At 38.8% G+C, this 52,282-nt stretch overlaps 1 protein-coding gene across 5 annotated transcripts; it reads left to right on the top strand.

The window, feature by feature from the left end:
* The first annotated feature begins 14,212 nt into the window (after positions 1–14,212).
* Positions 14,213–47,057, top strand: ZNF624 (zinc finger protein 624). Of its 5 annotated transcripts, none has more exons than XM_049636905.1 (6): positions 14,213–14,299; positions 24,710–24,798; positions 26,803–26,868; positions 34,538–34,664; positions 35,416–35,511; positions 44,567–47,057. In XM_049636905.1, the coding sequence occupies exons 2-6, from the start codon at positions 24,712–24,714 to the stop codon at positions 46,780–46,782; spliced, it is 2,592 nt and encodes an 863-aa protein (XP_049492862.1). In that variant the 5' UTR covers positions 14,213–14,299; positions 24,710–24,711; the 3' UTR covers positions 46,783–47,057. The 5 variants fall into 5 exon arrangements, with proteins under 5 accessions (XP_049492862.1, XP_049492863.1, XP_049492861.1 ...); XM_049636906.1 differs by lacking the exon at positions 14,213–14,299 and adding an exon at positions 25,261–25,348 and having other exon boundaries at positions 22,896–24,798; XM_049636904.1 differs by lacking the exon at positions 14,213–14,299 and having other exon boundaries at positions 22,896–24,798.
* The last annotated feature ends 5,225 nt before the right edge of the window (positions 47,058–52,282 follow it).

Raw genomic sequence — 52,282 nt, 5'->3', positions numbered from 1 at the left:
CATGGGCTTAACTTACTAAGTACAGGATGAGGGCATTATGCCTGCTATAGACCTGGAAGGAGGTAGAGCGAGAAAACAAGTAGTGTGAACATGGATTTGTCCTCTTCGGGATCTGTAGTTTCCCTCAAATTTATGGCATCTCAGAAGGGTGGAAGAACTTGGCTTTTTACCTCCAGGGAGCTTATTTCAAAGGACCTCATGTACACGTGGACATAAATATTGAAACAAAAATTTTTCATGCCCCCACAGAAAAGGACAGATTTAAGTGGATTTTAGCCTCTTAGTTTGTAAGTCATTAATTACATCTCCTTTTATGTTTAGAGCCACGTATATGTAACAACTCAGCTTAAGTCCCATTCTATCGTATGTGACAGGCACGACTGAGGGAGAGGGAAACCTAAGGTTTACCTGGTGGGGGTGGAGACCGACTACATCTACTTCCAGATACTCTCAAGCAGTAGGAATGCTAAGAAGAGAGAGGATGTGGTATGTGATATTGTCCCCCTGCACTGAGATCAGAGAAAGCTCTCCCCGATTCCCCCCTCCCCATCGTATAACTGGATTGTGAGGTTAGCAAACCACAGCAGTATCATTGTTTTCACCTACTCACTAGAACACCCATTCTCGATGCTTGCTTGTGTGACCTATTCAGTGTGGGCTGGCAGGAAGGTTCTCCTCATTATAATCATTCAGAAAGCCAAGCTGATGAAGCAGCCATCATCTCAAACACTGCTTTTGCCATGCTAGAAGGAGAGGAAGGATCTAAAGGGTCTTGCACTGACACATTTCACTTCCACTCACGTTTTATTTCCCTGAACAGGTCATGTACCCCAATCCAACCTCAAGTGAGGACCAGGAAAAACAGTCTCCTTTGCAACACTTTCCTGGAAAGGAAGCCCACTCTCCTGCTCTCCACTCGTCGTAGGATTAGTAGAAGGTGGCATGGCATCCTTGTGTGTTTTAAGCCTTCCTCATCACCCCTCATATGTAAACACCTTCTCTGAGCCTCTGACTATGTACCATTTCTTACCTTTTGCTGCCATCTCTGACTCCCTGCTCACTTCCCCATGTTCATTGAGCCTTTGGTCTCCTATCTTTTACCATTGCTCCCAATATCTACACCCAGGATTGTTCAGCAAGGACTTTGGAGCAACTGTTCTAGGTGCCAGGCACTATATGCTAGGCCTAGTATGTGCTAGGTGTCAGGGATAAAATGAGGAGTCAGACACAGACTCTGCTTTTAGCTAAGAGACTTGGCCAAGTCAACAAGCGATCACAATGTGGTGTGATAAGAGCTGTCATACAGACGTGTGTAAGAGACCCAGCCTTTCTTGGTCGGAGAAGTTGGCATCCGAAAAGCCAGGAAGATGTCACCGCAGCTGAATCTCAAGGAAAGGGAATCACATGCTGAAGAAGTTAAGTGGGAAGGCATGACATTGCAGGCAGAGGGAGCCATGTGTGAGGTGGAGAATGGCGTATTTCAGGAACTATGTGTGGTTTAGCACGTTGTGCCTAGAGCTTAGAGACGAAGAGTAGCACTGGCGGTAACTGAGGACGTAATGACCATCAACAGGCAGATCTTGAAGGGTCTTGTAATATCATTTGGAGTTGATTCTGGAGTATGGATATGGAAGGGAGGGAAGAGGCTTTCAGTTGCTATGTTTAGCAAGTGAGAGTTCATATGTGAGAGATTCCCATGACTGTGGTGTGGCCAATGCACTGGAGAGGGGTGAAATTGATGGCCAGGAGCAAGTTCAGAGGTTGTGCAGCGGTAATGTGGGAAAGAGACAGTGACTCTAGATTAACCTTTCTCCCTGTCCCACCCTTCTGAGTAGGGTTATTCATGTTCTTCCATTGCTCGTCTAGGTTTCAAAGCTATGATTAAGGGCTCTTAAAGATACAGATACACACACACTCCTTTAGACATTATTTGTATTTTTATTATCCCACTCTTGGAACAAAACCGGTGTACGTTATCCAGTACAGAAATAGAAGCATTACATTTTGCTCTTTTCTTCCTCCTGGGAGACAGGATATGTTAAATTTTTGTTTTTAAGTTAAAAGTATGACTGTTCTATAGTAAGCCTGTGACAAAGATTTATTGGGCTCATTAATGAGGGAACTACCTGGCTAATAATGCTGGTTCAAAGATGGATACCAGAGACTGTGCATAAACGGTCAGTGAAGGAAAGCATGCTGGGATAAGCTTGCTAAATGAGATACAAAACTGGCCAGTGTCGTACAGGGCAATAAAACCACAAACTCTGAGGTCATCTTTTCTACCAAGTAGAAATCCTTTGCAACTTATCAAGGGTTTTGCTTTTGTTTTTAACAGGGCGGCAAATGGCTTCACAGAGTTAGGCCCTAATCAATAGTAAATAGTAAGTCAAACAAAGTTATACTACCCCAAGGAGTCAGATAGTCTTTTCTTTTTTTACCGTTTATTTATTTTTGAGAGAGAGAGAGCATGAGCAGGTGAGGGACAGAGAGAAAGGGGGACAGAGGATCTGAAGCGGGCTCGGCACTGACAGCAGTGAGCCCAATGTGCGGCTTGATCTCACCAACCTCAAGATCATGACCTGAGCCAAAGTCAGACATTCAACCAACTGAGCCATCCAGGCGCCCCCCTGAAGAGCCAAATCACCTTTAAATGGGCTTTTCAGATAAAGTTGCATTTTGATGTTCGCATGTAACCAGACTTTTGCCTTGTTTCCAAGTTTTGGATAAAATTTTCTTAACAGTCTGCCCTGTGTTCATAGATGTTCTCTACAGATTTTTTTTTATTAAAAAAAAAAAACAGATTCATTGTGGTTTTGTTACTTGGCTTCATTTACATGGTACAGCTATAGGGCACTTTGTTATGATGCCAGCAAGTCTTAGGCCGTCTGGTTCTGAGCAACTAAGGCCAGAAAACACATTTCTCACTGGAGACTTTATAAGGAATTTTGGGTTCCATCCTCAATGGTTTCCATCATTCTAGAGATTTTTCTAATGTTCTTAAATGTTTGTTTATTTTTGAGAGAGAAAGAGAGACAGAGTGAGTAAGGGAGAGGCAGAGAGAGAGGGAGACAAAATCGGAAGCAGGGTCCAGGCTCTGAGCTGTCAGCACAGAGCCCAACGCGGGGCTCGAACCCGCAAACCTTGAGATCATGACCTGAGGCGAAGTCAGATGCTTAACCGACTGAGCCACCCAGGTGCCCCTGGAGATTTTTTTAAAGATTGCTTTTATTTGTTCTTCTGTTCCAGGGCTAGAAAACTAAACCCAATGGATTCATCTCCACCAAGTTCCACCTGTAATACCTGTAAATATGGATGAATTTCTCTCCTTTTGCGGTTCCCCAGATCTGTTACAGCTCCTGTTCTACTGGAGAGTGACCTTCTTTTCAACTTGTAGGGCTGGGATCTTGAAAGCCATAGCATAGGTACCATAGACATTTCCTAGACGGCTTCTCTAGGTATTGATTCTATATATGAAATAAAACATTCTTCCTTAATGGTGGACTGCTCATGGCTGAGCAGGATAGATTCTTAAATATAACTCCAAAGCTGTATTTACATAATTGATTTGTTCAGTTTTATCTTGGTAAAAAGGAGGACAAATGCTTTTTGTTGTTACTCTATACAAATAACTGCATTGTTATGAAAAGAAAATAGACTCCATAAAAGTATATGCTCCTTAATTCTGAGTGATAATGAGAACAAAATCCCATTTAAGCTTTAAATTTTCACACTTTAAGGGATATTTTATTTCCATTTGCAAAGGCAGTCTACTAAATTGAGCGTTAGAGACAGATCAAGAAGAGAAAGGGCTTCCTCATATGTCTATCAGATAGAATATTTTTTAAATTACCAAAATGCTCTAAACAGATAATCACAAGTATATTTCATCTAACAGGTCATTCATTCCTCCTCAATTAACTCTTTGTCCTCCACTGAATCGTCGGTTAACAGTCTGATCTCATGAAGTAATCTGCTTCCAGACAAAAAAAAACAAAAACAAAAAAACAGAATCCCGGAAATCTGACAGTTCTCTAAGCAATGTCAGCTTTGGCTTGGAAGTGTGCACCCACCCATGAGTCTGTTCTTTGAAGCAGCGATAGCTGATATCCGGTGAGGTTATTTCCACCGAATGTTTACATCTTCCTTCTTTTTTTAAAGACTCCGTTCCTGGCTTGTAGCTTATAGAAGAACCTTCAGACAAGGAAGAAAGGAAAACATAAACCACTTATTCAGAATCAGACTGGCTAGCCCTGCTTAATTTATTACAGTAACCAACAATATCTCAATAGAGGAGAATAAAATCCTTTCTTGGTGTATAATACATGAGTCTTTCAAGAAGGAGTTGATCAGTGTTTCCCCAGAGGTTAAGAACATATTAAGGGCCATGAGGACCATCTCCAGGGACTTCAACCATAAATAAAGTGTACAACCTCTGAAATATACTTACCTTAATAATATATTTGTATCAAGTTAGTCTCAAGAAGGCTTATATTCTCTTTTATTTGGTATCTCTTCCCATAAGCTGAGCAGCTGTCAACAATAATTCTCAGCTAATTAATAAATATGAAACATACCAAACAAACCTAACTATTTCTCGCATTTCTCCTTTTGTGGGTGCCATATCACAGGCTCCTAGGTAAGGGACTATTTGGGGCCTGTTTATTTTTTTTTAAATCAAGAGTATGACAAAGTTAGCACAAAGCACAAAACATAATTCTGGTGAGAGACTGAATCTGTAGTACGTGGACAGATTATGCAGAAAGTTAAGAATGATTTTTCACCTCCTCTTGTTAAGAGCGGACTATCACTGGCACAAGGATATAGCCAAACTCTGATGTTATATAAATATAATATTTAGAGTTAAAGATTTTGGGGGCACCTGGCTGGTTCGGTCAATGGAGCATGTGACTCTTGATCTCACTTTGAGTCCCACATTGGGGGTAGAGTTTACTTAAAAAAATAGAATCAAAGATTTTGCAAACATATAATGAATAAACCCATCAAAATCAAGCCAGTTTTTGTCAAAATTTTAACACGTTTTATTGCTTCTTTTCAGTATTTGCAGCCATTATAAAGTACAACAAACAAAGTTCACTTTTCCTCAGACCTTCTAAAACTTACTGTATCCACTCTAATTTTGTCTCTTACTATCTTTTCACATCCTAGAACAACGAGACTCTAAGAAAAAAGTATTTGTGGGGCAGCTGGGTGGCTCAGTCATTTAAGCTTCTGACTTCGGCTCAGGTCATGTTCTTGCAGTTCGTGGGTTCGAGTCAGGCTCTGTACTGACACGTCAGAGCCCGGATCCTGCTTTGGATTCTGTCTCCCTCTCTGCCCCTCTCCCACTCACTCTCTCTCCCTCTCTCTCTCTCAAAAACAAATAAGCATTAAACATTTTTTTAAAAGGAAAAATTACTTTTTCTCTTGAAAAACAGAAGCAACATCCCATTCTCTTTTATATATGTCTGGGGGGGGGGGTCCCCAACATGACCCCCAGCCTCAATGATTGGCTAGAAGGATTAACAGGGTTCAGCATATTGCCATACTCGTGGCTGTGATTTATTACAGTAAAAGGATACAAAGCAAAATTGGTAAAGGGAAAAGGTGCGTGGGACAAAGTCTGGAGAAAACAAGGTATAAGCTTCCAAGAGTTCTCTTGGCACTAGAGTCACACAGGACATGCCCAATACCCCCTGCAGTGAGTCGTGATAACATGTGAAATATCGTTTACCAAGGGAGTTCACTAGAATCTCAGTACCCAAGGTGGTTTCTTTTAAATATTTTTTAAGTTTATTTATATTTTGAGAGTGAGAGTGTGCGTAGGGGAGGAACAGAGGGAGAAAGAGAGTCCCAAGCAGGCTCTGTGCTGTCAGCATGGAGCCCAACGGGGGCTTGATCCCACAAACCAAGAGATCATGACCCGAGTCGAAATCAGGAGTCAGACGCTTAACCAACTGAGCGACCCAGGTGCCCCAGTACTCTTCGTTTTTATTGGCACCCTCTGTCTAGCACGTACCAAAACTACAGACTCCTAGAAGGAAAACAGGTGTTCAGCATAAACTACAGTGTTTATACACATAGTTTAGGCACAGCGACCACTCTTATCAGCTCTGGGAACGGTGGGAACCATCCCCAAGTCAGAAGCCCCAGACGCCAGCCAAGGGTCTACCTTGTCAGCAGGACTTTCTAAAAATAGCAGTCTTGCACTTGCCATGTTAACTATTTTTCTGCACAGTTTTGTTGCCATTATTATTCCAATATAGTCTTTTAACCACTTACATTAATCACAACTTTGCTAACCAAATTACCTAGGAAATAGATGATTGAGAACTCTCTGTTATACACAAGCAATTTATCAGATAAGCAAAATTCACAAACATCCATATTTGGCCTCCTTAGCTACACATCCCTTTTATACCTTCTTAACATGGGAAAATATATTGTTATATATAGATGTATACATACATATATATCTTAGCTCTGTCCACTGAAAGGGGCTAGAAACAATGACACCCAAGTTGCAGTGAGCTCAGAGCTTGATTTGATACCATTCTCCACGAGAAAAGGAAAAAAAAAAAAAGAACCAGGGTTCCTCAGAGAAATGGCTGGTTCCAAGTCTGAAGGAAGGTAGTTACAAGAAGAGTCTGGAACATCTTATTCCAGAAAATAAAGTAGGACTCAAAAAATGGTGAGAGTAGGTCAGAAAGGCAAAGGAGCCGGCTTGGCGTGGCCCTCACTAACCAAGTCTGGGGCAAATTGAGTACCAAAACAAGACAGTAATGAATTATTGAACCGTCGGGAAAAAATAGTGCTTGCGTTCACATTGATAAGAAGTAAGTAAATAGGGGCTCCTGGGTGGCCCAATAGATTAAGCATCTGACTCTTGATTTTGGTTCAGGTCATGATCTCACAGTTGGTGAGCCTGCATCAGGCTCTGGGCTGACTGTGTAGAGCCTGCTTGGGATTCTCTCTCTTTCCCTCTGTCTCTGCCCCTCCTCCACTTGCTCTCTCTCTCTCTCTCTCCTCTCTCTCTCTCAGATAGGAAGGAAGGAAGAAAGGAAAGAAGGGAGGGAGGAAGGAAGAAAGGGGTAAATAAACAAGGGAGAACAGAGGCCCTTGCTTGCAGTAGAATGCCCAATGCAAACTGGTAAATGTGAAACTGGAAAATCATCATTTTGCAGCCATGACAGTCAAGATTGGTCAGACAAGAATCATCAATGGATGGTAAATCCAAAAGGGGAAAGTGTGATGAGGAACAGGATATTTGCATAGTATTAAAGTATCTTCTCCATAAATTGCTTGTTACAATTGGCAATTGCAAGGAAAAAAATTATATACTAATAATTTTATACTACTATATGGGAAGCACCCTGATTACATGATCAAAATTAATATATTGAACAAGTGGCAGGTGGCAATTGTGTGCCTCAGATGTGATACCATGGGGACACAACATAATTTATGTAATATTAGAGAATGCATAACTGGAATCCAATCATGAGGAAACATTCAACAAACCTCAAAATGAGGACTATTGGCAACAAAAGATTGGGGCACCTGGGTGGCTTAGCCAGTTAAGTGCCCGACTTCAGCTCAGGTCATGATCTCATGGTTTGTGTGTTCAAGCCCCATGTTGGGCTCTGTGGTGACAGCTCAGAGCCTAGAGCCTGCTTCAGATTCTGTCTCCCTCCCACTCTGCCCCTCTCCCACTCATGCTCTGTCTGTATCTCAAAAATAAATAAAGGTTAAGAAAATTTTTTTAAAGATTGCATTCTTTAAAAATGTTACTGACATAGGGGCAACTGGGTGGCTCAGTCGGTTAAGCATCCGACTTCGGCTCAGGTCATGATCTCACGATCTGTGAGTTCGAGCCCCGCATCGGGCTCTGCGCTGACTGCTCAGAGCCTGGAGCCTGTTTCACATTCTGTGTCTCCCTCTCTCTCTCTCTGACCCTCCCCCGTTCATGCTCTGTTTCTCTCTGTCTCAAAAGTAAATAAATGTTAAAAAAAAAAAAATTAAAATGTTACTGACATAAAAGACAAAGAAAGGTTGAATCCCTGTTCCAGGTTAAGAACTAAAGACGTGATGACTATATACAATATATTATCCTTAACTGGATCCTACGCAGGAGAAAAAATACTACGAAGGACATATTGGTTCCGTTTTTCAAAAGTGCAATACAAGCAGTAGAGTGGATAAAAGTATTACATCCATGTTAAATTTATTGAAGTTGATAACTATACCATGGTTATGTAAAATAATATCCTTATTATTGGGAAATGCACAGTGAAGTGTGTAGAGGTAAAAAAGCATAATGCATGCAATTTGCTCTCAAATGATTCAGAAAAAAAAATATGTATATATAGAGAGGGTACATGATAACACAAAAAGAATAAGATGTTAAGAATAAGTGCATCTTGTGGCACCTGGGTGGCTCAGTTGGTCAGGTATCTGACTTTAGCTCAGGTCATGATCTCGCAGTTTGTGAGTTTGAGCCCCACATCGGGCTCTGTGCAGACAGTTCAGAGCCTGCAGCCTGCTTCGGATTCTGTGTCTCCCTCTCTCTCTGCCACTCCCCCACTCATGCTCTGTTTCTCTCTCTCTCAAAAATAAACATTAAAAAATAAATAAATAAAATCATCTTCAGTATTGCTTTCTCTAAGCTCTTAGGAACCATATTAAGTCAATAACTGAACATCGTGGTAATGCCCAGCACATACAAGAATTTTTTTGTTACATTATGCCTAAAGGCAGCTGTAGTTTGCATTAGGCCAAGAACTAATTTATTTTTTTTAAATTTTTTTTAACGTTTATTTATTTTTGAGACAGAGAGAGACAGAGCATGAACGGGGGAGGGGCAGAGAGAGAGGGAGACACAGAATCGGAAGCAGGCTCCAGGCTCTGAGCCATCAGCCCAGAGCCAGACACGGGGCTCGAACTCACGGACCGCGAGATCATGACCTGAGCTGAAGTCGGACGCTTAACCGACTGAGCCACCCAGGCGCCCTGGCCAAGAACTAATTTAACTTAAAATGATCTCATTCTAACCCTCTACAAAAATGTGGAATGGTTAGACACTATTTTTTATTATGTTCAAGAGTCTTATTCATTAAGTTTGACAACAACAAAGCTGAGTAAGAAAAAAAATCTTCAAATAAAAATATAAAAACATGGTTGGTTGACTGGGTGGCTCAGTCAGTTAAGCGTCTGACTCTTGACTTTGGCTCAGGTCATGGTTTCACAGTTTGTAGGTTCGAGCCCCATATCGGGCAGCACGCTGGCAGCATGGAGTCTTCTTGGGATTCTCTCTCTCCCTCTCTCTCTGCCCCTCCCCTGCTCTGTCTCTCTCTCAAAATAAACTTTAAAAAATATATATAAATATAATTTTTAAACATTTATTTATTTAGAGAGAGTGGGGGAGAGAGGCAGAGGGAGAGAGAGAGAGAATCTCAAGCAGGTTCTGTGTTGAGCCCAATGTGGGGCTTGACGTGGGGCTCAATCTCACAATCCTGAGATCATGACCTGAGCTGGAGTCAAAAGTCTGACACTTAACCATCTGAGCCACCCAGGCACTCCTAAAAACACAATTTTTAGGGGTGCCTGGGTGGCTCAGTTGGTTAAGCATCTGACTTTGGCTCAGGTCATGATCTCACATTCTGTGGATTCAGGCCCCACATCGGGCTCTGTGCTGACAGCTCGGATCCTGGAGCCTGCTTCAGATTCTGTGCCTCCCTCTCTCTGCCCCTCCCCTGCTCATACTCTGTCTCTCTCTGTCTTAAAAATAAATAAATAATAAAAAACATTAAAAACACACACACAATTTTTAATCCCAATTCCAGTCAAAGTACAGAACAATATTTTTAGAATAAATTTCTCCCACTCTATTTTTGAAATCCTGGTGCTATACAAAAGACTTGGAAACAAGACTTTGGATATACATAAAAGAAGGTGAACATGTATACATGTAAATCACTAACAAAAGTAAGGAAATGCCCTAGAAAAGAACAGTGACGATTGCCATGTCACTTTTTCCAATGAGTCATGTTAGAATGCAAAAGCAAAGAACGATTTCTATGATTTTTTTTAATGCTGGTAACAATCACCTGGAAAGAACTTTAAGGTTGTAAAGTCTTATATGTGTAGTACTTTTTAAAATGTACCTTTGAAAAATATTGATATCATAGAACCACCTATTATAAGTGGCCAAAAATTCCATTTTGGTGGAACGTGTAGATGATGACCAGGTTGCTTTTCTATAGCTCTAATTATGTGAAATATTTTTGGTTACGAATACGCTGGGGTTATGATGACACCACCACCCAAAAAATGTGATGAAATATTTATGAAAATGGAATCTGATAATTTACTATCGTTTGAATGCCCAATCTTGAGCTACTGCAGACATTTGTACTTCCTGGAACTGGGATGGAGAAAGCTTTGACTTTCAAGTGGAATGGATTTGTATGGCACAAGAAACGTAAGTATTTTCTACAGAATCCAGGAAAAAAGATGCATCCCCATGCCCTGATGGGTTCCACCATGAAAAACTAATGCCCCTCCTGGGAACCCAGCTCATCGTCTCTGAAACGAGCATCCGAGGTTTTCTCAGCTATGCATATTCTGAACAGCTCTGCCACTGCCAAGGTGCAAGAGCGGACAGTCCTTCTAATCCTTCTGTGCCTGGCAAACCTCTTCATGCACTTAGTGTCTGCACATCTTCAAATAAAGACCGTCTGTTGCCATTGCGACCAGAAGGCACTTGCTTGACTATCTACTACATACTGGGAATTTTTTTTTTTCTAGATCATCTATTTTAACCCATGATGCTTCTCATTCTTTCACTTTTAGCTTCTCTTCCAGTTTCTCTGCTTTAAATTATTGAGTGTCGTCATCAAATAGTTTTTGGTTCATCTTCAGGAAGAATGCTATCACATTTTATATCTAACAATATGTTTTCTTGTTCCAATGTACCTTTAAATTGCAGTACAAGGGGAGAAACATGATGGGAAGAATTTTTGCTGCATGGTCACTGATTAAACTCAGATTCTGGATTTACAGTTATTTTCTTTCAGCACTTGAGAAACGTTGTTTCACCTACTTCTGGCCTCCATGTTTCCTGATAAGAAGTCCACTATCATTTGAATTATTTTTCTGTTGCTGATATGGTATCCTTTTTCTCTTGCTGCTCCCAGGATTTTTCTTCATCTTTTTTAGTTCTCAGAAGTTTGATTATTAGCTGTCTTATTAGACTGCATATCTTTGTGTTTATCCTGCTGGCATTTTCTTAGATTCTTGAATCTGGAGACTTATGTCTTTAGTCAAATTTGGAGACACTTTTGAGTACTATGATACTCTGGACTTTTATGTGAATCTTGTGATTTAGCAGGCTTCTCCTGACATCACTCTGGTGGAAGAAGGAAGTTCACCACTGAGCTGTTAGCATTAGGTGGGAATGGAAGTCCAAGATACTTAGCTTCTTTTGACAGCTCTGGGGAGGGGAATTTGTTACTGCTGGGCAGAGGTAGAATTTCAGGCCCCCTATTAGACCACCAGCATTAACAACACCTCGTTGAGGATGGAAGAGGCATTCTCTCACCTACCACATAGCTGTCACTGACACTGTGTGTGGGGAGGCTCAATACTACCAGCCGGGTGCAGATGAAAGTCCCAGCTCCCCATCCTGTCTTCTCTGACATTATCCTTGCAGGGACAGAAGAGTCCCTCATTGCAATCTTTGCTGTTGGGGATGAGATGGGTCCACAGTTTTTTCTGTGGTGTTTGGCTGGAGTAGAGGTTATTTTCTTAAAGGTTTTCTGTCATTCTAGACTATCCTTTTCTTGGTCCTTTGGCTGGAGAGAGACCAGCTCTTCTTGGAGCCTTTTTTTAATCTGCACCCACTGGCATATTGTGTTGCCAGCTTCTCCAAGCACCCAGGCCAGAGTATATGAGGCAAAACAAAAATGTAGAAAAGTTACCACTGTGTCTTTCTTCACGTTGCACGATCCCTAGCTGGCCTGCCTTTGGTCCAAATTTCAGAGTCTTCTTATATTTGTTTTATCTATACAATATCAAGGGTTTTTAGCTATAATTAATGGGGGATACAGGGAGAAGCATGCCTATTCCATCTCAGCCCATTATCTGTTCACCTTCATATATGACACTATTTTAATGGGTATAAATTTCTGGGCTGACAGGGTTTTTTTTTTTCTTTTTCCTTTTTTTTAATGTTTTTATTTATTTTTGAGAGAGAGAGAGAACGAGTTGGGGAGAGGCAGAGAGAGGGAGAGACACAGAATCTGAAGCAGGCTCCAGGCTCTAGGCTATCAGCACCAAGCCTGACCCAGGGCTCAAACTCATGAACCACGAAGTCAGAAGCTTAACGGACTGAGCCACCCAGGTACCCCTCTTCTTTCTTTCAGTACTTTAAAAGTGCTCCATTGTCCTCTGGCTTGCTTGCTTTTTTTCTTTCTTCCTTTTTTTTTTTTTTTTTTCCTGGTGAAAAGTAATTATCTTAGAACCCAGTAAATACAGACCTTTTCTCCTCTGTTTTTAAGATTTTCCTTTATTAGTGGTTTGTAACAATTTGATTATGATGTGCCTTGGTGTGATTTTTTCACATCTTTGAATTTCACTGAGCTTCTTGGATGTGTGGGGTTATAATTTTCATCAAACTTTGAAAGTATCTAGTCATTATTCTAACTAAAATTTAAATTAAAAAAAGGGGGGAAGGGGCGCCTGGGTGGCGCAGTCGGTTAAGCGTCCGACTTCAGCCAGGTCACGATCTCGCGGTCTGTGAGTTCGAGCCCCGCGTCAGGCTCTGGGCTGATGGCTCGGAGCCTGGAGCCTGTTTCCGATTCTGTGTCTCCCTCTCTCTCTGCCCCTCCCCCGTTCATGCTCTGTCTCTCTCTGTCCCAAAAATAAATAAAAAACGTTGAAAAAAAAATTAAAAAAAAAAAAAAAAAGGGGGGAAACAAACATATTCAGTCATCCCTCACTCTCTCCTTTCCTTCTAGGATTCTAATTACACTATAACTCTCCGGTGCTCCATTCATTCTCTATTTTCTCTCTGTGTTGCATTCTGGGCAGTTTCTATTTTTATGCCTTTGAATGCGTGATTCTTCTCTTTTGCAGTGTCGAATCTGCTCTTCATCCAATTTTTTTTTTTTTTCATTTCAGCTATCATATTTATTATCTCTAGTAGTTTGATCTCCCGCTTATATTTTTTTTTTCCTTTCACAGTTCAAGAGTCCCTGGGTTATGTCATGTTTCCTCCAAAGGTGTCCATTGGCTCTTTGCGATCCCAAGAGCCCCCCTTTACAGGGTTGCTTCACGGAGATTTATATTTCCCTGCAGATCCCCATAGGCAGGGGCCCACCCTGGTGGGCCTCACACATAAACAAAGCAGCAGAGAATCCAAGTCACAGAGCGTAGGGGCGGGTTAGGAAGGAAACGGTGTCATTGAGGGAAACTGCTCTACAGCCCCAATGGAGTCTGTTTCACTATAGAAAATATGGCCTCTGAACATGAACACCACGGAATTGAGGCAAAGGAAAACACGCCTTATACTATATATATTATAATCTGAGATATAATAACCTCAATATAAAAACTCGGAAAAATAAATGTCTATTTAGATTAACATCAATCTCAATATTAGTTAAACTTTTGTTTTTATTATTTTACTATTACGATTTGGATGCGCTGAGGAAGGAAGCTCTAGTTCAAAGAGCCAGAGATTATAAGGAAGGCATCATCGCTTCTTCAGTCAAGAACTTGAAAGACAAGCAAAAGGGTGCACACGCGCTCACCAACTCCACCGGCATCCGAGGTTTTCGCTAATTGACAAAAGGCCCGTATCTTCTATCAATGACTAGGCCTTCAGCCACCCTGAAATGGTCAGTGGCAAGAGCTGGCGTCATTCTTTTTTGCGTCGCTCGTACCTGATGGTAGCGCTTGACAGGTAGTCGCGGCCTCTCAATACAAGTTTGTTCGATTTGATTGGATTTTTTTTAGGTCACCCAAATTGTCGACAAACACAGCCCATTCCCGCTTAAACGCAGACAAGAGAGAAAAGGGGGGAGGGGGAAAATGGAAAAAAAAAAAAAAAAAAAAAAAAAAAAAAAAAAAAAAAAAAAAAAAGCTCTGGCGCTGAGGATTCTGGGCGCTGGAGTTCTGGCGCCCCGGCCGCGCAGGCGCATTGTCTTGCCTGGCGGCCGGCCCCGCCAAGCCGGCGCCATTGCTGGAAGCGTTCCCGCCCTGCTCTGCGAGTGCCCTCAGTTGTCCTCAGTTCGGCAGCCAGGTACTCGTTGCCCCGGGCGCCGGGCCCCGGTTCCCCGCCGCCCCTCCCTCGGCGCTGGGCTCCTGGCGGCGTCCGGGGCGGGGCCGTTCCCTCCAGAGCCCCCGTCCCTGAGCCGACACGCCCACCCGAGAGGCGACTGGGGCTGGGCCTCCTGCCTGGCTGTCGGCGCGGTCTCCCCCACGCTTGGCTCCGGGGCTGGCGGTGCCCTCGGCGGCGGGCGCGGCGCTGGGGTTGGGGAGCACGGGGCGCGGCCGTAGGCTTAGTAGGGTTCGACTAGGGCCTGCTGGCCTCTGACCTGACCTTCCGCCTCTTCCCAGTCCCGCGCCTTTGATGGAGGAAGTGGGGGGACCCCGGATGGGCACTTAGGGAAAAAGGGCGAGGCTGGAGGAAGGACAGTCTCCGTCCTGGCTTCTGAACCCGCAGGGATGGAACGATTTCACACCTGATGGCCTGACAGGTGGATGAACTCCTGTCCTTTCGGTAACCGAGGCAGCTTCCCCGCCCCGTCTCATTTTATGGCATTTCACGTAATCACTTTCAAATCACCTGTCTCTCCCAGACCTGATAATGGCATTATTGCTTTGGCTGGGAAATGCTGGATTGGTCCGTGGCGCTGAAGTTCTCAACAAGACCATGGACCCCTTCGTTATTTTAAAATAACAAAGCTAGCTGAGGACCCACAGCAAGTGACATTTTTCAAGTCTTTGATACTTCCGCGGTGCTTGGGAAGACAGACAGGGACACTATCCAGAAAAAAAAAATATCTAGGCAATTACGACTATGGAGAAGTGTTGGCCTGGATTAGATATCTTCTGCATAATGGCCGAGGTGAAAGGAGAAACAGGGCGGTAAGCCTCATTCGCTAATAACGTGTGCTCAAATGATTTTGCCAATGGACACATTTCTCCAGTAGCTAAACCAAGGTTAGAACGGGGGGGAGGTGGACACTCTGGAACTTTATTACTACACCAAACTCCTATGTATATGCAAATACTTCTTATTGTCTACTTGGAAAGTGTAGAAAAGTAGGAGTGTAAACATCACAGGCCCGGGTCTCCGAGGTCACAGTGGGCTTCCGTTTGTTGACTTGCTGTCTTTTTCTCTATGCGTTCTTTTGTACACAATAGAGATCAAGCTGATCTCGATTAAATAGCGTTGGCTGTTCTGATTATAAAATTTAAACAGATGCTTATTGCCCAGTTTGGTATTAAACGTATTTGACTAGCATTATCTATATGGCATATTGCCAAGGAGGAGTTCATTAATCTTTAAAAATTGATGGGATGCCTGGGTGGCTCAGTCGGTTTTGCATCCTACTTCAGGCTCGGGTCATGATCTCACTATTCGTGAATTTGAGCCCCGCAGAGGCCTGCATCGGGCTCTGTGCTGACAACTCCAAGCCTGGAGCCTGCTTGGAATTCTGTGTCTCCCTCTCTCTCGCTCTGCCCCTCCCCACTCATGCTCTGTCTCTCTAAATAAATAAACAAACAAACGTTGAAAAAAATTTTTAAAAGAAGAAAATTTAATTTGGGGTTGAGGAATTAGTTTGCTTTAGAACAATATTTATCAAGGTAAATGTTTGAGGTGCTTGTTGACAATGTAGATTTCTGTGTCTCCTACCTAGAGATGGTGATCAGATCTTGGATGGAGCTGAGGAATTTCCTTTTTTTTTTTTTTTTTTTTAAGATTTTTTTTTCAGTGATCTCTACACCCAAGGTGGGGCTTGAACTCTGGACCCTGTGATCAAGAGTCACACACTCTACCGACTGAGCCAGCCAGGCGTCCCAGAATTTCCTTGTTTTTCTTCTCTTACTTGGAGAGAGAGCATGAGCAGGGGAGGGGCAGAGAGGGAGAGGAAGACTCCCAGGCACTGGGAGCACAGAGCCTTATTCGGGGCTCAGTCCTGCGAATCTTGAGATCATGACCTGAACTGAAATCAAGAGTCAGATGCTCAACCAACTGAGCCACCCAGGTGCCCCCAGAATTTCCTTTTTAATGAGCTTTTTGCATCCTCAGATTTAAGATGTGGGAGTTTTCTAATTATATGTAGGAGTTTTCTGGGGAAAAACTCATTTTCATTAGATTTGCAAAGGAACCCATGACCTAAAATAAGGTAGAGAAACACTGAAGTATGGGAAAATCACTTTTATTAACTCTGAGACTTAACTATAAAAATCAAGAGTCAGGGGCGCCTGGGTGGCTCAGTTGGTCAGGTGATCGACGTCGGCTCAGGTCATGATCTCACAGTTTGTGAGTTCGAACCCCACGTCGGGCTCCGTGCTGACAGCTCATAGCCTAGAGCCTGCTTCGGATTCTATGTCTCCTCCTCTCTCTACCCCTCCCCTGCTCACGCTCTGTGTCTCTCTGTCTCTTAATAATAAATGTTAAAAAAAAATTTTTTTTGTTACATCAAGAGTAAGATGTTCAACTGACTGAGCCACCCAGGCACCCCAAGAAAGACTATTTCTTTCTCATAAAAGTCTGAGTTTTCAGGTGACTGGCAGTGATAAGGGTGGGTAGGGGTAGGCAGCTCTATGGCATTAGGTCATCTAGAAACCCAGGTTCCATTCCTCATTTTGCTTCAGCACCTCCTAGGGGCTGTTGTCTTTCCTATGGTAGAAGCTGGCTCACTTTCATACTGTTGCATTGCAAGCCTTTTGCAGGGGGTGGGGGGGGACAAAGAACTGGAGGACAGACAGCTCCCTGGGAAAGATGTGATGTCACCTGGGGGCACTTGGGTGGCTCATTTGGTTAAGCGCCAGACTCTTGATTTCGGCTCAAGTCATGATCTCACAGTTCGGGTGTTCGAGCCCTTCATTGTGTTCCTCATTGGGGTCCATGTTGGGCTCCTTGCTGGGCTCCGTGCTGGTAATGCAGAGCCTGCTTGGGATTCTCGCTCTCCTTCTCCCTCTGCCCCTCCCCTGCTGACACACGTATGCTCTCTCTCTCTCAAGATAAATAAGTAAACTTTAAAAAAATAAACTAAAACTCTTTTAAAAAAAAAAAAAAAGATGTGATATCAACCCTTTTATTCAAATCCCGTTTGTTATAATTCAGTGACCTGGGCACACCTGCCTGCAAGGTGGCTGGGAAATGTCTGTAGTTGGGTGGCCTTGTGGCCAGCTGAGATTTCAAACCTTTGTCAAGGAGAAGGGGAGACTGGATGTTGAAAGGCAATTAGCAGTCGCTACTGCATTGGCCTACCTAAGTTTTCTGCTGCTTGAGTCAGTCTTAGAATATTTTTTAACAAAAATTGTTCTTTGGAAAATTTTATTTTTATTGACCTACAATTTTAAGATGATTTATATGTTATAGCCCCTTTCTTGTTTCTATTTTTGGTTTATTGGTATTTTTTCTTCTTTAGCCAGTGGCTTATATGTTCATTATTTAGAGAATCACCTCCTTCCGTTCTCAGCTGTTTTGTTTTCTAATTTATTAGTTTCCTTATTATTTCTTCCTTATGGTTTGCTTGTAAATTATTTTTCTTATTTAGTTAGATGTTTAATATTTTTATTCTTTAAAAACATGTTAGTTGTGGGGCACCTGGGTCACTCAGCTAAGCATCCAACTTCAGCTCAGGTCATGATCTCAAGATTCGTGAGTTCGAGCCCCACGTTGGGTTCTGTGCTGACAATGTGGAGCCTGGAGCCTCCTTCAGATTCTGTCTCCATCTCTCTGCCCCTCCCCCGCTCATGCTGTCTCTGTCTCTGTCTCTGTCTGTCTCTCTCCCTGTCAAAATATAAATAAACATTAAAAGCATTTTTTAATGTTAGTTGAATGTCTTTAGGGATATAAATTTTATCTTTTTAAAGTTTTGGCAGGAATCAGTGAGTTTTTAATCTATTATTCTCTCACTTTCTAATTCACTGGCAATTAAAGTTCTCTCTTAGACTTAATAGGTATTCAGGAGGGTTTATTTGATTTTCATTCCCCGGTGATTGAGTTTTTTCCTTCCTCCCTTCAGACTTATGTTTGTAATTCTACTACATCATGGTTAGAGAATGTCATGTATTCAGTTTCTTGTTTTTGATTGAGATTTTCTTTATTGTCAGTAGTCTAGTATAGGATTAATATTAGCAAATGCTCCTTGAATACTTGAAAATAACTTTTGAATATGTTCCAGTATACTCCATATTTATTTTAATTTCACCTCTAGAATTTATAACAGCCATGCTTTATACAGTTCTTGTTTTTCAGAAGATATTGGTTATTATTGCAAGTATCATTTCGGATGAGCTGATTGGCACAAACTTTAAGATTAGGTTAATAACGTTCTGCTGTTTATTAAGCCAAAGCTCCTCAATCTTATGTGAAGTAAGGTGTTCGTTCAGGACAGGAGGACACTGAGCATGCTTATTAATCATAACAGAGTCCCTAACTGAGGGTCCATGCAACTGCTGGTAACACATTTTGCACAAAGTAGGGTTTCAGAACTTGGTATGTCACTGCCCTTTTTTATACATGAAACTGCTATTACCATGTTGGATGAATTTATATTAACAATCTGTACCGTTGGGTGTAAGGAAATCTCATTTATCAGGCACACCTGGTTCTTGAACCAGACTCAGCATCAGCAAGGTCACATCCTCATTTAAGAAGGGGGCCGGGGGGCGCCTGGGTGGCTCAGTTGGTTGGGCGTCCGACTTCGGCTCAGGTCATGATCTCGCGGTCCGTGGGTTCGAGCCCCGCATCGGGCTCTGTGCTGACAGCACGGAGCCTGGAGCCTGTTTCAGATTCTGTGTCTCCCTCTTTCTGACCCTCCCCTGTTCATGCTCTGTCTCTCCCTGTCTCAAAAATAAATAAAACGTTAAAAAAAAAAAAAAATTTAAGAAGGGGGCCAGGAAGGGAAACGGTGCCTAGGTGTCTCTGCTGGCTTAGTGGATGGTCATATATCTAGCCATCAGGTTGCATGTATTTGTTTTTTTGATTGGCTACAGGTCAGCTAAGTCATATTTGTAGATAAGTATTCTCTTACTTTTTATTATTCGTACCTTTCTGTCTCATCATAAACCTGTGGCCTTTCTCTGTTAACCATATTCATTGTTTCTTTTTCTTTTTATTATATTCTAATATGTGTGCTATTTTTCTTCTTTCCACCAGCTTTGATGAATGCTATTATATGTTGTCATACCAAACAGTGTGTTTAAATTGCACTGTCAGTCCCAAATTTAGGTGTCTTCATTTTCTTTTTGTTGTTGTTGTGAATTGTGGCTTGAATATTTTGGAATGTATCCTGGCATAATGGTCTGTTTTAGTGTGTGTGTGTTTGTAGTGAGAGGTTTCTTTCATTCTTTTTTTAATCCACAAATATACTTATTACTTCATTTTTTAATTGAGATGTAATTGACATATAACATTATATTAGTTTCAGGCATACAACATGCCATACAGCATGGTTCAATATGTGTATATATTGCAAAGTGATCACCACAAATCTAGTTAACGTCCATCACCACACATCTTTTAAGATTTACTCTCTTATCAACTTAAAATATACAATACAGTATTATTATGAACTTTAGTCACCATTATATATATTACATTTCCAGGACTTGCTTATTTTATAAGTGGAAGTTTATAGCTTTTGACCATCTTCTTGCCACTGTTGATCCCTGCCTCTGGCAACCACCAATCTGTTTTCTGAACCTATGAGTTCAAGTTTAGATTTTGTTTTGTTTTGTTATATTCCACATAAGAGTGAGGTCATACTTGTTTACATCTGTCTGACTTGTTTCACCTAGCATAATGCTCTCTTGGTGCATCCATGTTTTCACAAATGGATGAATAATAGTCATGTATCTGTGTCTCACATTATCCATTCATCTGTCAACAAACACTTCCATTCCTTGGCTTTTGTAATTAATGCTACAGTGAACCCATGGGTGTGGATATCTTTTTGAATTAGTGTTTTTGCTTCCTGTATGTAAATGCCCAGAAGTGAAATTGCTGGGAAATGTAGTACTATTGTGAGTGTGTGTGTGTGTGTGTGTGTGTGTGTGTGTGTGTGTGTTGGGAAAATGCAGTACTATTTTTGAGAAACATTTAAGGAAATTTTAGGTATTATTTCTAGTTTTGTGAAAAATGTTGGTATTTTTATAGGGATTGCATTAAATCTGTAAATTTCTTTGGACAATATTGGTTCTTCCAATGCACGAGCACAGAGTATTTTTCCATTTAGTGTCTTATGGTTAAATCTTATGTATAGATCTTCCAGTATCATGCTGAATATAAATGATGACAATGGACATCCTTGTCTTGCTCTGTTCCTGATCTTAGAAAAAGTTTTATCATTTCACCATTAAGTGTGTTAGCTGTGGGCTTGTCATATATTGCCTTTATTATGTTGCATTATGTCCTCTCTATACCCCCTTTGTTGACAGTTTTTATCATAATGGATGTTGAATTTTGCCAAATGCTTTTTCTGCGTCTGTTGAGATGATCATACGATTTTTATTCTTCATTTTGCTAATGTGGTGTATCACATTGATTGCCTTGCAGATATTGAACCATCCTTGCATCACTGGAATAAATCCCAGTTGGTCATTGTGTATTATCCTTTTGCTATATTGTTGAATTGAGTTTGCTACTATTTTGTTGAGGAATTTTGCATCTGTGTTCAACAGGGTTATTGACCTCTAATTTTCTTTTCTTGTGTCCTTGCCTGGATTTGGAATCCAGGTAATGCTAGCCTTGTAAAATCAGTTTGGAAGTATTCTTTCCTCTCTGTTTTTTCAAAGAGTTTGAGAACAGTTGGTATTAATTCTTCTTAAATGTTTGATAGAATTCAGCAATGAACCTACCTAGTACTGGACTTTGTTTTTTGGGGGAGATTTTTTATTATTGATTTATTGATTCCATCTCCTTACTAGTAATCGGCCTGTCAGATTTTCTCACTCTTCACGATTCTGTCTTAGTAGATCACATGTTTTAGGAAATTACTTGTTTCTTCTAGCTTGTCTAATTTGTTGGCATGATCTTTTTTAGATCCATATTGCCTTCAGCTTTCATGTGTGGCATATGAATCAACTAGGGATCTTATGAAAAAGCTCATTCTGATTCAGTAGGTTCTGTAGTTGAACCTCAGATTTTGTATCTTTCACAACCTCCCCAGTAATGTTCATGCTGCTGTTCTTCAGACTACGCTTGTGAATACAAGCTCTTGGATGCGTATTCTTTTTAAAAAAATTTTTAAGTGTATTTATTCATTTCAAGAGAGACAAAGAGAGCAAACGGCTGAGGGGCAAAGAGAGAGTCCCAAGCAGGCTCTGTGCCATCAGTGCAGAGCTTGATACAGGGCTCAAGCTCATGAGCCACAAGATTATGACCTGAGCTGAAATCAAGTGTTGGACACTTAGGCCGATTGAGCCACCCAGGTGCCCCAAAGTGGTTCATTTTTAGATGAGTCAATGATTGTGGCAAAGGAAGATTGAATTATTTTTTTTCACATCACACAGCAAATTGATTTAGTGGAAAAGGTGTGAGCATTGGAATTAGACTGATTTGAGGTCATATATGACCTCAGGTAAGTAGTGTAGTTTTTCTAAGCCTCATTTTCTTCACAGTGGAATGGGAATATAATTACCATTGGGTTGATGTGAAGTTCGAATAAAAAGGTATTTTTAGGGGAACCTGGCTGGCTCAGTACAGCATGCAACTCTTGATCTCGGGGTCATGAGTTCAAGCCCAATGTTGGGGGTAGAGTTTACTCAATAAAAAGTAAATAAATATTTTTTTAAAAGAAAAGATATTTTATTACTATTTTTTTTTTTTATTGTCAAGTTAGCTAACATACAGTGTGTACAGCATGCTCTTGGCTTTGGGAGTAGATTTCCATGATTCATCATTTACCTACAATACCCAGTGCTCATCCCAAAAAATGCCCTCCTCAATCACCCATTTTCCCCACCTCCTGGGTCCCCAACCCCCATCAACCCTCAGGTTGTTCTCTGTATTTAAGAGTCTCTTATGGTTTACATCCCTCTCTGTTTGTAGCTATTTTTTCCTTCCCTTCTCCCATGATCTTCTGTTAAGTTTCTCAACCTCCTCCTATGAGTGAAAACATATGATATCTGTCTTTCTCTGACTTACTTCATTTAGCATAATACCCTCCAGTTTCATCCACATTGTTTCAAATGGCAAGATTTCATTCTTTTTCGTTGCCAAGTAGTATTCCATTGTGTGTGTGTGTGTGTGTGTGTTTGTGTGTGTGTGTGTGTATATATATACACCACATCTTCATCCACTCATCAGTTGATGGACATGTGGTCTCTTTCCATAATTTGGTTATTGTTGATAGTGCTGCTATAAACACTGGGATACATGTGGCCCTATGAATCATCACTCCTGTATCCTTGGGTAAATTCCTAGTAGTGCATTGCTGGGTTGTAGGGTAATTCTATTTTTAATTTTTTGAGGAACCTGCATGCTGTTTCCCAGAATGGCTGCACTAGTTTGCATTCCCACCAATAATGCAAGAGGGTTCCCCTATCTCCACATCCTCATCAATGTCTGTTGTTTCCTAAGGTTTTAATTGTAGCCACTCTCATTAGTGTGAGGTGGTATCTCAATGTGATTTTGATTTGCATTTCCCTGATGACGATTTTTTCATTTGTCAGTTGGCCATTTGGATGTCTTCTTTTTAGAAGTGTCTATTCATGTCTTTTGCCCATTTCTTCACTGGATTATTTGTTTTTCGGGTGTTGAGTTTGGTAAGTCTTCATAGACTTTGGATACTAACCCTTTATTTGATATGTCATTTACAGATATCTTCTCCCATTCCGTTGGTTGCCTTTAATTTTGTTGATTGTTTCCTTTGCTCTGCAGAAGCTTTTTATCTTGATGAGGTCCCAGTAGTTCAATTTGCTTTTATTTCCCTTACCTTTGGAGATGTGTCAATTAAGAAGTTGCTGCGGCTGAGGGCAAAGAGATTGTTGCCTGTTTTCTCTTCTAGGATTTTGATGGTTTCTTGTCTCGCATTTAGGTCTTTCATCCATTTTGAATTGCAAGAAAGTGGTCCAGTTTCATTCTTCTGCATGTTACTGTCCAGTTCTCCCAGCACCATTTGCTAAAGAGACACTTTTTTTCTATTGGATACTCTTTCATGCTTTGTCGAAGATTAGTTGGCCATACATTTGTGGGTCCAATTCTGGGTTCTCTGTTCTATTCCATTGGTCTGTTCTTTCCCATGTGTCTGTTTTTGTGCCAAATACCATACTGTCTTGATGATTTCACCTTTGTAGTACAGGCTGAGGTCCAGCCAGGATTGTGATGCCTCCAGCTTTAGTTTTCTTTTTCAACATTACTTTGGCTATTTGGGGTCTTCTGTGGTTTCATACATATTTTAGGATTGTTTGCTCTAGCTCTGAGAAGAATGTTGGTGCTATTTTGATTGGGATTGCATTGAATGTGTAGATTGCTTTGGGTAGTGTCAACATTTTAACAATATTTGTTCTTCCAATCCATGACCATGGAATGTTTTCCCATTTCTTTGTGTCTTCAGTTTCTTGCATAAGCTTTCTATAGTTTTCAGTGTACAGATCTTTTACCTCTTTGGTTAGGTTTATTCCTAAGTATTTTATGGTTCTCGGTGCAATTGTAAATGAGATCAGTTCCTTGATATCTCTTTCTGTTGCTTCATTATTGGCAAATAGAAATGCAACTTGATTTCTGTACATCGATTTTATATCTTGTGACTTTGCTGAATTCATGTATTAGTTCTAGCAGTTTTGGGGTGGAGTCTTTCGGGTTTTGCATGAAGAATATCATGTCATCTGCAAAAAGTGAAAGTTTAACTCCTTTGCCAATCTGGATGCCTTTTATTTCATTTTGTTGTCTGATTGCCGAGGCTAGGACTTCCAACACTATGTTAAACAAAAGTGGCGAAAGCGGACATTCCTCTCGTGTTCGTGATCTCAGAGGGAAAGCTCTTAGTTTTTCCCCATTAAGGATGATATTAGCTGTGGGTCTTTCATATATGGCTTTTACGATGTTAAGGTATGTTTCTTCTTTCCTGACTTTCTTGAGGGTTTTTATTAGGAAAGATGCTGTATTTTGTCAAATGCTTTTCCTGGATCTATTGACAGGATCATATGGTTTTTATCCTTTCTTCTGTTAATGTGCTGTATCACATTGATTGATTTGCGAATATTGAACCAGCCCTGCAGCCCAGAAATGAATCCCACTTGTATTTTAAAAAATCCTTGTACAATGTCTGGCCTACTAGTTGTGACTACATTTATTGGTATTAAAATGTCACAATATCCAGGAGCAAGGATCTTTTTTTTCTCACTGATCTTGGGGGTTAATCTTGTGTCCTTTAGTCATGCTTCCTTGTAATGTCAGGATTCCAATTAGGTAATTCTGAGATTTCCAAGGCAGGATTGATTTTCATTGCTTATTTCTCTTTCTCAGCCATGTCTTTGCAGGACCCCACTCTCGGCAGAGAGGGGAACACAGAGGAAGAGATTATGGCTGCTGTGGTTTTTTCTGTTGGACCTCTGGTAAGTTGGGGTTTCCTCTAGTCCTGACCTGCATCTTGGTTTAAGAGCATGTCTATTTTTCCTGAATTCTGTGACTTCTGTATCTCACCCAGACCCCTTCTGGTAACTGAATCAGATGGTTTCCCCCATGAAAATTGGGTTTATCATAGTGAAGCTTGTAATCTGTAAGAAGTTTCACTGTACATATGGAACCAAATATCAAGACACATGATCTTTCAAAAATACTTTTGCTATTTTTTTATAAACAGTCTAGGAAATTTACTTTTGATGTTAAATTTGTATTGTTCCCAGGAAATTTCAGTTATTTGTGGGGTAAAAGAATCGAATATTTTAAATTGGAAATATTGCTTAGGAAATTTTGGGGAAAGTATGTACACACAGACACACCCACACCCTCTTAATTAAGAGGGACCGTTCCCCTTGTGCCCGCTCTCAGTGATCTCCTCTTTTCTACCCATTAAGAAGTGACCAAGCTTAATAGATGACATGGAGAGAAAGAAGATGTTTAAGACACAGAGCTTGGCTGTAGGGTGCTTACAGTCTCATTGAGGTAAGGCCTACAAAAGAAATAGTTACATAATTTGTTTAGGTGAATGATAGTTCCTGCATCTATTGCTAGGAATTTTGCTAATGATGCTTAGCTGTATGATAAACATGATGAGTGCTATGTAAGAAAAGAAATGGGCATTAGTATGGGCAAAACTGGTCACAGAAAGCTCATGAGGACAGTTAGACTTAGGTAGTACTCACAAGTGGGATTTAAGTTGTCGTAAAGTATTTATAAGGGTACTTCAGGTGAGAAGGGAGTTTAAGGGCAAGAGAACAGTGGGGTGAGCTAGTGATTCCAGCTGGAAAGTATGGAAGATAGTACTGGAAATTAGATATTTAAGCTGAATCTTTTAATGCTTCCCTGAAGACATTTAAGTATATATATGTATGTGTGTATGTTTGAGGTGGGTGTCAGTGAGGTACAAGCCGTGTCTTAGCAGTGACTTTTTGAAATAGATTCCGAAGAAAGGTAATACCAACAAATACAGTTTGTCTAGTCGTGATCTGCAGTAACCTATAGTAGTGACCTTTCACTCTTTATAGCCAGGATGTATAACGTGTAAACAGTCCTTAAAACATACCCTTGAAAAGATAAATAAAAACCAAAATGTTACACTTGATCAGCATATCTGAAGTATTTGTCTAGTATTGACATGGCCAGACCCATCCCTAATTACCAGAGGTTGATGTTCACATCATTAATTTTCTGGAAGCTGAATGTTTTTATTTTTTAGATAAGAACTTGGAAGGGGAGAAATAAGATAACAGTTTTTCTCAATGGACTTTCAGTAGTTTTATTACCCATAGTTTTTTTAAATGGCACACACAAAACCTAAAATCATAAGTACTAATCGAAAGAGGTAGTAAAATACCATCTCATTTATAAAATCAGGCCCTCATAGGGATACAGCTTATAAGGTTAAGAAAATAATGTAGTGAGAAGTCCCTGAAATGCTACCTGAGTAACTACAAGACGTTCCCCCGACCCCCCACAACACTGAAATGATCTTCAGCTGTACAAAGTACATAGTGTTAGTAGGTTTTGAATACTATTCTTAAGATAGATACTTTCTGAGAAATACATTTCAACTCTATATGAAAAGGGAAAATTATGTAGGATCTGAAGGCCTCTTACTATAAATCTATTTTTTTGTTACAATTGGTTCTTTGTTGGAAGCCTCCATTAAAAACTATGCGGTTGTATCTTTCTCAGTCTTGTGTTTGTCATTGTCTCAAACAAAGTTGAAGAAGATGATTGGATGTTACTATGGGACGGTAATTTCAGCGCTAAATTAACCAATAAAAGGGGCCACCCTGTTAATTTCAGCCCTAAATCAAACAACAAAAGGGATCATCCCATGTATGCCACATCCACAGTGGACCGTTGGTACTTGAGGCTCTGCTGTGAGTCATCAGCAGCCTATCACTGAGTGATCGTATCCTGTATCCCTTCAGAATCCTGAAGTTTCCGAGCCAGATGAAGACCTTCACCTTCAGGCTGAAGAACCAGAATTGGAAAAGGTAATGCCTCACATGTTACATGAGGGGAATAAAGTGCCTCTTTTACTGTGCCTGGTTCTTAATGTTCCTAGTGCCTTGCAAGTTTGCAGTGAATATCATCTTGCTTGATAGCTGTAGTAACCCCAGGGCTGGCCGCGTCAGTGTGACGGATTTCATTTCCCTTGGTGGCAGCCCTAATGTGGCAGGTCACATTGTAACTACTGACGATAAAGTATCCTATATCACATGCTCTGACTCTTGCTTTGCATCGTGAGACTCAACACCATTAAAAATATCAAGAATACATGAACATCAGTGGAGGTATTTAAGGTGTGTTTAAATTGGTTTAGGTTTTTTATTTCATTATATTGTTAAGCTGACTTTCTTATTCATGAGTATAGAATTCAGCTGATTTTTCCAGAAAATACCAAAGTCAGAAATGTATGAAATATGTTAAGAAAAGTTATCTAAAACTTAGAAATAAGGCAAAAGGTAAATGTATGCCCTTTCAGTGTCGCATTGAACCATTGTCTAACCAGCCTGTGTAAGGGTCACCTGACATAGCCCGGAGAGTTACGTTGTTTGATGTACTAGTTACTGTTGGTTAATATCCAGAACATTGAAAATTTGCAAGTTATTTTACCTTGGAGAAAAAATAACCCCCAAACTTATGGTTTTATTGTCCTTGTAGGACATTCACCAGGTTTCTAACTAATTTTGCGGTCTTATTCCAGCATTCTTTTTTCTGCAATCAGTAGACAGCTGTTTTTGTGTCTCCTTTGAACCAGGTTTGTCAGGCAGCTGATCTCTCATTAATGACTTAAGTAAATCTTTGGCATGTGTTGACAGTACTTTTAGAATTACAGGGGTTAAGTTTTAAAAAAAAATTTTTTTGAAGTATAGTTGACATACAGTATTATATTAGTTTCAGTTGTACAGCATAGTGATTGGATAACTCTGTACATCACACCGTGCTCGTGGCAATAAGCGTAGTTACTGTCTGTTACCATACAAAGTTATTACAATGTTATCGACTATACTCTCTGTGCTATACTTTTCATCTCTGTCGTTTATTTTATAACCTGAAGTTTGTACCTCTTAATCCTCTTCACCTATTTCACCCATCCTCTCACACCCCCCCCCAACAACCACCATTTTGTTCTCTGTATTTAGGAGTCTGTTTCTGTTTTTTGTTTGTTCGTTTGTTTTCTTTTTTAGACTCCACGTATAAGTGAAATCATATATTTATCTTTGATTTATTTCACTTAGCATAATAACCTCTAGGTCCATCAATGTTGTCAGGAATGACAAGGTTTTGTTTTTGTTTTTTTCTTTCTTATGGCTGAGTAGTAGTTCAGTGTGTGTGTGTGTGTGTGTGTGTGTGTGTGTGTGTGTACGTGTGTACATGCCACATCTTCTTTATCCATTTATCTATCAGTAGACACTTGTGTTGCTTCTATATCTCAGCTATTGTAACTAATGCTACAATAATTATAGGGGTGCGTTTATCTTTTTGAATGAGTGTTTTTATTTTCTTTGGGCAACAACCCAGCGGTGGAATTACTGGATCATATAGTAATTCCAGTTTGAATTTTTTGAGGAACCTCCACACTGTTTTCCATAGCAGCTACACCAGCTTGCATTCCCACCAACAGTATACACAAGTGACTCCTTTTCTCCACACCCTTGCCAATTCTTATTATTTCTTGTCTTTTTTATTTTAAAGCCACTTTGACAGCTGTATCTCATTGTGATTTTGATTTGCATTTTTTTGGTTGACCATTCACATGTTCTCTTTGGGAAAATGTTCATTCAGGTCACATGCCCTTTTTAATTAGATTATTTGTTTTTTTGTTATTGAGTTGTGTGAATTCTTTTTAGATTTTGGATATTAACCCCTTATCAGATAAATCATTTGCAGATACCTTCTCCCATTCATTAGGTTGCCTTTTTTCTTTTTTTAATTTTTTCAGGTAAACTCTATGCTCAATCTGGGGCTTGAACTCACGATCTGAAGTCAAGAGTTACAAGCTCCACTGACTGAACGAGGCAGGGCCCCTCAGCAGGTTGCCTTTTTGTGTTGATGGTTTCTTTGGCTATGCAAACACTTTTAGTTTCCTGTAGTCCCAGTTGTTTATTTTTGCTTTGGTTTCTCTTGCCTCAGGAGACAGATCCAGAAAACTGTTGCTAAGCCCTATGTTTTATGGTTTCAGGTCTTACATTTATTTAGGTCTTTAATTCAGTTTTTCTTTATTTTTGTGTATGGTATAAGAAAGTAGTCCAGTTTCATTCTTTTATATGTAGCTGTCCAGTTTTCCCAACACCATTTTTTTTGAAGAGACAGTCTTTTTCCCATTCTTGCCTCCTCTCTTATAGATAATCGTGGTTTTTTTTTTTTTTTAATTATGTAGTTCAGCTCCTTTTTTTTTTAGAATTACGTTTTGAAGTTTTTTTTAATTATACTTTGAAAGTTGGTTTTATTCTAAGAATGTTTTGTGTAAAACTGGGCTTTTCTTTTTGCTTTTAGGAGAAAATACATTCTGACACTCAGTCGTACACATAATTTTTACATAGGTTTTGTTTTTTTTTTAATTTAGTACTGGGCCAATCATCCTTAAAATTGCCCTTTAACATATGAGAGTTTAGACTTAAAATTTTTAAGGTAAAAATATTAATAGTTTCAGACGTTGAGTCATGAACTGTAGGAAAGTGCCATTATTTTTGACCTGGTGAATAATTCATATGGTTTATTTTTGTTCTTCTGACAGGAAATCCCTGACAGAAGAGCAATTTTGTGTGGCTCTTTCTTAAATTCTACATCCTGTTGATAAGTACTGAACTTAGTTTTATTTAACTTTAATTCTAGTATAACCAGTTTTTCAGTGATAATTTTTAACATTTCCATATCTGCAAAAGGTGCAAATAGAATTTTCAGGGGCGCCTGGGTGGCTTCATCGGTTGGGCATCCTACCTGAGCTTAGGTCATGAACTGATGGTCCGTGGGTTCGAGCCCCGCATCAGGCTCTGTGCTGACAGCTCAGAGCCTGGAACCTCCTTCAGATTCTGTGTCTCCCTCTCTCTCTGCCCCTCCCCACTTGCTCTCTGTGTCTCAAAAATAAATAAGCATTAAAAAAATTTTTTTTAATTAAAAAAAAGAATTTTCATAGCACGTGTATTGAATCTGTTGATCAATTTGGGAAATATTAAAGTCTTAATATTAAGTTTTATAATAAGAATATGGAATGTTTTCCCATTTATTTAGGTATTCTTCAGTTTCTTTCAGTAATATTTTGTCATTTTCAGTGTACGTGTCTTGCATATCTTTTGTTAAATTCATTCCTAAGTGTTTTATTCTTTTTGCTATTTTAAATGGATTTTTTTCTTAATTTCTTTTTTGGAATGTTCATTGCTAGTGTATAGAAATGGTTGACTTACGTATATTGATCTTGTGTCCTGAACCTTGCTGAACTAGTTTATTTAGTTCTAGAAGGGTTTTAGTTTTTGTTTTTGTTTTTGTTTTTGCATGGGCGTGTGTGGACTTTTGTTGGGTTTTCTATATGCAACATAATATCATCTGTAAGTGGAGATTATGTCATTTCCAAATAGAAATTTACTTCTTCCTTTCCAATCTGATATTTCTTTTTCTTCTCTAGTTTTTCTTGCTAAAACTTATAGTATAATGTTGAATAGAAGTGAGGAGAGGGGACATCTTTGTGAGGTTTATGATCACAGAGGGAATGCATATGGCCATTCACTATTAAGTATGATGTTTGAGTTGGGTTTTCATAGATGGTCTCTATCATGTTGACGAAGTTTGCTTCTATTTCTAGTTTGTTGGGTTTTGTCACATACTTTGTTGGGTCTATTAACATCATTGTGTGGGTTTTCTTTATTCTATTAATATGGTGTATTACCTTGATTGACTTTAAGATATTAAATGAACTTTGTACACATGGGATAAATCCCATTTGGCTATGGCATATATTATGTTTTCTTTGTTGCTGTTTTCAAACTGAATCAGACTGAATTAATTCTGTCTCGCTCTTCCTTAAATTCTACATTTGTCTTATTTTGGTAATACTGGCCTTACAGAATGAGTTGAGAATGTTTCCTTGTGTTTTTTGGAAGAGTTAGTGAAAGATTGGTGTTAATTCTTCTTGAAATGTCTGGTGGAATTCAGTGAAGCCACTTGAACCTGGGTGTTTATTCGTGGGAAGTTTAATTATAATTTTCATATTTTCTATGTCTTCTTGAGTCAGTTTTGGTAGTTTGTGTCTTCCTAGGAATCTGCCCATTTTATCTAGATTTTTCTAATTTGTTGGCATACAGTTGTTCATAGTATATTCTTTTATAATCCTTTTATTTCTGTAAGGTCAGTAGTAATGTCTCCTTTTTCATTCCTGATTTTAGTAATTTGAGTCTTCTCTTTTTTCTTAGTCTACCTAAGGGCTTTGTAATTGTTATCTTTTCAAAGAACTGACTTTTGCATTAGTTGATTTTCTCTATTGTTTTTCTATTCTCTGTTTGGTTTATCTCGATTCTAATATTTATTATTTCCTTCTGCTTTAAAAAAAATTTTAGTTTGGGGCACCTGGGTGGCTCAGTTGGTTGAGCGCCAACGTGGGTCATGATCTCACGGTTCATGGGTTTGAGCCCCACATCGGGCTCTGTGCTTACAGCTCGGAGCCTGGAGCCTGCTTTGGATTCTGTGTCTCCCTCTCTCTCTGTCCTTCCCCTGCTCACGCTCTGCTTCTCTCTCTCTCTGTCTTTCTCTCTTTCTCTCTCTCAAAAATGAAGAAACATTAAAAAAATGAACAGGAGGGTCATTACCTTGGTGAAGTGTCCCTTTAAAAAAAATAAATTAGTTCACTCTTCCTTTTCTAGTTCCCTAAGGTATATATTTAATTTTTTATTAAGTTCTTAATTTAAATTCCAGTAGAGTCAACATACAGTGTTATATTAGTTCATGCCTCACTTTTCTTATTAGCACCTTCCTTATTGTGAGGATTCAGTCATTATGTAACAAGCCCTTATTAGATTAGTGCCTGACAAATATTATGCACTATACATATACATGAATCCATTTGCGCCTGTTGCCTGCCTCCCAACAATTATTGGACCATGGGTAATAATCATGTTTCATTTGTAATCTTACCCTCTCTCACTAATTATTTTGAAGCGTATACAAGACATTATATAATTTATCTATAAATATCTCATTATATATCTGTAAAAGATGTGTTTTAATGTTACATATACTATCATGGTTACAGCTAAAAAATCAGCAGAAAGCCTTAATATCAAATGTGGAGTTGGTATTTGTTTCCCCAATTGATTCACATGTTATGATTACTTAATGTCGTCTCTTAGGTCACTTTTAGGCTAGAGGTCCCCCCCCCCTTTTTCCCCCTTGTAATAATTCATTGAAAAACCACGTTATTTCTACTTTAGAACTGTGTTGTCCAATACAGTAGCCACTAGCCACATGTGGCTTTTGAGCACATGAAATGTAACTAACCCAAACTGAGATATGCTGTCAATTTAAGATGCACATCACTTCAAAGACTTAATACAAAAGATAGAATCTCATTAATAATTTTTACATTGATTGCACATTGAAATTATATGTGCACTAGTCTGAATATATTATTTAAAATAATTTCACTTGTTTTCTTTTATGTTATTTATCTATTTACTTTATTCTGAGAGAGAGAAAGAGAGAGCATGAGCAGGGGAGGGGCAGAGAGAGGGAGAGAGAGAGAGTCCCCAGTGCATGGCTTGAACTCACAAACTGTGAGATCGTGACCTGAGCTGAAACCAAAAGTCAGACACTTAACCAGCTGAGCCACCCAGGCGCCCCTCACTTGTTTTCTTCTTAACGGGGCTACTAGAAAACCTTACATTACATATGTGACTTGCAATATACTTCTTTGGACAGCATTGATTTAGAATTTCACACAATTTGGATTTTATTTATTGTGTCTCCATGGGGATATTTAACATGTTCATCTGTTCCCTGTATTGTTAGTTAGATCTAGAGGCTTTATCAGATTCCAATTTGACTCTTTTAAAAATGTTTTTGACAATAGTATTTCATGTATCTGGTGTATACTACCAGAAGGCACCTATGCCTGGTCGAGAGGCCTCTTTGATACATTAGCAGCCACTGATGACCCTTTAATTCGTTAAAGGTTACAAAATGATGATATTCTAATTCTTTTATTTCTTTTCATGTATTAGCTGGAATCCTTCCATAAAGAGAAATCTCTCCTCATCAACAATGTGATCACACTTGATAACCATAAAAATTATAATATTTTACATGGGAAAAGGACAAAAGGTTAATTCTTTCTCTTTATTTGCCAGTTTCAAGGCATCCTCCAAAAATGATCAATGAGTATTTTTATAGTATTATTATGAAATCACAAGCTTAAAGGTATATTTTTGAAACCCATTGTAATTTATTATTCTTACTGATGTTCAAATTGTCCCATTATTAGCTGGGGGGAGACTCTTCAAGTAGTGTTTGATAGCTTGTTTGCATTTTGGTATCACAGAAAGTTCAGGGCCCTGATTCCTTTTAGTGGGAGGTAAAGTCTAGCTTGCATAATGTTACTTTATTAGCTATTGTTTTTATTTTTAGGACTTTTCAGTGGATGAAGCTAGGAAAAATATTTCTCTTTCCTAAAAAATAAAATAATTCATGAGTTTATACTGATACTTCCAATTCAAATTTGGATCTATGGAATTATTGTATAATCTCACCAGTATTACATTTATATCTTCTTTCTCCCCTGCCAAATTTATTTCTTCTCAATGACAGCAGTGTAATAATTTGTTTTATCAAACACTACACACATAACAGTTACAAAATACCATTTTCATCATTACCACCAACAATCAGGCTATTTATTGAAAACGTACAGTTTTTGCAGTTCTTTTTCTTCTTGGGGTATATCTCACAAAGGATGAACAAAAATTGCTATGTTTTAAAGTTACTTAAAATAATTTCTCTTTGATGAATGCATATACTTCAAACTGGTTGCATTTTACTTTTAATTTTTAGGAATGACTTTTTAAATTGAAAATTTTTCTTTTATAATAATACATTTACATGGTTCAAAAGTAAAATGTAAAAAACAAGAAATATTCAAAAGAGTCTATCCTCTATTCCAGTCCTCTCCATTTTCATGCTCAAAGTGAGAGCTTACGATATTCTGTATCTGCAATCTGATTGATAAACTGCATCTTTTATGAAGCCATATTCCATAGATTTGGAACTGAGAAAGAGCTGATATTGTAGATATCTGTAGATAAGCCAGGGTTTTGAGGGAGAAAAGATTATTTGGGTAGAAACTACTAGCTGTTATCAATATTAAGACTTTCTAGAGAAGGAGGAAACCATGCTGTTTGATTCCAGATAATGTAGCAAGACCAATATTTCAGAGTTAGAGAAAGCCAGATTTGAATTAGTGTGAAAAGAACATTTTCACGGGAGGAGTAAAACTCCTCTTGTGGTTTTAAGTTCTTGTCACTGGAGAGATTCATCCTTTAAGGGCTGAACTGGTTGACTTCAGTGGTCATTTAGTGGCCGTGAGTTCCGGAAGTTTCCTCCAGTTTTGTATGTGTTATTCTGCCCAACAGGTCTTATTTATATAGTCCCCAGGTGATCGTAGTATATTTATTTTAGGATTCTGTGACATTTAAAGATGTGGCTATAGACTTCTCATTAGAAGAGTGGAGGTTGATGGACCTTTCCCAGAGGAACCTGCACAAGGACGTGATGCTAGAGAATTACAGGAATCTTGTCTCCCTGGGTAAGAATAACATCTTTGTTCGTTTACTGACCGGGTTTATTTGACCGGGTTTGCTGAAGATAGAGAACCTTTAAAGTACTTAAATGAATTTGGGGTTAGAGCTTAGGCATTAAACTCTTATATTGTGGGGGTGTTGCTGGGAGCCTTGCCATCCCTTGTGCTTAACTAAGGGGTCTGCCCATTGTAAAGTAAGAAATACACATTTCGTTGGAATCTTGGAGATTGTTGACAGTCCCCAGATTTAGGACTAAAGTTTTTTCTGGTCACTTTTATAAATGAGGGCTATAGTTATCAGTACCTCCAGAAAGAAAGACACAAATGCATTCATTTTCTTCCTAAACTCAGATTACTCCCATGTTCTATCATCCCAGAAAACCTGGGATCATCGTGTTGAACTCCTTTGAGATAATGTTTGTAATTCTCTATAACTCCAGTGTACAATAGAATGTTCTGCTGTGATGGCAATGTTCTGTATCTGTGCTGTCCAATGTGGACACACTAGCCACTCGAAGCTACTAACAGCTTGAAATCTGGCTAGTACAACTGAAGAACTGAATTTTAAATTTTACATAGTTTTAACTAATTCAAATTTAAATGGCCACCTGAGAGTACTGAAAAGTGTATTGGACAGTCCATCTCTAGAACTTACCGTAATAGCCACTCTGCACAGAAGATTAAGAGCTGAGACTGAGTTTGGCAATAGTTCTTACTCCTAAACACAGTCAAATCCTATTCATTCTTCTCTAACAAGGGCTTGCAGTTTCCAAACCAGACATGATATCTCACCTGGAAGATGGCAAAGGACCGTGGGTGGTAGTGAGGGAAATTGCAAGAACCCCCTATCCAGGTGAGTTCAAAAGAACCAGGAGGATCGGATTTATTGCAAGTTAGTAGGTTATGGCTGGAGCAGAACATCTGAAATACTTGGAGGAGTATCATCTCTCCCCCACCTTGCCTGCTCTCTCTTTTTGCCTCTCTCTCTGTTCTCTACTTTTGGTTCCTGTCCCATCCGATGTTGCTGTCTTGAGGACATGATTTTCATAATTATTCCTTCACTCAAACATGCATGAAACCTCCCTTTCAGTTCTATCCTCTCAGTCAACTTTACATTTTTCTCATTTGTTTAACTATTATCTGACCTCTCTTCTTTCATTAATCTTCCTAAAAATGCTTTGTTAAGGGTCACCCCTGATTTTAATGTTTATTTATTTTTTTTTGAGAGAGAGAAAGCACAAGTGGGGGAAGGGCAGAGAGAGAAGGAGACACAGAATCCAAAGCAGGCTTCAAGCTCTGAGCTGATAGCAGAGAGCCCCATGTGGGGCTCAAACCCACGAACCGCGAGATCATGACCTGAGCCAAATCCAGACATTTAACCTACTAAGCCACTCAGACACCCCTCTGCTGATTTTTTTAAAGTTCATTTATTTTGAGAGAGAGAGAGAGAGAGAGAGAGAGAGAGAGAGAGAGAGAGAGAAACGAGTCGGGGAGGGGCAGAGAATGAGGGAGAGAGAATCCCAAGCAGGCACTGTCAGCACAGAGCCTGACACAAGGACTAGATCCCACAGACCGTGAGATCATGACCTGAGCTGAAACCAAGAGTCTCATGCTTAACTGACGGAGCCAACCAGATGCCCCACCGCTGATTTCTTTTAAGCTAAACCTATTTACTCATTATTTAACTTGCAGGTGAACCTGCAAGCCTGCCAAAACTTTGGGGGAACCCTCCTGTTCTCCTCCAGTTTCTTAACTAATTGAAAATACAAACTAGGTATCAGTTGAGAATTAAATACAGTATTTATTCATATATTTAATTGATATTTATCAGACATCTCTTTCCTGCGTACTGGGTTAGGTACTAGGTCTACAACAATGAGTAAGATGGACCAGGTCCCTGCCGTCATGAAGATTATATTTTGAGAAGTTGACAAGTATATAAATAAAAACAAGCTAAATAGCAGACATAACAACCTTCAGTTATGAGATAAACCGGGTGAGATATGAGATATGAAAGAGTGACTGGGATGGGGTTGAGGGTACCTCCCTCAGAGAGTGTGGGCAGAAGGCTTCTGAAGAGGGGCTTTTAAGCTGAGCCTTGAAGATTCAGAAACAACCGGCCAAAGGAAGAGGAAAGGAGAAGTATTCCAGACAAAGGACCTGACACGGAAAAGAATGAAATGTGTTCTAGAACTCGAAAGGAGGCTGCTGTGAGAGGGAGTCTGGTATCAGAGCTAGGCAACAGCTTGCCCATCCGGGGCTTTGTAGGTGACGATAATGAGTTTGGATTTTAATCAGTGAGTGTGAAGGCATTGACAGACTTTAATCAAGGATTTTTAGGAAGTAACTCTGCGCAGACTGGACTTGAAGGCATTAAATCAGGTAATCAGTTAAGAGGTTGTTACAATAGTATGAGCAGAGGTGATAACTTTGATTAAAGTAATAGTGGAGATGGAAGAAAAGAAATGGATTCTAGTTCACTTGAACATTCATTTTATCATGATGCCGTGCATAACTCACGTATGTGTTACATGTATTCTTTTCATATGTCAATATTATGTATTTTTTTGCTCAACTATAATATATAGTTTTTTTTTTAATTTTTTTTAATTACGTTTCTTTATTTTTGAGAGGAAGAGAGAGCCAGCATGAGTGGGGGAGGGGCAGAGAGAGAGGGAGACACGGAATCGGAAGCAGGCTCCAGGCTCTGAGCCGTCAGCCCAGAACCCGACGCGGGGCTCGAACCCATGAACCGAGATCATGACCTGAGCCCGAAGTCGGACACTCAACCGACTGAGTCACCCAGGCGCCCCAACATACAGTTTTATATGAATTTCAGGTGCACAGTATTATGATTCAGCAATTCTGTACATCTCTTAGTGCTCGTGAAGATAAGTGTATTCGTAACCCCCTTTATCTATTTCCTCCATCATCCCACTCACCTACCCTCTAGCAACCACCAGTGTGTTCTCTGGGAGTCTGGGAGTTTTTCGCCTCTTTTTTTCTTTATTCATTTGTTTCTTACGTCACACAATGAGCGAAATCATATGGTATATGTCTTTCTCTGACTTATTTCACTTAGCATTATACCCTCTGGGTCCATCCACATTGTTGAAAATGGCAAGATTTCACTTTTTTGATCACTGAGTAATATTGCATTCTATATATACACCTCATCTTCTTTATCCATTCATCTATTGATGGACCCTTGGGCTACTTCCATATCTTGGTTATTGTCAATAGTGGTGCAGTAAACATAGGGGTGCGTGTATCTTTTCAAATTAGTTTTTTTGTTTTATGTGAGTAAATACCTAGTAGTTGAATTACTGGATCATATGGTATTTCTGTTTTTAATTTTTTTGAGGAACCTCCACACTGTTTTCCATATTAGCTGTACCGGTTTGCATTCTCACCAACAGTGTGTGAGGGTTCCTTTTTCTTCACATCCTCACCAACATTTGCTGTTTATTGTGTTTTTTATTCTAGCCATTCTGCCAGGTGTAAAGTGGTATCTCATTGTGGTTTTAATTTGCATTTCCCTGATGAGTAGTGGTGTGGAGCATTTTTTCATGTGTCTGTTGGCCATCTGGATGTCTTTAGAAAAATATCTCTTCATGTCTTCTGCCCATTTTAAATTACATTATTGGTCTTTTGGGTGTTGAGTTGTACAAGTTCTTTATGTATTTTGGATAGTAGCCCCTTATCAGATAACGTCATTTGCAAATAATCTTCTTCCATTCAGTGAGTTGCCTTTCTGTTTTGTTGGTGGTTTCCTTTGCTGTGCAGAAGCTTTTTAGTTTGGTATTTAGTTTGGTAGTTTAATTTTGCTTAGATACCCTTGCCTGAGGAGACAGATCTAGAAAAATGTTTCTATGCCTGATGTCAGAGAAATCACTGCCTATATTTTCTTCTAGGAATGTTTCGGCTTCAGGCCTCACATTTAGGTCTTTAATCCATTTTGAATTTATTTTTTGTGCATGGTGTAAGAAAGCGGTCCCGTTTCGTTCTTTTGCACGTAGCTGTCCAGTTTTCCCAGCACTGTTTGTTGAAGAGACTGTCTTTTCCCCATTGTATATTCTTGCCTCCTTTGTTATAGATTCATTGACCATACAACCATGGGTTTATTTCTGGACTCTATCCTGTTCCATTGATCTAGGTCTGTTTATGTGCCAGTGACATACTGTTTTGATTACTCCTGTATCGTAATGTATTTTGAAATCTGAGATTGAGATACCCCCAGCTCTGTTCTTTTTCAGGATTGCTTTGGCTATTTCTGGTCTTCTGTGGTTCCATACAAATTTGAGGATTATTCTAGTTCTGTGAAATACGTTGTTGGTATTTTGACAGGGATTACATTGAGTCTGTAGACTGCTTTGGGTAGTATAGACATTTTAACAATATTGGCTCTTCCAACCCATGTATCATCTTCCGTTCCTTTCGTTAACGTTGACTGTTGAAAATACTATATATTTTTAAAAGAGTGAATGAAAAGTAGACATTGGAGACAGTTTTAGGCGACTCTTTAGAGAAGGATTTCCCCCTCCCCCCATGAAGAGGGAAAGAGAGATGGGGCAGTGGCTACAGGAAAGTGTGGAATGAGGGAAAAAACTCTTGTTTTGTATTTAAGATGGGAGTATTTATGGCATTACTGAGTAATAAGAAAGATACCCTGATGGAGAGGGAGAAATTGACTTTGGAAGACCAGTGGGATCACTGAAGAGTTCACATGTCTGAGGAGGTTAAAGAGGATAAACTCAAGAAAGGAAAAGGAAGGAGGGCTTCACCACTGATAGGCAGAGAGGCCACCTTTTCTGTTATAACACTAGGAAAGATGGAGAAGGCAGGCGTAGATAAAAGGTCAAATGGTGGTGAGAAGATCAAGGCATTCGATTTTAATAGGCTCTGAATTCTCAGTAAAATATGAAGCGAGGCCACCAGCTTATAGTGAGGATAAGAAAGAGTTGTAAGAGAGGGAAAGATACATATAAAAAAGCTTAAAATTAAAAACAAAAGATACATAGATTTCACTAGGGAAGCCACATTGACCTCATGTTTTTATTAGGGAAGGAGTTTAATTATAGTTTCTATTCCTTCTGTAGCTATAGGACTATTAACATTTCCTATTTCTTTCTGTTTTAGTAAATTATATGTATCTGGGAATTGATCCATTTACTCTAAAATTTAAATTTATTGGCATACTGTCCTCTCCTTTAAATGTCTATGTGGATCTGAAGTAATGTTTCCCTTTTCATTCCTGATACTGATTTTTTTTTTAATCTCTCTGTTTTCTTATTCAGTCTGTATGGAGCCTGATGTGGGACTCAAACCCACGAACCAGGAGATCATGACCCTTATAAGCCAAAGTGCCCCAATCTTATTTGGCTTTTAAAATAACTTTTTTGTGTGTTTGATTTCTCTATTATTACTTTTATTATTTTTAACCTTTTTAGCATTTCATTTGCTGATCTTTTTTAACTTCCTGAGTTGGGTACTTATATCGTTGATTTTCAGCCACTCTTTTTTTATAGCTTATTTAAGGCAATCTAGACTGCATCACACCCCATTAAAAGACAAGAGAAAACTCTTCTTGACAAACCAAAAAAAGAAAAGCAGACTACATCACATCTTTTTTTTTTTAATGTAGCAGCTTCATAATTATTGAGTTCAAAACGTTTGATAATTTCCATTGTGATGTCTTTGTCCCTTGTGCTCTTTGGAAGCATTTTTCTTCATCTTGTACCATCTGGGATTTTCTAGTATTCTTTTTTTTTTTTTTTTTTTTTTAGGTTTATTTATTTATTTTGAGAGAGAAAGAATGAGTGGGGGAGGAGCAGAGAGGAAGGGAGAGAGACAGAATCCCGAGCAGGCTCCACACTGTCAGCGAGGAACCCAGTGCGGGGCTCGAGCCCACAAACCCGTGAGATCATGACCGGAGGCAAAATCAAGAATCAGGCACTCAACCAGCTGAACCACCCAGGTGCCCCAGGAAAACAGATTGTTATGAACTTATGCAAAGAACTATAATTGCTATGAAAGAAAGAATACACACCGAGATATCTGAACTCTGGAGTTCAGGGAGTATTCTTGTTACCTTAACTTTTCCTGTGGTCAGAAAACATGCTATGGATGATTTCAGTCTTTATAAGTTTCTTAAAATTTGCGTTACCACACGGCCAATTTTTGAAAACATTTGTATGTGCACTTGGAGAAAATGTGTAGCCTATTGGTATTAAGTGCAGTTTTAGTTATACCAAATATATTATGTTGCTAAAATCTATGTGCTTACCGATTGTCAGCTTATTCTGTCAGTTATTAAGGTTTTTCAAAGTCTCCCAGTAAGACTGTAAACTTGTCTGTTTCTTATTTTAGTTGCTTTAATTTTTGCTTTATGTATTTTGGAGCTGTCCTATTAGGTAAATACAAAGTTATGACTGCTACATCCTTCTGTTAAAATGGACATTTTATCCTCATGAAGTGTCTTTATCTCTGTACTGGTTTTGCCTCATCCTAATATTATTACAGCATCTTTCTTCTGGTTATTGTTTTATCGTATATCATTTTAATTCTGTTCACGGTCATCTGTTATATATCCTTGTATTTTGTTTCTCTGATAAGTAGCATATTGTTAGATTTTTCTTTTAACCAATCTGACAGTCTGTTATCTCTTGGAGTATTTAGTTCCTATACATATAATTCAGTTACATAATGTTTAAATCTATCCTCTAACTGTGCAAGTGTCTTGCACGTTCTGTACTCTTTTTTCCCCCATGCATGCATTTAGATTTATTATCTTATTTTTCTATTTACTTGGTAATTATAAATTTCCAAAATTAGTTGTGCAGTGGTTAACTCTGAGATTAAAGCATGCATCCTTCATTCAGAAGTCTAATGTAAATTGTCCTTCTTCCTAAACAACACAAGAATCTTACAACCACTTATTTCATTTAACCTGATTTATATGTTGTTGAAATTATGTATTTTAACTGTGTCTATATGTCAGATCTCATAAGAGCATTATTAATGTTCTGTTCCGTCAGTGTTCATTTAGATTTGCCTATGTTTTTGCCTATATTTTCTCCTCCTATTTCTCTTCTTTTCTGAGCTTGTATCTAGGATTATTTTTCTTCTGTTTAAAGAGTACCCTTTAATATTTTATTTTACCCACATCTTCTAGTGTCACACTCCCTCCATTTTCTTTTTTGTCTAAAAATATCTTCAGTCTTCATTTTTAGAGAATAGACTTCTAGGTTGGCATTTACATTCTTTCAGCATTTTGGAAGGTATCATTCCATTGTTTCCTGTCTTACATCGACTCCCTTGACAAGTCAGTCATCTGTCTAATTCAGGAGTCAGTAAACTTTTTTCTGTAAAAGACAAGACAGTAGATATTTTAGGCTTTGTAGAGACATAATACCCTCTGTTGCAACTACTCCATTCGGCCATTGTAAGTGCAAAAGCCTCCAAAGACAAAATGTTAACCAAAGAATGTGGTTATATTCCACTAAAACTTTATTTAGGGACCCTGAAATTTGAAATTCATAGTTTAATGTGCCACAATATATTATCCTTTTAATATATTTTTCAACCATTTAAGAATGTATATTCTTATCTCACTGGCCACACGAAAATGTAGTGGGACAGATTTGCTGTAGTTTGCAACCTCTGATCTGTTGGCGCTCCTTGATAGAACTCTTAAAGTTGTTTTGTTTTTTTTTTAATGTTTATTCATTTTTGAGAGAGAGAGAGAGAGCGTGAGAGCGTGAGCAGGGGAGGGGCAGAGAGAGAGGGAGACACAGAATCCGAGGCAGGCTCCAGGCTCCCAGCTGTCAGCACAGAGCCTGACATGGGGAACTGCGAGATCTTGACCTGAGCTTAAGTCAGCCACTCAACCGGCTGAGCCACCCCAGTGCCCCCAAAATCTTTTAGTTTCCATTATTTTTTCCTTGTATTTCTCCCACTTAGAATTCATTTGGCTTCTTTTTTTCTTTTCTTTTCTTTTCTTTTATTTATTTATTTTTTTTCAATATATGAAGTTTATTGTCAAATTGGTTTCCATACATCATTTGGCTTCTAAAATCTATGGCTTGATATTTTTGATTCTGTTCTGGAAAATGCTTCAGCATTATTTCTTTGAATTTGATTTCATCCCATTCTCTCTCACTTCTCTTTCGAGCTTTCTGGGACTCTTTCACATCTGTGATAGACCTTATCACTCTATCCCATGTGTCTCTAATGTCTTTTGAAATTAAGTTTTCAAGTTTTTCATCATTCTGTACCTCAATATGCATATTTTCTACTGACCTGTTTCCCATTTTGCTAACACTCACGTGTCAAATCTGTGTTTTTCAGCCTATCCTTTGAGTTATTTTCCAGTTCTAGAATCACCATTTGGTTCTTATTTTATACTTTCCAATTATTTGGTGAGATTACTGGTCTTGTCTTATTTTCTTGAATATACTAATCATGATTATTTTGTAAGTTTATGTCTGAGACCTCAACTGTCTGGATTCCTTCTAGATCTGTTTCTTCTCTTGACTTTTTTCTAATTAGACTTTTGTCTCCTTGTATGCCTATTATTTTTCACTGTCAAGCATTGATATGAAAACCTATAACAATAATTTGAGGTTCTGGATTGTGTAATCTTTTTTTCATAGAGGATTGTTTGCTTTTGGCAGGCTGCCAGGATAAAGGTTCTAACAGTTCTCAGTTACCTTAATTCAATTAGACATTTAAAAGAGCTGGGTTCTAGAGTTGTCCTCTTTGGTGGCCCTAAACTTAAAACTTGGCCTATTTTGAAAAAGATTACACTGCAGGGTGGTGGTCTTACAACTTGTTTGTATATACAATGTAAAATTTTACTATTATAGTTCTTTTAAATTTCTAAACGTGGGTGCCTGCATGGCTCAGTGTGTTAAGCGTCAGACTCTTGGTTTCAGCTCAGGTCATAAACTTGCAGTTCATGAGTTTGAGCCCCACGTTGGGCTCTGTGCTGACAGTGCAGAACCTGCTTGGGATGCTCTCCCTCTCTCTCTGCCCCTCCCCCACTCATGCTCTCTCTCAAAATAAACTTAAAAAAAATTTATAAATTTGCAAACTCTATAAATTTGCAAACTATAAATTTGCAAGTTCTATAAATTTGCAAACTCATTTATAGGCAATTTTTTCTCAATGTTTAAAAAAACAAACTGGATCAAAACCTTTTGTGGATAGTTTTTTACTTTAAAACTCAAGGTATAAGTAGTTTTGATCCAATTTTTGACAGACATACAGGAATGTTGTTAAGATATAAAAAGGTTGCAAAACTACCCTTGGTGATAATTATTATCACTATTTAGAATATTAATAGCTATAAATACCATTTTTTACTAACTTACTGTTCGGACTACTTTTTGAAGAATCAAAGTGTCTTTTTCCATAAACATTTGATAAATAAGTACATACAAAGACTTGAATAAGCTGATCTCACATGAAAATTTGAGAAAGCCGTCATACAAAAAAGCTAGCAAACAAAGAATGAAAACAAATAGAAAGTATGGTTGGAAACAACTGCCTGGTTTGTAGAGTAAATGGAAAGAAAGGAAGTAGTCGTGACTATGAAGAATGCTCTATAAATGCTGACTATAAAGGAAATGAGAAAAGAAGTATTTGAGAGGCTTAGATTCTAGGGGGTTACCGTAAATGAATTTGTTTAGTAGGGGAAAAACTCTGAATTTGTTACTTTGGTTCTTGGCTCAACCAGTCTCCCTCAAACCTATCTCCTCCTTAGAAAATAAGGCCAGTTTGGAAGCAGTTAAAACTTTGTATTCATTATCAGCTCGGGTTTCCCTTTTATTATCCTGTTTACTGAGATCTTCCTAACTTAGGAAATAGGAGTCATTTGATTTGATTTTTATCTTTCTTCCCCCCAGAGCTGGAGACCAAACCTGCAGCCAAGAATGTTGTATCAACAGAAAATACTTCTGAAGATGTATCACAAGAGACCATAATAGATAAACTCACAGAGAACAGTCTGTGGAACCCCAGAATGGGAGGATTATGGAAATGGAATGAAAGGATATTGAGATTGCAAAATAGTCAGGAAAATCATTTGAGTCGAAGAATAGTTACTCACAAGAAAATTTCCACTGGTCAAAGAGGATTTAGATTTGGATCTGTTTTTCCAGAAGCAGGAGTTATCACAGAAGGGCCCCACAGCAAATGCCAAACACATGAAAATTTCACTGAGAATTTAGATTTGATTACAGATACCCATCTAGGAAAGAAAATCTGCAAGGATACAGAAGGCAGCAAAGCTGTAAGGCCTACTTCAGAACTTACTTTAGGAAAAAAATACAATAATAAAGAAAAACCCTATAAATGTAGTACCTGTGAAAAGTCCTTTCGTTACAGGTCGTTACTCATTCAACATCAGAGAACGCACACTAAAGAAAAACCTTATGAATGTAACGAATGTGGGAAAATGTTCAGCCAGCCTTCATATCTCAGTCAACATAAAAAAATTCATACTGGAGAAAAACCCTATAAGTGTAACGAATGTGGAAAGGCCTTCATTGCTTCTTCATCGCTTATGGTACATCAGAGAATTCATACTAAGGAGAAACCTTATCAGTGCAATGTCTGTGGAAAATCTTTTAGCCAGTGTGCTCGCCTTAATCAACACCAGAGAATTCAAACCGGGGAGAAGCCCTATAAATGTACTGAATGTGGGAAAGCTTTCAGTGATAAATCAAAACTCGCAAGACATCAGGAGACTCACAGTGGAGAGAAACCCTACAAATGCAATGATTGTGGGAAAGCCTTTAGGAATAAGTCCTATCTTAGTGTACATCAGAAGACCCACACTGAAGAAAAACCATATAAATGCAATGAATGTGGGAAATCTTTCAAGAATACCACAATTTTTAATGTTCATCAGAGAATTCATACTGGAGAGAAACCCTTTAGATGTAACGAATGTGGGAAAGCCTATAGAAGTAATTCCAGCCTTATTGTACATATAAGAACTCATACTGGGGAAAAACCTTATGAATGTAATGAATGTGGGAAAGCATTCAATCGCATAGCAAATTTCACAGAACATCAAAGAATTCATACAGGAGAAAAACCCTATAAATGCAACGAATGTGGAAAAGCATTCATTAATTATTCATGCCTTACCGTACACCACAGAATGCATACAGGAGAGAAACCTTATAAATGTAATGAATGTGGAAAGGCCTTCATGCGTTCTTCATCCCTAATTATACATCAGCGGATTCATACTGAAGAAAAACCTTATCTATGTAATGAATGTGGGGAGTCTTTCAGAATAAAATCACACTTAACTGTGCATCATAGGATTCATACTGGAGAGAAACCGTATAAATGTACTGACTGTGAGAGGGCATTTACCAAAATGGTAAATCTCAAGGAGCATCAGAAAATCCATACTGGAGTGAAACCTTATAAATGCTATGATTGTGAGAAATCTTTCAGGACTAAGTCCTACCTTATCGTACATCAAAGGACCCATACTGGGGAAAAACCATATAAATGTAATGAATGTGAAAAGGCTTTCACTAACACCTCGCAACTTACCGTACATCAAAGAAGGCATACTGGAGAAAAACCCTATAAATGTAATGAGTGTGGGAAGGTTTTCACAAGTAACTCAGGCTTTAATACCCATCAGAGAACACATACTGGAGAGAAGCCATTTAAATGTAATGACTGTGGGAAAGCATTTAGCCAGATGGTACACGTCACAGAACATCAGAAAATCCATAGTGGAGAGAAACCCTATAAATGCGACGTCTGTGGAAAAGCCTTCAGGAGGGGTTCCTACCTTACAGTGCATTGGAGAACACATACTGGAGAAAAACCCTATACGTGTAAGGAATGTGGAAAAGGTTGTATCACTCTATCACAGCTAACTCTTCATCAGAGAATTCATACTGGGGAAAGGCCCTACAAATGTGAAGAATGTGGAAAAGCCTTCAGAACCAACTCAGATTTTACTGTACATTTGAGGATGCATACTGGAGAAAAACCCTATAAATGTCATGAATGTGGAAAAGCCTTTAGGAGTAGCTCAAGCCTTACTGTACATCAAAGAACACATCAGAGAGAAACTCAGTTAATATAAAAGGTAACAAATCATTCATCCAGATGCCAGCTCTACAAGGAGAATCTTATAAACTGTGTCTTTTATGAATGTGGGAAAACTTTCAGGAGCAATTCACCAGAAAACACACACTTAAGGGATACTTTATAAACATAAAAATGTGGAAAACTCATTAAATCTTAGAAGTGACAAGCAAATTCACAGTAGAGAAAAATAATGGACAAATGAAAGCCTTCACCCAGATTTCATACTTTGTTCACTTAAATTGTCTTCAATGAATTGCCTATAATTTTTTACCTATTTTTCTATTGGTTTGTCTTATAAATCTGGAGGTGCTCTTTATATACTTGAAATATTAATCCTTTGTCATGTGTGTGTGAAAATTTTTTAATCTAGCATTTGTTTTTATGCTTTTTTATATGGTAAAAGAAGTTGCCACATTTTAATTTTTCATAGATATTTCTTTTCCTTTTTAGATTAATTTACTCTTTTAGTTAAAAGAGTCTCCTTAATCCCTCGGTTATACATAGTGTTCTAAATTTGTTTCTAAGATTTTGTTAATTTTATATTTTATATTAAAGTCTTTAATCTGTCTGAACTAGATGGCTAGTCATAGAAGAGCAAATTGCCATTAATCTCTGAAAATATTATGAACCTAAGGTAGTACTCAGGGAAATGCAAATTAAAACAACCAATGAGATGTCACCTCCACTGAATGGAGTTGGCAAAATTAAGAGATCTTTTGGTAGTGGGATTTGGGAAACCATGTACTCTTAACACAAACGGTTATATCAACTTCTGTTTCCACCAGCAATTAAGCAATATATATTCAAATATTTTAGTAACATTTTAAAATAAAAATACTTTGACCTAGCAGTCTCACTTTGGGGATCTTCCCCACAGAAATAACAGCATCAGTGCATAAGAATACACATAAGTCAGGATTTTTGTTGAAGTATTGTTTGTAGAGGCCAAGTAGAAAACCAAGTGGAGACTAAGTGAATGCCCGTTAATTGGGGAATGGTTGAATAAAGTGTGATATGGCCATTCTATGGAACAGCATGAGAGTAATTTTTAAAGTTAGTTATATCTACACTAGTTGATCTCAAGGTATTTCCACAATTTTTAATAACTAATTGCTTTATTGCAGAGCTTTATGTGTACAGGGCTTCATTTTTTGTTAAATGATCATACCCATTTATGTATATATGTGTATGTGATGAGCATGGAAACAAGTATATATACTTGGCTGAATATATACGAGGCTGTTATTATTGGTTACCTTGAAGGAAGGGAGAAGAGAAGTAGGGGAAAGGACTGGAAAAAAATTTTTTTGTAATGTAAGTGCAGCATGTATGGCATAAAATTCTATGTAAAACTGTATTTGTATGAACTTCTGAGAACTATGAATGAAGGATGGTCTCCAAAAAGTTCGATTGTTTTAGAGTTGGGGAGTATGCAGTACTTCTATATAGGTATTTTATAAGCTTTTCTTCCCAACAAGCATGTGATATTTAACATAAACAGGAAACACCTATTTCACTTGTGAAGGTAATTTACTGGACACCTGTTATGTTCCAAGAATTACCCTAATATATTGGCAGGGTAGGGACAGTCAGGAATCTGAGAGCATGGGAATTTGTTCTGATGCTGCATAGATTCCAAACAAGTTACCCAGCACCTCATTACACCCACCCTCTCGGTTTCATTTAGAAGAGGTAGTAATTTCAGACAAATGAGACACGTACCCAAGAATATCTGGAACTTATGTTCAGGCTATAAACCAGAAAACTGCAAGCCTCAAGAGAAGCTCCACCTTTAACATGGCACCAAAGAAAAGGTCACAGTGATGAAAAGTTCCATGTACGGCCTCATAGAACATTACATGATGGAATAGAGAGAGGGGAAACAGCCAGACACCCGAGTCCATAAAAAAGGAAGTCTTGGGAGTTCTGGAAATACTAAGAGTCCTGGAACAAAGATGAGAACCAAAAGGCTATGGCCCTGATATCAGAAGGCCATAACAAACCATGGACCTGATACCCAAAAAGGACAAGACATGATGAGCTATTCTTCAGTGGAGGCTGAAGAAAAGAGAATCACAGTACTCCTCCCACAATGTTGGAATATGTATATATCCAATATTGGGGAGGAGATATTGGATAAATGATAGGAGCTACCTCCCATTACAAGTAAATAATTTGACACTGGTTAAAATGACCATTTCTGATTGAATTTTAATAATGGAATTTATGAATTGTTACCGAGAGACATACCTCCTTTGGATGTAATGTATGGGTTTCTGATTGGAAAGTTTAGAGTTACACCTTGACATACTGTCCTTAAGAAACCTTGCTGTTAAACAGTTGACATGACTTGATGCCTACTCTGTCGGCTGCTTCTTTCTACCTCCTAACCCTCACCACACATAAAACCCTCTGCCCTGCTTTAGAGCCAAACATTTCAAGAAGAGGAGCATCGTCAGCAGGTTCAAATGACATAACTGAAAAGTGTCCACAGGGTTAGGGGACAGAGATGGCACAGGCTACCTTTACAAGAGCAGTTTCGGGGCGCCTGGGTGGCTCAGCCGGTTAAGCGGCCGACTTCGGCTGGGGTCATGATCTGGCGGTCCGTGAGTTCGAGCCCTGCGTCGGGCTCTGTGCTGACAGCTCAGAGCCTGGAGCCTGTTTCAGATTCTGTGTCTCCCTCTCTCTGAACCTCCCCCGTTCATGCTCTGTCTCTCTCAAAAATAAATAAACGTTAAAAAAAAAATTTAATACAAGAGCAGTTTCAATGGAGAGGTAAGCCCGGTTCTAATGTATGGCAGTATCTCATTATAGGTTGAATTTGCATTTCCTTTATGGCTAATGATGTTGAGTCTCCTTTTAGGTGCTTTTTGAATATCCTCCTTTTGAGAAGTGCCTGTTCGAGACTTTTGCCCATTTTGGGAGGCACCTGGGTGGCCTAGTTGGTTAAGTGTCTGAGTTCAACTCAGTTCAATGGAGTGCAGCCTGGAGCCTGCTTTGGATTCTGTGTCTCCCTCTTTCTACCCCACCCTGTTTGTATGCTGTCTCTCTCAAAAATAAACGTTAAAAAAAAAATTTTTTTTTAAGACTTTTGCCCATGTTTTACATTGGGAACTCTGTTCATTTGTAGGATGCTTTCTATATTCTGAGTGCAAGGTAACTTTTTTTTTAATATTTTTTTTTTGGGGGGGGGAGTGCAAGTGGGGGAGGAGTAGAGTGAAGGGGACAGAGGATCTGAAGCAGGCTCCGCCCTGACAGACTGACAGCAGTGAGCCCAATGTGGGCTTCAAACTTGGCAAACCACAAGGTCATGACCTGAGCCGAAGACAGACACTCAACCAACTGAGCCACGCAGGTGCCCCACAAGGTACTTTTTAGATACTTATATCACAAACATCATCTCCAGCTTGCCTTTTCACTCTCCAAATGATGTCCTTCAATGAACAGATGTTTTTAATTTTAATAAAAAATAATCTTACTGCTTTTTGTGCCTAGTTTAAGAAATCTTTTCGTAATCCAAGGTCACAAAAGATATTTTCCTACATTTCCTTCTACATTTCTACTATTTTACTTTTAATTTTTAGGTCTACAATCCATTTGAAGTTAATTTTTATGTGTGGTCTGGGGTAGAGGTCAAATTAATATTTTCCAAACAAATATACAACGTATTCAACATCATTTATTGAAAAGACATTCTCTCCTCCCCCTCGGGTTGTAGTGGTATTCTTATGATAAATCAAATGATTATATTATATGGGGGTCTATTTCTAAATTATTCTGTTACATTCTAAGGAACACCAAATGTTTTTAGTGTAAACATTTATAGCAAGTCTTGGTGTCTGGTGGTGTATGTCTTCTAATTTTGTTCTTGTTCAAAGTTGCCACTGCAATTCTAGATCCTTGGCATTTTCATGCATTTTTGAATGATTTTTTTTCAATTGCTCCACACCAAAAAGTTGAGGTTTTAATGAGTATTACATCAAATCCATAATTGTGGAAGAATGCATACTTTAACAATATTGAGACATCCAGTCTGTGAGCATGCTTTTCATTTATATACATCTTTTAACCTCAGCAATTTTTGTATTTTTTCAGTGCAGACGTTTTGAACATTTTTATTAAGTTAGTCCTATGTATTTGGGGTTTTGATGTTATAAATGCTATTATTTTAGTTTTCTGATTTTTGCTAATATTTATTAAATACATACAGTTGGTCCTTGAACAATATGGGTTTGAACTGTCCAGGTCCATGTAATAGACGGGGTTTTTTTTTTTTCCCCAATAAATGTATTGGAAAAAATTTTAAGAGACTTGCAACAATTTAAAAAACTCACAGATGAACCATGTAGCCTAGAAATAATTGAAAATTTAAGAAAAGGGTACAAGTGTACAAAACATATGTAGATAATAGTCTATTGTATCACTACCATAAAATATGCACAAATCTATTGTAAAAAGTTAAAATTTATCAAAACTTCTGCACACAAGCAGACCATACATAGCACCATTTGCATTCAAGACAAATGTCAACAAAAAGATGCAGCAGCAAATGAGAGAACTGTGTAAAATTAACTGTAGTACATACTTTACTACTGTAATAATTTCGTAGCCACTTCCTGTTGCTGTTGAATTGAGCCCAGTGTAGTGAGTATCTACTTAAAATGCCTGTGACACTAATCGTCACTGAGCAGTTCATCTCCAATTAAGTTGTATATCACCGTAAAAAGTCATCTGTCCTACTTCTCACATATTTTTCATCATGTCTAAGTGAAATACTGTAAACCTGGAGTAATACCGGGGGACCCATATGGAGCACCACTAATGATGTGGCAGTGCTCCCCAAAAGCAAAGAAAGGTTATGAAATTATAAGAAAAAGTTGAATTTCTTGATACGTACCAGTGATTAAGGTCCACAGTTGCAGTTGCCTGCCATTCCAAGACAAATGAATCCAGTATAATCCTCGGAAGGAAGGAAGGAAGGAAGGAAGGAAGGAAGGAGAAAAGAAAAAGAAAGAAGGGGGGAGGGAGGGAGAGGAAGGAAGGAAGGAAAGAAAGAAAGAAAGAAAGAAAGAAAGAAAGAAAGAAAGAAAGAAAGAAAGAAAGAAAGAAAAGAAAAAGAAAAGAAAGAAAGAAAGAAAGAAAAAAACTTTCATGAAGCCATCACTGCCCCTAAGCCAGCCGGTGTGAGAACTTTGCACTTTTTGTGAAATACGTTTTTATCCTACTGAAAATAAACCTTTTTTTAAAAAATATTTTGAGAGAGCACAGGGGAGGGGCAGAGAGAGGGAGAGAGAGAATCCCAAGCAAGTGCCGTGCCGTCAGCACAGACCCCGATACAGGGCTGAAACTCATGACATCATGACCTGAGCCAAAATCAAGAGTCCGATGCTTAACCGACTGAGCCACCCAGGCACCCCAAAAATGCAGCTTTTATGTGGGTGTAGAATTGTTAAAAGAAAGGCATACCTATAGACTCTACTATGATTTGAGAAAAA

This window comes from Panthera uncia, chromosome E1 (genome assembly GCF_023721935.1).
Source record: "Panthera uncia isolate 11264 chromosome E1, Puncia_PCG_1.0, whole genome shotgun sequence".
NCBI classification, from domain to species: Eukaryota; Metazoa; Chordata; class Mammalia; order Carnivora; family Felidae; genus Panthera; species Panthera uncia.
The sequence above is the reverse complement of the archived record's forward strand: the minus strand, read 5'-3'. Positions and strand labels throughout refer to the sequence as shown.

What these genes read in the sequence shown, in the direction of transcription:
- ZNF624 (XM_049636904.1), top strand. Translation starts at nt 24,634, where the DNA reads ATGTCAGGATTCCAATTAGGTAATTCTGAGATTTCCAAGGCAGGATTG. An exon ending in TTTTTTCTGTTGGACCTCTG is followed by an intron (nt 24,799 to 26,802) that starts GTAAGTTGGGGT and finishes GTATCCCTTCAG; the next exon opens with AATCCTGAAGTTTCCGAGCC. An exon ending in CAGGAATCTTGTCTCCCTGG is followed by an intron (nt 34,665 to 35,415) that starts GTAAGAATAACA and finishes TTCTCTAACAAG; the next exon opens with GGCTTGCAGTTTCCAAACCA.